The sequence below is a fragment of the Myxocyprinus asiaticus genome, chromosome 3 (genome assembly GCF_019703515.2).
Source record: "Myxocyprinus asiaticus isolate MX2 ecotype Aquarium Trade chromosome 3, UBuf_Myxa_2, whole genome shotgun sequence".
In the NCBI taxonomy this organism is placed as follows: domain Eukaryota; kingdom Metazoa; phylum Chordata; class Actinopteri; order Cypriniformes; family Catostomidae; genus Myxocyprinus; species Myxocyprinus asiaticus.
The window spans coordinates 22,304,541-22,376,629 of record NC_059346.1 but is presented as its reverse complement, the minus strand read 5'-3'; the positions used below and the strand labels follow the sequence as shown (position 1 = coordinate 22,376,629).

At 38.4% G+C, this 72,089-nt stretch overlaps 3 protein-coding genes across 9 annotated transcripts in view; 2 read left to right on the top strand and 1 right to left on the bottom strand.

The window, feature by feature from the left end:
• Window positions 1–8,122, top strand: part of LOC127429131 (tetraspanin-15-like) — a 14,298-nt gene extending 6,176 nt beyond the window's left edge. The window contains exons 5-8 of the mRNA XM_051677974.1: window positions 1–83; window positions 1,450–1,500; window positions 2,009–2,125; window positions 6,341–8,122. The exon at window positions 1–83 is cut by the window's left edge and continues 34 nt beyond it. Of these exons, the coding sequence (XP_051533934.1) occupies window positions 1–83; window positions 1,450–1,500; window positions 2,009–2,125; window positions 6,341–6,667 (578 nt within the window). The 3' untranslated portion in view covers window positions 6,668–8,122. The remainder of the gene's footprint in view (window positions 84–1,449; window positions 1,501–2,008; window positions 2,126–6,340) is intronic.
• A 10,839-nt stretch (window positions 8,123–18,961) lies between these two features.
• Window positions 18,962–63,701, top strand: LOC127429159 (electrogenic sodium bicarbonate cotransporter 4-like). The gene is made up of 26 exons (XM_051678034.1): window positions 18,962–19,097; window positions 23,570–23,622; window positions 36,900–37,142; window positions 41,454–41,586; window positions 42,527–42,687; window positions 42,823–42,975; window positions 43,864–43,962; window positions 44,411–44,466; window positions 47,682–47,839; window positions 48,722–48,809; window positions 49,021–49,175; window positions 49,419–49,547; window positions 49,945–50,119; window positions 52,962–53,095; window positions 53,306–53,577; window positions 54,216–54,250; window positions 54,619–54,810; window positions 55,886–55,999; window positions 56,133–56,294; window positions 56,530–56,708; window positions 58,542–58,614; window positions 59,140–59,208; window positions 59,803–59,976; window positions 60,981–61,154; window positions 61,708–61,763; window positions 63,184–63,701. The coding sequence occupies exons 2-26, from the start codon at window positions 23,571–23,573 to the stop codon at window positions 63,389–63,391; spliced, it is 3,444 nt and encodes a 1,147-aa protein (XP_051533994.1). The 5' UTR covers window positions 18,962–19,097; window position 23,570; the 3' UTR covers window positions 63,392–63,701.
• ogfod2 (2-oxoglutarate and iron-dependent oxygenase domain containing 2) lies at window positions 58,689–69,307 on the bottom strand. 7 transcript variants are annotated; one of them, XR_007895234.1, is made up of 9 exons: window positions 68,902–69,307; window positions 68,756–68,812; window positions 68,546–68,656; window positions 68,358–68,457; window positions 68,107–68,231; window positions 67,710–67,967; window positions 64,811–64,982; window positions 60,965–61,062; window positions 58,689–59,285 (listed from the first exon to the last, which is right to left on the bottom strand). XR_007895234.1 is itself a non-coding variant. In XM_051677961.1 (9 exons), exons 1-8 carry the CDS (start codon window positions 69,037–69,039, stop codon window positions 63,513–63,515), a joined length of 996 nt encoding a protein of 331 aa, XP_051533921.1. In that variant the 5' UTR covers window positions 69,040–69,307; the 3' UTR covers window positions 63,197–63,311; window positions 63,495–63,512. The 7 variants fall into 7 exon arrangements, 4 of the variants coding, with proteins under 4 accessions (XP_051533906.1, XP_051533921.1, XP_051533889.1 ...); XR_007895233.1 differs by lacking the exon at window positions 58,689–59,285 and adding an exon at window positions 59,863–59,995; XR_007895232.1 differs by lacking the exon at window positions 58,689–59,285 and adding an exon at window positions 59,863–59,968.
• Window positions 69,308–72,089: the final 2,782 nt, after the last annotated feature.

The window sequence follows — 72,089 nt, the reverse complement described above, 5'->3', positions numbered from 1 at the left end:
GGGAGGTAAACCAGTACCATTTCTGCAATGGCACAAGTCCTTTGGCCTGTGGCGTTCCCTATACCTGCTGCATTCGTCAAAGTGTTAGTCATTCTGTTCTCTTCTTCCAGTCGTGATACGTTAATCAATGCGTACGTCGCCCCTGCACACGGGACCCTGATGAGAAGTCTCACGCCACAGGAAATGTTTTGTGATTTTGCCTCTCTTGCCAATCTTGTTTCCATAGAGAATATGCATTTATGCAATGGGAAGCAGTCTGACCCACAGGTTTCTGTGTGTAGGGAGTTGATTTTTGAGCTGATTTTGAGCTTTTTTTCTGGGGGGTTCAAAGTGCTTTGTAGTAAATGCTGTTCTACATCAGTCGTGATCTGAGTCAGAGTAGAGTGCATCATGACTAAGGGGATTAAATTAGCCTTCCCTCTGCTCCATAAGCTTCCCTTTACTGTCTGAGCGCTCTCTCTCTCTTGCTTGCTTGCTCGCTCGCTCAGAGTTAATGAACGTTGATTGGACACTAATGCACTGTTTTCTTTATGGAATGACAGCTTGCTATACAGTGAGAGAGTACAGGCCTTTCCAGGCTTATAATGAAAGATCAACAAACTGAACAAATCTTCCTTAGGACTAAATGAGAAGAATATTCTATCTTAATACAAAACTAGATTATTCTATTTTTGTCTTCAATTTAATATCAGGCTTAATCTGTTTTTAGAATATTGTACGTAGACATGTTCTCATTAATAAGTTCAATCTTGTCAAATTGGCAGAGGGTACTTAAAGTTAGTACTAGGCAGACAGAATCTGCTGACTTTTTCTTCTCTTAATTTTGGGGGAAATCAGGGAAAGTCTGTGAAATAGATTTAAATACGGTAAAAAAATTTTTTAAAAAGAGCACAGAATACTACACTTGTATTGGTAGCTAAGATCATAATCATATTAGCCTAAATGTTCAATAAACAAATGTTCAAATGCACAAATCCACTTGATCTGTGAATGACGGATGTTTATCAAATAACATGGCTTCTGGTATCTGATATCCACCCTCTTGTCATATTTTGAGAAACGGATGGGAAAACAAAGGTTAAAGGTCACATTGTGCAAAATGTATGGGAGGAATTGGACTGGGCTTTTGGGAGCAGGCAGGTTTACAGTCAATTTATATTCTGATTAGATAGGCTCCCTGTTCCTCAGTCCTATTACAGTGGCACTCTTGTATAAAGGTTACATTAATATGGAAATAAGAGTGTGCTGGAATTGCTTATGGAATTCTGCAAAATGAGATTCAGCGTAAGGGCATCAGAACAACTTTAACTACAATAAGCCAACCCCCTTCTGCACAAACAGCATCTAAATAACAAGTGATCAAATATCTCTCATGAAGGAGGTATTTAATAAAAAATAGGAATGTACAAACTCGGTGGTGTTTTATAAATGTGTGTATTTTTCCATCAGGTCGGAGAAGTTGTCAACACACTCTGTGGCTACAAAACTCTCAACCAGCAGGTGAGTGGCGCTCCAAATAGACATTTCAAAATGCAATTGATTTATTCTTATCAAAGTAGAGAAATATTATCTCTCTGAGGTTTCATTTTCATGTACAAAGAAACATGAATAGTGATAACGAGCAACCAACCAGCCAATGCTGACTGATGTGGAACGGCTTCTTAAATTTACTTAATACTCAATCTTGTTCTTTTTATCAAATGACACATATGGAAATAGAACCATTTGCTAGACTTTTTTATGAAGTTACCTTTAGAGGAGCTGAGACAGAAAAACAAAAACCTCCAATAGCCATTTCAAGCACAATCATTTGTAATGGTGGCATCATTTAGTTGTTTACTCAGTAGATAAAACCCAACCAAATCACACCACAGCTATTACAATCATTACCTCAGCCATCATGTCAAAATGATGGCCTCTTGTTGTGATGTTGTCCTGTTTCCTTCATAGAATCAGTACTCACCTGCACCTACGTATATTAATCGGATTTATTCTCCTCTTATTACAGCGTGAAACTTTAGATGCCATTATCCACGTGCGTGGCTGTATCCATGCTGTGAACCTGTGGATGGGTGACAACATTGGTGCTACAATTGGAATTTGCTGTGCCGTCGGGCTTCCACAGGTTGTAAGATCATATTTTCCCTCTTGTGCTTTCTGTTGATCTCCTGTATCTTCTTGTCCTAAATTATATGTGTGGAGGTGAGGGCATGGTCAAGTGCCTGTATGGAGAGAGAGAGAGAGAGAGAGAAAGCGGTAAGGAATTCCACCTGAGATGAATTGCTACTAATTACCGTTTCTATGCTCGCAGTGAGAGACGGGGAGATAAAAGTGACCCGGTCCACAGAGAGAGAGAGCAGACGAGAGACTGGGTGTTTTCAATTCTGTTTTGATGCTGAAAAGCCGAACTTTGTGTGTGTGAAATAAAGAACCTGACTCACCGTGGAAACCGGCTCCCACTTCCTCATCTGTCTGTCAACGAACCTTGTCACACTGGTGCCGAAACCCAGGAAAGGAAGGAGCGGGAGCCAGTTTCCACGGTTCACGTGAGTCAGGTTCTTTAATATTTCACACACACGAGTCACTTTCCAGTTGCACTCAACAGAGGTTTGTTGTCAGTCTATTTAAATCAAGTTCTGCTTCTTAGCATACACACGGTTCGGCTTTTCAGCATCAAAACACAATAGAAAACACGCAGCCTCTCGTCTGCTCTCTCCCTCTGTCTCTCCATGGACTGGGTCACTTTTATCTCCCCCGTCTCTCACTGCAAACATAGAAATGGTAATTAGTAGCAATTCATCTCAGGTGGAACTCCTTACTGCTTTCTCTCTCTATAGACAGGCGCTCGACCATGCCCTCACCTCCACAATATGTATCTCTCCATCTTTTCCGACTGCATTTTCTCTCTCTCTTCTGACTTGCTGCATTTCCATTTTGATTGGCAACCACCTGTTCTATCTGACTCTTCCTTCATTAGAGACTCCTTTGCTAAACAATAAATTATAGAAAATGGGCATCTGCACTGACCAGATACAAATTCCCAAATGGGGGTGCATAACTCTGAGAATGTGGTTCCCAAATTTTCTAAAGGGCAAACTGAAAACCTTTTAAAAAATAAATAAAACATCTGGCCAGCTGGTCCCTCTCTTTCTAACTCAACTGGCTCTCTACTTAGAGATAAAAGGTGGCATTAAACAGAGCCACATAGCTGTGCTGCAGCATCCCTCCAAAAACATTAATCTTGTAATTAGAGCAGAGGAACAGTCCACTTACACAAATATGATGGTGTGTGTGAAAGAGAACCTGTGTAATAAATCACAGGATGCATTTAAGTATTAATGTTCTGCCTTAATACGTGTATAGTATTGGTATATAATATATTTAGATATTTGATGAAGTGGATAAAAAAATGGATTTGCTTTGAAGAATGACCCGTAGAAGGCTAGGCCTGATCAGTGACCTTATTTTAGCTATATTTAAAGGGATTGAATCATACATTTTATTGATCTTTTCCCTTAGGTCATCTTATAATATTAGTAAAGATTTCTATTGCACCAAAAACATACTTTAGTTTTTCATGACCATTTTCCACTCTCTCTTTTTCTCTTACAAATTAACAAGCTTTTTTTTTTTTAAATTTTTTTTTTTTTTTTTTACATTTTTTTTTTGCTGCTGTACTTTTAAAGGGCTGGACAGACCTAACGTGTTCTTGCACAAAAAAAAAAAAAAAACCTAGATGTGCCACAAATGGAATAGAATACTCAATATGCATTTTTAAAAGTTTCCGTTCTTTTTAACCTGACATGGCATCTACAAAAAAGAAATGCCATACTCCTGTGCATGATGCTAAAAAACAGCAAGACACAGTGCAACATTAAAAATCATAATGGCAACGGTGTGAAAGGCCCCTTAAGTCCAAAGTATACTTCGGTATTTTCGTACGTACAGGACAAGTGACGTAAATGTAATCATCAGCAGAGTGCTCAAGCACTGTACGCGTGCAGCCTGATTTTTTTTTTTTTATAAACGTACATACTTATTACGCAGTCTTTGGGTGACAACATTCACCATTCGGCCGCTGCTTTCATTAAGAAGTGCAAGAAGACAATGTAAACGCAGGTGTATAACAGGAGACAAAGGTAGAATCAACAGCAACAGTGGATGTGCACATCAGGAGCATGTGTTCAAGGTGGTCAGGAGATACCTGCATTTGTCTGAAAGACTATAAAGACATCTTTATCGGTATAAACTCCTGTAAAGAAATAGTCCGGTATGTCATGCTCAGTTGTAGTGCGCATTTGTCAACCGCCTGTGAATGTGTGCAGTGTCAAAAGGAGTATGCTTTGAAAGCCTAGAGCTTTCGACTGTACATATATGCTAACGTACAATGGCGGCCAAATGTTTGGAATAATGTACAGATTTTGCTCTTATGGAAAGAAATTGGTACTTTTTTCACCAAAGTGGCATTCAGCTGATCACAGTGTATAGTCAGGACATTAATAATGTGAAAAATTACTATTACAATTTGACTACTTCACTAAGTCAACTACTTCAGAGTTCTCATCAAAAAATCCTCCACATGCAGCAATGACAGCTTTGCAGATACTTGGCATTCTAGCTGTCAGTTTGTCCAGATACTCAGGTGACATTTCACCCCACGCTTCCTGTAGCACTTGCCATAGATGTGGCTGTCCTGTCGGGCACCTCTCACGCACCTTACAGTCTAGCTGATCCCACAAATGCTCAGTGGGGTTAAAATCCATAACACTCTTTTCCAATTTCTGTTGTACAATGTCTGTGTTTCTTTGCCCACGCTAACCGTTTATTTTGTTTTTCCGTTTCAAAAGTGGCTTTTTCTTTGCAATTCTTCCCATAAGGCCTGCAACCCTGAGTCTTTTCTATACTGTTGTACATAAAACTGGTGTTGAGCAGGTAGAATTCAATGAAGCTGTCAGCTGAGGACATGTGAGGCGTCTATTTCTCAAACTAGAGTACTATGTACTCTGATGTACTTATCCTCTTGTTTAGTTGTACATCTGGCCTTCCACATCTGTTTCTGTCCTTGTTAGAGCCAGTTGTCCTTTGTCTTTGAAGACTGTAGTGCACACCTTTGTATGAAATCATCAGTTTTTTTGGCAACTTCAAGCATTGTATAGCCTTCATTCCCCAAAACAATGATTGACTGATGAGTTTCTAGAGAACGCTGTTTCTTTTTTGCCATTTTTGACCTAATATTGACCTTAAGACATGCCAGTCTATTGCATACTGTGGCAACTCAAAAACAAACACAAAGACAATGTTAAGCATCATTTAACAAACCAAATAGCTTTCAGCTGTGTTTGATATAATGGCAAATGAGTTTCTAGTACCAAATTAGCAATTTAGCATGATTACTCAAGGATAAGGTTTTGGAGTGATGGCTGCTAGAAATGGGGCCTGTCTAGATTTGATCAAAAATTACTTTTTTTCGAATACTAATGGTGCTGTTTTTTACATCAGTAATGTCCTGACTATACTTTGTGATCAGTTGAATGCCACTTTGGTGAATTAAAGGACCAATTTCCTTCAGAAACAGCAAAATCTGTACATTATTCCAAACCTTTGGTTGCCAGTGTACATGTAAAAACTGAAGTATACTTTGGGCTTAAGATTTATATTTAAAAGGCTTCACTATGGGCAGTGAGAAATATCCCTTTGTTGCACTCACAAACAGGCTGTAGGTTTTCTGTCAAGTCCAATATTGTTTTAACTGGATGCATACACTCACTGAGCACTTTATTAGGAACACCTGTACACCTACTTATTCATGCAATTTTTTTTTAATCAGCCAATCGTGTGCCAGCTTTGCAATGCATAAAATCATGCCGAAACAACCATCAGAATGGGGAACATTTTTCAGCCGTGGTATGATTGTTGTTGCCAGACAGGCTGGTTTGATTATTTCTGTAACTGCTGATCTGCTGGCATTTTCACAAACAAAACAGTCTCTAGAGTTACTCTGAATGGTGCCAAAAACTAAAAACATCCAGTGATCGGCAGTTCTGTGGATGGAAATGCCTTGTTGATCAGAGAGGTCAACGGAGAATGGTCAGACTGGTTCGAGCTGACAGAAAGACTACAGTAACTCAGATAACCACTCTGTACAATTGTAGTGAGCAGAATAGCATCTCAAAATGCACAACATTTCTAACCTTGAGGCGGATTGGTTACAACAGCAGAAAACAACGTTGGGCACTTTATTAGGACCATAGTGTTCCTAAGTTCTCAGTGAGTATATATTAAGAGTAATTTATCTCAAAAATAATTTCTGACATCTTTCAACTCCTATGTCTCTCTTTAGCTTCTGGGTATACTTCTTAGCTGTGCTTTCTGGAATCTTCTGGTGGAAATTAATGTGTCTGTAGATATGGTGGACTTCAAGATCCTGAAACATGCCGGATTTGAATACAGCAATCTAGACCTCTCAGGGGCTGGTTGGTGTATGTGTCTACCTCGGGATGGAGGTTACCTGCCTGTGCCTGTAGCAGAGCCTGACACCTGGTCTCCAGACCCCATCCCATTTGACCTGGAACAAGAGATGTCCAAAATACCTCTCACATATTCCCACCAGGGGAGCCTAGGTGTAGAGTCACCCATGGGAATGGATGAAGTGGACAATCACACTTAAGAACCACACGGAAAAAGGGGTTGCATCTTACGTTTTTTTATTTTGATTTGTATAGAAGGTTTGCCCTTTCACACTGTGCATTGAAACAGAGAGAGTTGTTAGTTGCACTGCGTGTTGGTAAATTTGTTATGAACCAACCAACAATTATTAATTTATATAAGATGATATGGCACTAAATTTGGAGAGGTTTGTGTAAAAACATTTGGTAAAAGGGAATCTAGACAGTACAGAGACGACCACAGGCTTGTATTTATACAACGTTTAAAAACATATCACTTCAAAATACTGTTTACATAATCATAGTTATTTTTTACATCATTTTAGTTAATTCTTTTTAAAGATTTAAGGGCGTTTGACTTGTTTTATTGGTCATATTGTTTTTAATATATTAGTACTGCATATGGTACAGTATTACTGGCAATTAATAATGTGTTATTTAAACAATATTGTTGCATTTTAAATGTAATTTACACCTGTATTTCAATCAATTCAGGGAAAATTTCTTCAGAATTCATTATCAATATTGTGACTGGCAGAAGAAGATGTTCTTTCATCACTAGATGCACTGTTTCTAAAAAGTTTGAGATGTGCATTATTAATTCTGTTTCTATATTACACTGGTGTCACAAACCCCTTATTAACTATTTAAGAAAAGAAGTAACATAGGAATATTATGGATCTTCTTTTTCTTTTAAAAAGGGAAAGTGTTTGTCTCAGTGTAGTTGTAGCATTCTTTCTTAATGGTAAGAAGTAAAAATGAAATGAATATTTTTTAGTGTTGCCTTAAGTACAACAAAATCTTTTTCCATCTGTACCTCAGGCTATTCTGGAATAGCCACATTGATTTTCAGGTAATTTATAGTTATGATTTTTAATACTAAAAGAAAGTTCTGGCCTTGTGCAGGGGCAGAGCAAATTTTTCACAGGGGTGGCCGGGCAGGGGCCAGCGATCAGTCTGTGGTGGCACAGAAATTTTCAGGCAGTACATGTTAAGTCTTGTGCCCAAAAATGGCAGTTGCGAGTGGGGTGGCCAATGGGATGGCCAGGCTTCAGTCCATGGTGACCACGGCCACCCCTGGCCACTCCCTAACTCCGCCACTGGCCTTGTGTTTAACACTACTTGAAATTGTATTTGTCTATAAATAATGTTCATAATTAATATTTAGTTGCTGTAAACTGTTCTAATGTGGAGTTCATGTATCTTTGTTTGATGATGGAAAAAATTTACAAGTTTAGCTTTAAAGATGTCATGATCGCAACTGCCATTTATTCATAACTGTCACCTTTTAGCTGCAAGTAGTCATTTTGAAATACCTCACGTTTTCACTGCTTTGCTAATACACCTTTTGATGATGTTGCTCAAGATGGACTGCTCTGTTCCAGCTAATGTAGCTCTGGTTTTGTTGTAACAGTAATGTGACTTCGAATAAAATGTGCTTGAATTAACCTTTTAAATATGTCTCTTAGGTTAATTTTGCAATCTAAAGCCTGTCAAGCATTTAGTTAAATGATTACCAGAGCTGTGAAAACGTCTATGTTAGGGTTGTTTCTTGTGAGTAACTGTGCTTTTGCATAAATTAGGTGTATTCTTGGAAACTGTCTAGAGACTGTACTTGAGTATGTTAACTGTTTGCTAGTGAGTAATCACGCTTTCAAGTCTTTCTGACTAGTGAATGTTGCAAAAAGACAGTTCCAGTAGTTCTGTCAATGAAATATAGCCTAGATGGTTCGAAATGGTTCTTAATGTCCCTTTTAGAAGAACTGAAAAAGGGAGAATTCAGAAATGACAAGGAACAACACTGAAAGCAACTTCTTGACATATTAATGACTGTCTTATTGATGCTGATTTCTGTGCATCATCATTAAACATCAATCCAATCATATTAATTCCTGTGCAGTGATCACTTTATAATCTTGCTTTAACCTCTCTCCCATTCATGTTAATGGCCATCAAGAGTTAGGATGATGAATAATTATAGCAGCATCGAAAATAACTCTCTTTGCACTGAGAGCGGTGATATTTGTTTGAGCGGCAGCCTAAAATCTTTAAATACCAACCAAAGAAAATTTCATTGAGCTCCTCTTTAACCGCAAAAACGTGGAGAATAATAATTTTGAGTTATACATTTAACAGAATTGTCCTTCAAAAGTGTCAGAGATGTAGGCTAAAAAAAGACACAAGTTGTAAGTGCATAAGTCACCCGGTGGTTTACAATAAAAAATAAAATAAAAATTTAAAGTAAAAACGTCATAACCAACTAAATTCATGTTGTAACATGATGTTTAGCTTCATACAAAGACTCTGTCATTGAATAATACATTTATTTTATAGCTTATAATTAAATTATAAACAAAACATTTCACTGCCCAAAATATCCTAATATTTTATTGTTCATGGTTGAATGTTGTGAATGGTGGACAAATGCTGTAAAAGAATGTATTTTAAGCAGCTTGTCAATGCTTTGAAAATAGATGCTGTTTATCTGTTTAGAGTTGCTATCTGCTTTAGCAATAATGCCTTTTTCCCTGACAGTTAATTCATCAAGTTATTATGGACCAGTTCAAGCTGACAACACTGTGTGGACCACAAGAGACTACAGAAGCCTACATGTGTAGATATATTACACCTTAAAAGACTTAATATCCAATATTAATACTATTTTTATGTATATTTATTTTGTGGTGAACATCAGTTAAGATGGCATTCCAGGGACCAGTTTATGGCAGGGCCCCTCTCTAACTGCTGGTGTGGAAGAAGATGTATCTCACTGTGATTGGATCCTTGGTGAATGAACATAAACAAATGTTCAGCAACATCAGATAAGATGCTAAGACAACTGCCAGACACCTCTTACAGGGCAAGAAGGGGGGACCTTCTGCACCCTCCAAACTTATTCCTAACTGCCATAAATTCCTTCAGGACCTCCCGGATGCAGCAGCAGTGGAGGGCCACAGAAATCTATTCTATAGATCTATAGGTTTGGAGGCCTTAAATTAATATAAACTGCAACACATCCACAGCATCTTCATGCAAAGCACAGTTTATGTTAATGGTTATTGACTGTTAACACAACAGTTCATGGGACAGACATATTAACAGATAAACGAATGCATGGACGATGCCTTTAATAATTTGAAAGAGGTTTGGTAAAGAAATAATGCATGGGTAAAATGTTAAAGACACTGTTTTAACACTGTACTTTATACTATGCAAATTAGTTCCACACTGGGGTGGGCAACACCATGACTACTTTAAACACCAGTGGCCTATCACACTCCAGGATCGGAAAGGCAGCAGATTTCAATCACTTCCTCATCAGAAAGGGATAAATACGTCCCCCGGGTAGACACACCCTTGTCCTGCATTTCCAACTCGATGGGGAAGGAGACCTGACCTGACGAGGAAAGAGGCTACAAGATACTTGATGTTAAGCTTTTGTGAGCAAAACCTTTTATATTGCTTTATTGCTATATTGCTGCACTCTAGCTGAAAAAGGGCCCAAGCAATGAGGGACCTTATCTGACCCTTACGGCCCCTCCAGTAGTGCAGCCGAGTCCACAAAGGACCTCTGCATCGTCAGACATTGCCTGTCCCACACGGCTCCTCAGTGACGCAGCCAGCCAGTAAAGGACCCTGTGAAGATTCAACTGACCCAGCTGCCCAGTCCATTCTTTAAGGACCCTCTTGGCGCAACTGAAGTTCAGCATCCTCCAGCCCAGCGTGGCAACGACTACTGGATCGCAACTCTGCGCCCTTCCCACTGCACGCTACCCGCATAGCCAGTGGAAGACGTCTCTATAGCCGGACTAATCACCCGACTGTGTGGAATGTAAATATAAACTTACCAAACCTCTTTCTAGAGACCTTGGCATTAGTTTATACCTGCAGCATATATTTTTCTAACTTGCTTAGATAACATTTACCTGGGGTCAGCTTGTTACAAATAATAGTTATATTATTTGTTTAATGATAAATAAGCATTATTTATCACCATTTTGCCAGAGCCATTAGGTGGTTTCCCATAAGCAGCATTCCCATACAATTCTCTCCCATTGCTACATTCAGTACAACAGCATTGCATTTATCCATTCTGTGTTCAAATAATTTATTTGTTTTATTGTTTAATTCAGTACTTTCCTTTTTGGTTATTAATTTATTATCCTTTAGCAGTGCATATTCATTATTAGCATTATTAATTGTTGTGGTATTTACTCTTGCATATCTATTGTTAATAAATTTCATACATTTTATTACAACTGTGTCTTCATTGTGTTGATGATCAAAGACTCTACTAGTTGTCCAGACTCTCACAAATCCTTCAGATAAATCAGCTGACCAACTCCCTCTAGTTTACATTAATTCTAATTTATCGAACAGCTCTTTTGGGAGTGTTCTTAAATTGTTAAGATAGTATTCTTAACTGGTGCCTCGTATTGCAAAGGGGGAGGGATCATCTGATACACTCATAACCACACTTTAAGTGACGTGATCAAAAATCACTATGTCATCGGTGAATTGAGTAAAAATCACTACAGTTTCGATATGCTGTTTTTAGTAAACTGTGAGAGACATAATGTGAGTGCGTTGACAAACACCACATGCAATTTTACCAGTTGTCAGGTCCCATGTCATGTGAAACTGCCTTGTTTAGTTTCTATTACATTGGATACATACCCGTCTTTATGTTTTCATCGTCCCAGCCAACTCGGTAGTCGATTTTCTACAGTAGTCTCTGTAGTAACATTCAAGCGTATTGGTTGACTGATGAGTGTGCCTGTGCACATGCTTGCTTAAACAGTGAAACAACTCTGGCTATGTCTATGACTTCAGGGACTAATACAGCTGCATGCAGACAGAGATGTGTTCATGAATTTCTGTTTTGTTATTTATTTATTTTTTTCATTGCATCACAAATGTCATGGACTCGGCTGGACTCGGGAAAAAATCCAGAGTCCCAAAGGCTCGAGTCCGAGTCAAGTCCGAGTAAAAATACATCCGAGTCCGTGACAAGTTCATTAAAATTGGACTCGTGACTCGGACTCGAGTCAGAGTCCAAACTCGAGTACAGTAATTAATTACAGTAATTAACAACTGCCATCTCAGGGTTGTCTAAGGAGGAGTTCTTGATTCTCTCTGGCAGACAGATAAATTAGTACATCAAAAGATGACAAGGGAAGGAGATGAAGTGATGCGCTACAGATGAATAATCAGTACTCAATTAGATTTTGAGTATAGATTTTCTTTCCCACCTGTGATCCAGGAAAGTGGATGGGGGGTTGGGACACTTAAAGGTTTAGTTATTTATTCACCCTCATGTAATTTTAAACCTGTATGACTTTCTTCTGTGGAACAAAAAAAGAAATGTAAGGCATCACAGCCTCAGTCACCATTCACTATTATTGCGTAATTTTCTCCATTCATTGAAAATTAATGACTCCTGCCTAACATCTTCTTATGTTTTCCAAGGAAAAAAGCAAGTCATACAGGTTTGGAAAAACATGAGAGGTATCTGTTTAATAGTTGAATATAGTGACAGGAGGAGATTATTTTTTACTTCAGTGAGCCACAGCATGGACAAAAACTTCAGGTTTGATCACAATACAGAGGAGAAGAGGTTGTGTGGTTCACATTGACATTTAATTTGATGTAATTACACTGTATAAAAAATTAAAAAAAATTCGGTTAAATGTATGGTAAAATACGGGCAGCTGTAGATGCCAGAAATTTACTGTAAAAAATATGGTGACCATGTTTCAGGCTTTACGGGATTTCATTTTGATGCACGTATATTTTATTTTATTGCTAACTGGAGCAATAATTAATACACATGAAGAGACAGTGCAGTGTCACTCGCACAAACTCAAAACACGTGCAACTTAAATTATGCAATAAACATGAACTAACTACAGAAAATATAACACAGAACACCCCAATGTACATACAGTAACTTATATTAAAAATAAGAAGAAACATAACTATTCCCATAAAATCTAATTAAATGTGATGGGTCATGCAGGGACTTCTGGGAAAGCCTGATTATTGTATTTCACCATTATTTTAAAAAGTAAATGTTCTCTTTTTAACATAATATAAATTTTTACTGCTAATTATATGCTAAATTATCCTTTTAACATCTATTTTTTTCACAATATTTACCGTAAAATTACATGTATTGTCTTGTTAAATATATTCTCTCTTTTTTTTCTTTTTTTCTTTTTGTGTGTATGTTAAGATAACTACCCGTTAACCAATTAACTTTACTGTAGCATTTTTACATTCTTTTACCTTTAAAATTATTTCCATTTTTTACAGTGTAGGCTTATAAGAATAGACAGTAATTATTATGCTGCTATAGTAAATGTGTAACACTAAAAGGCCAAAGCTGTTTATATCTAATCTACCCACCTCTGTCTCTGAGGGGACTGTGAATCTTATCAGTCAATTCAAAGAGATAAGTGATAGCATTACAACAGGGATTTGGAGGTTTTAGTTCAAATGCTTTCATCTCCAGAAGAAGATATACAGGTGCATCTCAATAAATTAGAATGTCGTGGAAAAGTTCATTTATTTCAGTAATTCAACTCAAATTGTGAAACTCGTGTATTAAATAAATTCAATGCACACAGACTGAAGTAGTTTAAGTCTTTGGTTCTTTTAATTGTGATGATTTTGGCTCACATTTAACAAAAACCCACCAATTCACTATCTCAAAAAATTAGAATATGGTGACATGCCAATCAGCTAATCAACTCAAAACACCTGCAAAGGTTTCCTGAGCCTTCAAAATGGTCTCTCAGTTTGGTTCACTAGGCTACACAATCATGGGGAAGACTGCTGATCTGACAGTTGTCCAGAAGACAATCATTGACACCCTTCACAAGGAGGGTAAGCCACAAACATTCATTGCCAAAGAAGCTGGCTGTTCACAGAGTGCTGTATCCAAGCATGTTAACAGAAAGTTGAGTGGAAGGAAAAAGTGTGGAAGAAAAAGATGCACAACCAACCGAGAGAACCGCAGCCTTATGAGGATTGTCAAGCAAAATCGATTCAAGAATTTGGGTGAACTTCACACGGAATGGACTGAGGCTGGGGTCAAAGCATCAAGAGCCACCACACACAGATGTGTCAAGGAATTTGGCTACAGTTGTCGTATTCCTCTTGTTAAGCCACTCCTGAACCACAGACAATGTCAGAGGCGTCTTACCTGGGCTAAGGAGAAGAAGAACTGGACTGTTGCCCAGTGTTCCAAAGTCCTCTTTTCAGATGAGAGCAAGTTTTGTATTTCATTTGGAAACCGAGGTCCTAGAGTCTGGAGGAAGGGTGGAGAAGCTCATAGCCCAAGTTGCTTGAAGTCCAGTGTTAAGTTTCCACAGTCTGTGATGATTTGGGGTGCAATGTCATCTGCTGGTATTGGTCCATTATGTTTTTTGAAAACCAAAGTCACTGCACCCATTTACCAAGAAATTTTGGAGCACTTCATGCTTCCTTCTGCTGACCAGCTTTTTAAAGATGCTGATTTCATTTTCCAGCAGGATTTGGCACCTGCCCACACTGCCAAAAGCACCAAAAGTTGGTTAAATGACCATGGTGTTGGTGTGCTTGACTGGCCAGCAAACTCACCAGACCTGAACCCCATTCTCTATGGGGTATTGTCAAGAGGAAAATGAGAAACGAGAGACCAAAAAATGCAGATGAGCTGAAGGCCACTGTCAAAGAAACCTGGGCTTCCATACCACCTCAGCATTGCCACAAACTGATCACCTCCATGCCACGCCGAATTGAGGCAGTAATTAAAGCAAAAGGAGCCCCTACCAAGTATTGAGTACATATACAGTAAATGAACATACTTTCCAGAAGGCCAACAATTCACTAAAAATGTTTTTTTTATTGGTCTTATGATGTATTCTAATTTTTTGAGATAGTGAATTGGTGGGTTTTTGTTAAATGTGAGCCAAAATCATCACAATTAAAAGAACCAAAGACTTAAACTATTTCAATCTGTGTGCACTGAATTTATTTAATACACGAGTTTCATAATTTGAGTTGAATTACTGAAATAAATGAACTTTTCCACGACATTCTAATTTATTGAGATGCACCTGTATATCCATGTTGATCTGAGACTGGGATCTTTCAAATAAGAACCTTTAAAATGGTGTGACACAAGTTTCACATCAAACATTGAAATGTAACTTCTGACACACTTGAATTTTTCAGGAGACATTCACATGCTTTCTTTGTTGTGACTGACAGGACGATAAGATATGGCTGGCAATGGTCCCAGAGTGGTTGTAATACAAATGGATTCTAAGCCTATGTTGGCTGCAGGTGTTTTAGGTAAAGTAATCAAGTCCTTCGAAAAACTTTCCCAGTTTACAGCTGATAACTTGGCCAAGGGCTAGTGCTAGAACAATTTGAAAAGGTGGGCATTTGGAATGTAGTTAATATGATGAAAAGAATAAATGTTCTTTAATGAAAGGGCAGCTTGTTACACCTGTAGTTGTATTCAAAGGTGGTCAGCAGTAACTACAAGTCACAACACTTCTTTCATCAGCACCATAAAGACCCCGATGTCCTTCATACGAAATCGAAGAATGAAATGGTGTGATGTAATTTAGAACAAAATCTGGCCAAAAAGAATGTGTTTTTGAGTTTGTTTTGGTTGTTCATAACAGCTCGCCTGGGTGAACTTTTAGGAAACCTACTTTGAGGCCAACAGCTTTTGTTTACATTGTTCAATCAGATCAATCAACATGAACACACCGACATGCAGTTATTAGCGAGCTGGTGCAAACTTATCTATATCTGTGCGATCATTCACATATGGACATTTTCCAAGACCATGTCATTTGATTTGTTTGTGTTTAATTAGTCTACAAAAGGAATCAAATCTGCTCAAAAACTCTCTAGTGCCCATTCACTCATGTGCCATCTGCAGCTGAAAGCCATTTACACATCTAACCAAATATATGCCTCTCTTATCATCATTTTTTGTCAGTATTCTGCCCATTAGCACTCTTTTATACACCCATCTTTGCAGTAGTATCAGTGTCATCATAAATAAAAATAACAGCGTAACTGGCGCATATTATGGTAGCATATATCGTGTTAGTGAATTAGCATCATGAATTCAGAATGTAAACAAGACAAATTAAGAGATTATGTACTGCATAAAACAACTTCTTTCACTGACATCATGTGAATTATTCTCATAGAATGAGGCATAAAGACATTACTAACACATTTTAATGTCACATTTTATTGTGTGGGGGAAAAAGATGCAACAAAAGTCAAATGTGACTGAGGCTAATGGTCTTCCTAATTACTCTTTTTGTGTTCCATGGATAAAAGACAGTCATACAGGTTTGGAACAACATGAGGGTGAATGAATGATGATAGAATTTTCATTTTTGGGTGAACTATTCTTTAAACAGCTTAGGAACTGAATGGATCTGAACAAGCAGTAATAATCTGAATCATCATTAACAGCTGTCAATGATAACAATATAAAAATCTGACAATTAGAAAAGACAACAAGGACGTTTTATTGATGTCTTTTTTATTTCTGTCATCCTAGCCTTGTAGGTACCATAACAGTCTTACAGTGAGTTGCATCATTAATCCTCTACTAAAATCTTTGTAATAGCCCGAGGCCATGCTGAATTTTTTTATAACATCAAGACACAAAAATAATGTTACTGAAATATTAGACTACATATATATTCAATATTTTTTAAAGCAATTAACAAAAAACTGAAAGAGATTTTTTTCTTCAATGGCAACAGCTGTGAAGGAGCATTGGGAAATTTTAGTATGGGAAGGAGCAAGAAAACAATGTGGAAAAAGAGAATGAAAGGGCTAAATATCATGCTTCTAAATGAACCATATAAGATAACGAGGGTACAATTTGAACTGCAGAAAATGGGCTCAAAATTACAGGTCTGGTTTTCTAGCACCTGTGCCCACCAATTGTCAGAGTAGCCAATTTCCTTCCCTTCTTCTGTGGCATAAACTGTCCAACTGTAAAATTTTGAAGAAAACCCACATCTGAAAGGTTGAATGTAAGGAGCCAAAATATTTTAACCAGTTACAAATTGGTGCAGAAGCAACACCTATATATTTGGTATACTGCTGGCTGATTTTTCAAACATCAGTTCAAACTTTGGTTTGCTGGCTGTCTTGCTCGCTTCTGAGGTTTACTAGCAGCGTAATAGGTATGCATTGTGCATTGCCTCTCTCATCATCTCCTGACAAAAAAACCCATATGGTGTTATCAAAGAAAGAATCGTCTGGGACTGCCATGCTCGACTGCAGAATGATTCCAGTCTCGGCAATGAATATCAGTGAGTGTCTCTGATTACTCACACAAATGCAATGCAAAAGTACAGTGGATTTTGTCATGAAGTTCCAGTGTGCCACACAATGAAAATAGGTTTTTATATTCATACACATGTCATTTCTGATGGAAATATTCTGTTTGCACTGAGGATTGAAAACTGTCAGTTTAATGATGAGTGAATTTCCTTCATGATGAGTGGCAGCTGTTGAATGTGTTCATGATGGATGGGTCAATAAGGACCTCGTGTGGATGATGAAAGAGTGACAGTGTGTCACTACTGACATTTTATAGTGAAATGAGTAAATCCTCTGAAGAATCATTTTCAGTCTTTGGTAATCATGTCCTAAATATAATATATATATATATATATATATATATTAAAAAAAAGACAACAAATTTTGCTTAATCTAATGTGTTAAAGGTTCTTCCATCTTGCAGTTAATCAAGGGAGCTGTCTTCAGTATGTTGCATAACGTGAAATGAAAAGATCCAAAAAGGTCTCTCGACTCTTTAATACCACAAGATTAGTTCAGGTCAGCAGAAAACACAGATAATTCACATTTTGAAGCCTGAATCCTGAAGAATAAGGTCACAAACAAATATCCAGTTGCTGGATACATCTTATCTTTAGTCTCTGTATATTGTTACTGACTGTGTGTGTGTGTGTGTGTATGTGTGTTTGTGGGCAGGTTTATGTGGTTTACGAGGACTGTTTTTTAGGTTACAAACTGGTAATTACAAGGGTATTATGCACTAAATGTGGTTTATGAGGACATTTCTATTGTCCCCATAATTCAAATTGCTTAAAAAAAAATACTAAGCAATGTTTTATTGAAAATGTAAAAAAAAAAAAATTGTGAGGGTTAGGTTTAGGGGTAGGGTTAGGGTTAGGGTTAGGGGATATAATCTATAGTTTGTACAGTATAAAAATCATTATGTCTATGGAGAGTCCTCATAATGATAGCTGCACCAACATGTTTGTGTGTGTGTGTGTGTGTGTGTGTGTGTGTGTGTGTGTGTGTGTGTGTGTGTGTGTGTGTGTGTGTTTGTGTGTTCTAACATGACCAGTTCAAAATGTCATGGAGAAGATTTGGTGAAGGGATACCCTCACTAATGGGGCTTTTCCACTGCACAGTACAGCTCGACTCGACTCGACTCTGCTCGCTTTTTGGGGGTTTTCCACTGTGGATAGTATCTGGTTCCTGGTACTTTTTTTAGTACCACCTCGGTCAAGGTTCCAAGCGAGCCGAGCCGATACTAAATGTGATGTCAAATTCTGCAGATCATTGATTGGTCAGAGAGAATCTATAAGCTAGATGGCAGGTTAGCTTACCCTCGTGCGTCGTCGAGCTAACACTGCGCTTTGATGTATGATTTCCCAAACTCTCCTGTTTTATTTAGTGGTATTTTGTCTTGCTGCCGTCAGCCTCTTTGGAAACAAAGTTTGTCGTCTTGCTGTGAAAAACAGCCACATGCCGAGAATCAAAAACACCATTCCTTCGATATCCTCCATTGTTCCTTTGTTGTGTGTTTGTGTCACGTTTAAGATGATGTCACGGCAGTAGCGGCGGTGCAACTATGACGATCAGCCTATAATCTCACCCACGACGAGGCTGCACTAAACTGCAGTGGAAAAGCAAGCTCAGAAAAGTAAAGCGAGCAGAGTCGAGTCGAACCGTAACGTGCAGTGGAAAAGTGCCATTAGAGTGAATAGTCTGTTTAAATGAACAGAAGTGGACATGAGAGTGCACAGTGAGTCAGTAATGTCCCTTAACACAGCTCTCAATGGTCCATTTGCCTGAGTCCCAGTTATCTACTTATTGACTCTGTCACCAGTCCATACCATTGACTCACACTTTGTGTGTGTGTGTGTGTGTGTGTGTGTGTGTGTGTGTGTGTATGTGTGTGTGTGTGTGTGTGTGTGTGTGAAAGAGTGGTGAGTGATTGGGAGAGGGTTAAGGATTCATTCTATAACATGTTCAGTTTTTGTCCCATGTCCCATAGAATGTGATCCTCAGTCATTTCCTGTATTGATGAATCATTTTGAATAGCAAACCACCTCTCCGTAACTGCACTGCAATTGAAATCAGGTAAGACATTTTAAGAAGTATTTATTTTTAAGTATGAAACAAGACTGAAGACTTAATTTAAAATAAACTTTGCTGAATGCAGCGGGAAACTTCATTGTGGCTGTGATCTGAAGGATTATGGACTGATACTGAGCAACGTGAAATATGTTCTTTAATTTGTGATTCTGACATTTTTATCTATATTTTGTTTGTTTGGACATCTCTGCTGGAGATGTAAATCATTATTTGCACATTTAGTCTTTACCACCCTGTGTTTTTGAGGTGTGTAAGAAGGCAAGTTGACAAATGACTTTGTTCAAATGTTATTGTGCAGTGACTGATGTTTGAGGCTGAATGAATATTTTAGTAGATACCTGCTTCACAAACAAAAAGATTTAAAGGCGTGTAAAAAGAGAGGTAGTAAATATGAAACAAGAAAGAAATTAGGATAAAAAAATAAAGATACAGTTGTTTTTTTGTGTGTATTTTTTGTACAGAGAACATGACAAATCGTTTGTTTATGTTACATTTATTTCAGTGGAAATTAGGATCTAGGAGCATGCAGTGGAATGTTGATTAATGAATCATTTATGGGTGAAAATAAATTGAGGAAATTTTAAAGAAATGTATAGAGAGTACAGAAAGAGGCTAATCAATTTAATAGATCATGCTTTTTCATAAAGTTTTTCTTCATCTAAATACATGAGATAATCTGTTGATCTGATCAGATAAAACACCTATTATTACTGAATCAGATTTCATTTTACTTAATGAATATATTCATGTTACTTGTCAGTGGTTGTCACTGTACATTCTATTTTAAAGGGTTATGGGAGCTATTAGAATGATAAGAATTATAGCTATTATATGACCTATTTCATGCATTTCAATCACTGATTGACACTTCAGGATTCAGATTAGTGTTTGTGTTAATAGCTTCATCCCATGCTATTATGTTCATGGTGAATTAGCTCTGTCAATACTTTAAATTCTGTATATTTTATCTCTTTTTCAGTGGAGTGTTGATCAAAAACTAATGATCTAATGAACTAATGAGCAATTATAAAATTGTAAAGGGAAATTTCCAAATCATTTTAGTGTGTTTTGGGAGGGGGGGGGGGGGGCTTGGGAGAGAGAGAGTGAGAGTACTTGAAGTTTCAGAGAGCAAGGAGGATAGAAGAAACACAGAGAGAATGAAACATGCTGAAAAGTCAACTCTGTGTCAGTGTTGTAAGTGGGTTGAGTACAAATGGCTATAGTGTCCCATTGATTGGGCCTCTGAGTGAGGATGGCCGACAGCATTTCTATTTCTCTCTCTTTCACCATTGTTCTCTCTTACATTGCTGGCCATTGAGTGTGAAGGACACCAATGTGACAACTAATTATCCAGTTTAGAATACAACAGTGCTAATCAAATGCAGGGCCATGCCTCCTTATTAGTAACTGTGACATTTATTTCCTCACCTGAGCAAGAGTAATGCTGTTAAAGCAAATTTATTGCAGTATTTTGACTATTTAGATGACTAAGATCATTTTGCTACATCATAATATTAGCTTAATTAATTACTGTGAAGAACTCCTATAAGCAGCCTTCTTTAATCCCCAGATAGAAGGAGCATGTTGTTTTTAACAATATCTATATTTTTATTAATATATTTCATTATAAATTATAAAAAATAAAAAATAAATAGCGCCAGATAGATAGATAGATAGATAGATAGATAGATACATAGATACATAGATAGACAGATAGACAGATAGACAGACAGACAGACAGACAGACAGATAGAGAGACAGATAGATAGATCATATTAAATTGATAAGAAAAAGTCTCAGTTGCACTTGAATCATTAACATTTGTAAAGGCCAGAGCCAGCCGTAGTAAAATTACAGTAATTCAGCTAAAAAAAAATAACATAGAAGTTTGGTTTGTTAAGTCAGAAATTATCATTATATGTTTTCTCTTAACTATGACTTCTGTACCTTATTATTATAAGAGAATGAACTCATTATGAGAAAACTGCATTGTCTCTTGCTTCGGCAGTTCAATATTCCTGAACATACTGTAACTGGGAACAAACTATATTTAACACCAGAAACATGATTTACCTTTGTAAAAAAAAAAAAAAAAAAACTCAGAGTGCTTGCAGTCTCCTCTTAGTACTGCAAGTTGAAGACATAGTTGGTGGCGAAAACTGCAGCAAGCCCTGCAATGAAGCTTGGTTGGATGCCTTCACAGATAACATGGCCTTCAATGCTAAAAGTAGCTCTATCACCTGCGACTGACAAAGACAATAATTATGGTTAGAAATAGGGATGTTTAGAGATAATATTGAATGTAGGTTAGAACTTGATTGAGGCTTTGTTAAGGGATTAGGGCAGATTACAACATTATCAATCGAATTTTGAGCTATATGTTTTCCTCAGCTGTCACAGTCATAGTGTTGCTCATCATTACTTTCCACTTTTGATGGCAAACAACTTTGATGAACAAACTATATCCAGGTGACAGTAAAACAATAGTGAGTGGTTAGGCAGGCAGGTAGGTTGACAGAATGACTTGCAGTATGTTCTATACTCCATTCCTTGCTTATGTAACACTTACCTGTCAGTATTAGGCGTGGGCTGGCTTGCAGGGTCAGGGTGCTCTTAAAAGGATATGGACAATAGTATCCAAATTTTGAACAGTATCATGTGTATTGTTTAATCATAGCAGACAGAAAACAAATAATGCTAAGCAAATCTTGTATCAGCAAGGAGAATCAGTCCATCTGTTCTTTCATTGAAGTAGGGTAGGCCATCAGAAGTTGGATGATGTGAAAACTCAACTCCACATCTTCACTCAGGGAGACAACAGAACGCATATCTTTGCTTTGTTTGCTTTTTTGTTTTTTTGCATTTGTCCTTAAATACTTCTCCATTTCTTGTCTACATTCTTCAATAGAAAGCACCAAGGCATGCAACACGCTGATGTTGGTCATGCCTAAATATGAGAGTACCCCTTCAAGTAAAAAGATAGGGCCATGTTATCATTCATTTACTATAAAAAAAAAAAAAGAAAAAAAGAAAAAAAAAGAAACATTTATACTGTATATACACTACCGGTCAAAAGTTTTGAAACATTCATTCTTTATTATAATTTTTTTTAATTTTTTTTAATTTTTTTTTATTTTTTTTTCACATTTAAAGTAATAGTAAAGTCATCAAAACTATGGAATAACATAAATGGAACTATGGGAATTATGTTGTGACAAAACAAAATCCAAAATAAATCAAAACTGTGTTATATTTTAGCATCTTCAAAGTATTCACCCTTTGCCTAGTATTTACAGACATGTACTCTTGACATTTTCTCAACCAACTTCTTGAGGCATCACCCTGGGATGCTTTTTAAACTGTATTGAAGGAGTTCCCATCTATGTTGGGCACTTTTTGGCTGATTTCTTTATTATTTGGTCCAAGTCATCAATTTCAAAAACGTTTTTTTTATTATTATTATTAAATATTAGTTTTATAATGAAATAAATTAATATGGTGGCACAATTATATTTTTATCTACAAAACTAATTTCAAATATTTAAGCATACGCCTTCAGATCGAAAGATTTTTAAGATCATGAAAAACATTTCAGTCAAGTGTTTCAAAAATTTTGACCGGTAGTGTGTATATATATGTTCATGAACATGACATGAACATGGCCATGACAGGGTCTTGATCCGGTGGTCCTCCATCCACACCTTGATGCCACACAGCCAGGTCAATCAATGTGTGGATGGAGGACCACCGGATCAAGACCCTGTCATGGTCAGCCCAATCTCCAGACCTGAACCTCATTGAAAACATCTGGAATGTGATCAAGAGGAAGATGGATGGTCACAAGCTAATCAAACAATTATGCTAAAAATGCTTGAATTTTTGAGCCAGGATTGGCATAAAGTCACCCAACAGCAATGTGAAAGACTGGTAGAGAGCATACCAAGACACATGAAAGCTGTGATTGAAAATCAGGGTTATTCCACCAGATTTTGATTTTTGAACTCTTCCTAAGTTAAAACATAAGTATTGTGTTGTTTATAAATGAATTTGAACTTGTTTTCTTTGCATTATTCGAGGTCTGAAAACACTGCATCTTTTTTGTTACCATTAACCAGTGAGTAAACTGGAGTTCAATGAGTTTTTTTCTCTGGTCCTGTAATCATCTTTCCATCAGTTATTTGTGCTGTTAATTATTTCACTATTGATCTGACTGGCAGAGATTCAGGAGGCAGTTCAATGGCCAGTGTGTATTACTGCCCGCAGTCATGCCCATGATCTCCTGTTGTGCATGATCCAAAGAGTTGTAACAAGAAAGGGCATAACACATTTGTATATTTTCAGAATATAAACTATGACTTGTACTGGTGTTTGAAAGAAAATACACATAAAAAAATAAAAAATTATCTTTGTTATTTATTAATCCATATTATAATTCTTTCTTATTTTCTTTTTCTCAGGATGGATGATCGAGGCATGGACAACAGTCGTTACCGCTATGAGGAGGAGGAGGGTAAGTATCCTTAGGCACAAAACCACACACACACACAAATGCAAGAGCTGGATTGTTAATCACATGATTTCTGTGACTGTACCAAGCAGTAGTTCCCTATTGATTCAGTTCACGAGACATTGCTGAACACTTTGGGGAATTCCTTTTCCACTACCTAGTTGAAGCCTTTGAATCATAACGCCAGTCTTATAATTGGCAATGGTGTTTGAGCCCCTCCCCTTTAGGCACGCATATAAGCGGGCGCTCACACATCATTTCTTCAGAATTTTATTCCTTCAAGACCGACATCATCTTGTCTTGACTACGCACCTGGATCAGCCCTCTCTTCGCCGTCAACGGACACCCATCAGCGGACGGGATTCACTGCAGACGCATCAGGACGTTCTTTGCCTGACTCTCAGCGCCTTCAGCGAGGATCAGCCGCCCCCTCTAGTGTTCCGGCGAAGAACATTCTCTGCCTCGCAGCCGGATCAGGTTCTTCACTCAGCGAGACATCTACCCACTTCCTGCAGCGTCCATGCAGGAGCTGTATCCTTTCATATATATATTGTAATATTCCGTCCAAGTGACGTAAAAAAAACTCATAAAAGAGCCGCTTGTGTGTACGCATCTTTTTAAAGAACTGTTCCTGTGAGTGACACATCGCTCTGTCAGACCAACATGGGGACAGACTGCCCTCACTGTGAGGACATTAGTCTCAAGACGCTCCGCTGTAGGGTCGCCCTCGTTCTAAGGGATGATTCCGCCTCACACACCCTCCCGACCGCTTCTTCTGTGTTAAGTCTCGAGGGACCATCGAGACTTAAATGATCTTGCACCGGCGCAAGCCCCACAAGCCCCTTGATATTCCCACGCAGGGTCTTCGCCAGTGCAATACGCTATGAATGAGCATGGTGTTGTCATATTCGGTGGGTCTGATGATGATAATGATCCCTCACAGCATCAGAGAATGGTCCATGGAAGATGCTGCAGCCCCTTCCCCCACCGAGGGTGAGGAGCGCACACAGGCCATTGATACGAGTTAATCTGCATCATTGTGCAGGCGGTCAAGGAGCTTGGCCTTGAGTGGTCACCTCCTGTCGAGCCTGAAAATTCTTGTCTGAATGAACTATTCCTGCACACCGTCCGCCGTAAAAAGACCATGGTTCAGAAAGCAGTGTCGTTCTTCCCTGAGGTTCACATGGAGCTTACTGAGCTGCCTTCCTCAGGGATATTTCAGCATCTTTGTTCTGTGATGCAAATGTCAGTCCCCAGCAGGAAGAATCCCCCTGGTAGTATAGCGTTTATGGGTATCTAGAGCTCATGCCTTTTCTATTATGTTTCAACTCACCTTCCCCGCTATTTTCACCGGGAACGAGACAGTTTTTATTGCACCGCTTCCTATGCATTGCTTGAATAGCGCGCATACCTCATAGCGGCTGCTCAATGTGTGCTGAAGGCTGAAAAACTCTTTCTTCCTCTCCTACTAAACTCCCTCACCATGATAACCGCGGGTGATTGGTGTCTATTGTTAGTTCGCTCGAGCCTTTACACTATTACCCAATGCCTCATCTTGATGAACTGCTCGATCTGTTGGGCACAGCTTGCTTTTATTCGACGATGGATTTGACAAAGGGTTATTAACAGATCCCCTTAACGCTGATGTCCCTTGGAAAAATGGCCTTGACTTTTCTGTAATTCACACAGAACCGAACTGACCCGTTGCTCTTAGGGACTAGAACGACCAGGCTGGACCAATCACTGTGGGATTCTTCTACTACTCCCAAATCGAGTATTGCATCTAATTCTTCCCAAACTAATTTTTCTTGTGCTTGGGAAGCCGGTAGGGACAGCTATGTACCATTACCCCAGACGTAGTTTCGATGTGGTGCTGTATTAGGTTTGTAAAACCCAGCAGAGGTGAGAACACGTCTGTAAATTCTTTCTGCAACTTGGCAACCTCTGTGACTTGAGATGGTGAGAGGTGGTCCCCACAAGGGACTGGGGTGACAGTCCCCACCTCCGGCCCAAGCTCCGCCCTCTCCGGAACTACCATTGCAACATCACAGGGACCGCCTCCCTCCATAATTTCAGGAGGTTGAGATGGTATATTTGATGTGCATCGCCTCTATCTGTTCGTTTTACCTAATAATCGAGATCTCCCACTCATCGTGTGACCTCAAAGGTCCCTTGCCACTTGGCGAGTAATTTGGAGCTTGATGTTGGAAGTAATACAAGCAGGCTTGTGGGACCTCTCAAACTGCAAATAACAGGGGTTCGAACCGTATGAACTTACAAATCATATTTTTCAGGTTTTTATTAAATCGTTCCACCAACCCATCTGATTGTGGGTGGAAAACACTGGTGCAAATTGATACAATACCTAATAATTCATACAGTTTGCATAGTGTTCATGACATAAATGTAGTGCCTTGATCAGTGAGGATTTCTTTTGGAATCCCCACTTGGGAGATTATTCTGAAGAGTGCATCTGCAACACTATGTGCTGAGATGTTGCACAGGAGCAATGCTTCTGGATATTGCATTGCATAGTCCATCAAAACTAATACAAAGCGATGCCCGCGTGTGGTCTGTTCTAATGGCCCGATGAGGTCCATGCCAATAATTTCACAGGGGACCTCGACCAAAGGAATCGGGCTGACATTCACAGCATGCTGCACACCACCTGTGAACATCTCCGTGAATGCCCGGCCAACAGAAATGGGCCATTAGACAATTTAGTGTACAGTGCGCAGAGAGAATGTCACAGCCGTTATTTTCTCATCAAAACGCAGAAAGATGGTAGCCTTCGGCCTATCTACACCTGTGACATTTGAATTGAGTTCTGTTTATAATGATCACATCCAAACAATTCTCTCTGTTTTATTTGCACGCTCATAAACCATATCTTAGTGTGCTTATTAACTTTGGCTCAGCCCATTCTTGAGAACTTGCCTTGCTTCCCCATTTCACACACTGCGTACAACCACTTCCCAGTGGTGAGTGGCACGCTATCGCAATTAGTGTCAAATATAAAGTGGCCGCTATACCATTATGTGAGCGTGTGGTGGCCACTCACTGGCATGTCAGTTTGGGTGCTAAAAATGATAGAACTCGGGTATTCGATCCAATTAGCACGCAGACCGCTTTGCTTCAACTGTGTTTTGTCCTCGACTGTTCTGTCACGGGACATGCCTGTATTACGTGCAGAAATTCACAATAACCTCACAAAAGATGCGATAGAGGTTGTTCCGAGCTGCCACGACTGCAAAGGGTTTTACAGCTGCTACCCTTTCTTTCCGAAGAAAGATGGCGAGCTTCATCCGATCCTAGATCTGAGATGCTTGAATCACGTGCTGAAAAAACGCCCATTCAAGATGTTAACTCAGAAACAGATGTTATCGCACATCCACCCATTGGACTGTTTTGCATCAATAGATCTAAAGGACACGTACTTTCATATCCAAATTCTACAGTGCCACAGGCTATTCTTGAGATTTGCGTTAGAAGGGATGACATCAAGTCCTTCCCTTCGGATTGTCTCTGGCACCGCACACGTTCACGAAATGTGTCGATGCGGCACTCAACGATTGACTATAACTGGCCCGATCAGAGGCTCTGCTATGTGAGCACAGGGATATTATACTTCACCATTTGAACAGCCTGGGTATCAATGTCAACTGGGCGAAAAGCACACTTTCCCCCAGCCAACAAATCTACTTTTTGGGGGTTCAACTCGACTCCATGACCATGCACGCGCACCTCACGAGCGAGCGCGTCCTGACCATTCACCGGTGTCTGTCTCGGTTCAAACTGGGAAAAACATTTCCACTGAAGTCTTTTCAGAAAATGCTGGGTTTTATGCCGTTAGGTGTTTTACACATGAGACCTCTTCAGTGCTGGCTCAAACACCATGTACTGTGACTCACTGCTGCCTGGATGATCTAGCACCATGGACAGCTCCACACCTTTATCAGCAGGGTGTGATGCTGGTCAGGTTTTCAGATGAAAAGTGGTGACCACGGATGTGGCCAACATGGGTTGGGGTGCACTGTGTGATGGACGCCTGGCTTTCGGCACTTGGACAGATGCAAAACGAGCATGGCACATCAACTGCTTGTAAATGCTAACCGTCTTCTTAGCGGTGAAAACTATGTTCCATTCCAACACAGTGAATCAAATCAAATCAAATCACTTTATTGTCATTCAACCATATACACTAGTGCAACAGTGGGTGAAAGTCTTGGGTGCAGTTCCGAACAACATAGCAGTCATGACAGTGATGAGACATATACCAATTTACAATAAACATCAGATATACACAACACAATTTACATATCTAATATACACATAATTACAACACAATATACAAATAATAAAATATAATGTACAGTATACAATAACCACAATATAGAATACACATACACACAATATAGAATACACAGTATACAATAAAAATAGTATACATAAAATATAGAGTAGGTTGTATTGTGCTGTATTGACATTCAGGCTGTCAGCTGATAGTCAGTTGCCAGTGTGTTGTTAAGAGAGAATATATTTTATGACAGTCCAGTGTGAGAAGCGCTGTGCTGATGTATATTGATCGTGAGAGATCAAGAGTCCAAAAGTCTGATTGCTTGGGGGAAGAAGCTGTCATGAAGTCAGCTGGTGCAGGTCCTGATGCTGCGATGCTGCCTGCCTGATGGTAGCAGTGAGAGCAGCCCATGGCTCGGGTGGCTGGAGTCTCTGATGATCCTCCGAGATTTTTTCACACACCGCCTGGTATAGATGTCCTGGAGGGAGGGAAGCTCACCTCCGATGATGTGTCTGGCAGTTTGCACCACACTTTGCAGGGCTTTGTGATTGAGAGCGGTGATGTTGCTGTACTAGGCAGTGATGCAGCCAGTCAGGATGCTCTCTACAGTGCTGGTGTAGAACCCTGTGAGGATGTGGTGGTTCATTCCAAACTTCCTCAGCCATCTCAGGAAGAAGAGGTGCTGGTGAGCCTTCTTCACAATGGCCTCAGTGTGGACGGACCATGTGAGTTCCTCAGTGATGTGGTCACCGAGGAACTTGAAGCTGCTGACTCTATCCACCGGTGCTCTATTGATGGTGATGGGGCTGTGTTCTCTGTCTTTTCTCCTGAAGTCCACCACAAGCTCCTTTGTCTTGCTGACACTGAGGAATGGGTTGTGCTCCTGACACCAGTGTGTCAGAGTGTGCACCTCCTCTCTGCAGGCTGTTTCATCATTGTCAGTGATCAGATGTACCAATATCATATCTAAACTTAATGATTGCATTGGATCTATGTGTTGCCACACAGTTATGTGTGTACAGGCAATACAGGAGTGGGCTGAGAACACAGCCCTGCGGGGTTCCAGTGTTAAGGGTCAGTGATGAGGAGATGTTGCTGCTCATTCTAACCACCTGGTATCTGCCTGACAGGAAGTCCAGGATCCAGCTGCACAGTGAGCTGTTTAAGCCCAGAGCCCGGAGTTTCACATCAAGCTTAAAGGGCACTATGGTGTTGAATGCTGAGCTGTAGTCTACAAACAGCATTCTCACATATGTGTTCCTTTTTTCCCGGTGGGAGAGAGCAGTGTTTAGTGTAGATGCAATGGTATCATCAGTGGAGCGGTTGTTGCGGTATGCAAACTGCAGTGAGTCCAGTGAGGTAGGCAGCACAGAGCAGATGTAATCTCTGATTAGTCTCTCAAAGCATTTGCTGATGATGGGGGTCAGAGCAACAGGACGCCAGTCATTTAAGCAAGTGATTTTGGATTGCTTTGGTACAGGCACAATGGTGGACATTTTAAAGCATGTGGAGACCACAGTCAAGGAGAGGAGAATGTTGAAAATGTCCGTAAAAACACCAGCCAGTTGGTGCGCGCATGCTCTGATGACGCAGCCCGGAATGCTGTCTGGACCTGCAGCTTTATGGATTTTCACCCGTCGGAAGGATCGGGTTACATCCGCTACAGAGACGTAGAGTCAACTAACCTCTGTAGCTTCGGCCGCGAGAGTTCTCTCCATGAGGGCGGTGTTATTTCCCTCGAAATGAGCATAAAAAGTATTAAGCTCATCCAGGAGAGAGGCAGTGGTGTTCACAGCTGAGTTTTTATTCCCTTTGAAGTCTGTGATGATATGAATTCCCTGCCACCTGCTTCTAGAGTCGGTGGTGTTGAACTGTCCTTCAGTCTTGTCCCTGTACTGGCATTTGGTTGCTCTGATAGTTTTGCAGAGGGCATAACTGGCTTGTTTATGCTCCTCCGAGTTCCCGGAATTAAAAGCGGGCGTCCGAGCATTAAATGCCACACAAACATCGCTATTAATCCATGGTTTTTGATTAGGGTAGATCCATATTGTTTTGGTCAGTACTACATCATCTATGCACTTCCTGATGAAACACGTTACGGTATCAGCGTAGACCTCAATGTTGTCATCAGAGGTGGACCAGAACATCTCCCAGTCTGCGTGATCAAAACAGTCTTGTAGCATAGAATCTGATTGGTCTGACCAGCACTGGATCATTCTGAGGGCGGGTGCTTCCTGTTTCAGTTTCTGCCTGTAAGCAGGCAGAAGCAGAATGGAAGAGTGGTCCGATTTGCCAAATGGTGGGCGGGGGAGGGATTTGTAGCCATCCTGGAAGGGATAGTAGCAATGGTCCAAAACCCGGTCTCCTCGTGTGTTCAAACTGATGTGTTGGTAGTATTTCGGTGCTATTGACTTGAAGTTGGCTTTGTTAAAGTCCCCGATCTCAGGGTGCATGGTTTCCTGCTCACTTATACTCCCATACAGTTTCTTGAGTGCCCAGTCTGTGTTGGCTTGTGGGGGGATGTACACAGCTGTGATAATGACCGCTGTGATAATGACCGCTGCGACGTCTTAATCTGACGAGAACGCCTGCTCTCCTTCCCCTTTTCCGACTTTGTTTCTGCAGCTGGGCTGCCCAGACAAAGGGCTCTGCTGGCGTGTTTGAAAACAGTGGGTATTTAAAGTCAGGTTTTCGGTGTGCTATTGCAGAACCAATGTCCAAAAGTGTTTGTCTATTGTAGACAATAAGGCAGACAACATCCAAGAATTGTACATCCAAAAAACATAAGAATTGTAGATAAAACAAACAAAAAACTGCAATATTGGATCGAAGCTCACAATGCAGCAGCCATACTCGGTGCCATCTACTCATGTTCTGATTCGTACAGACAATTTGTCAGTGGTAGCGTACATAAATCGCCAGGGCGGCACTCGATCGCTACCAATATTGAGTCTGGTGTAACGCCTCCTCGTGTGGAGCACACGCCATCTCCTCTCCCTGTGCGCAACATATGTCCCAGGCCGTTTGAACTGCAGAGCAGACATACTGTCATGCCAGGGGCCGATGGCAGGGGAATGGAGACTTCATCCTCAAACGGTTATGAGGATTTGGGAACTGCAAAAGTGGAAAGTCTACCTATTTGCCTCTGCAGAGACAGCCCACTGCCCTCTTTGGTACTCCATGTCCCAAGCCCCGCTGGAAGTGGCCCACAAGTGGCTGACGACACGCAAATATGTGTTTCCCCCTATACGTCTCCTCCACGTTGTCATCAGAAAAGTCAGAGAGTAAAATTATGGCAATATTAGGCGGACCTCCATGGGAAATACCGCTGAGGAGGGATCTACTCTCTCAAGCACAGGGCATGATTCTGCATCCCTAGCTGGAGCTGTGGAACCTACATGTAGTGCAACGGTCGAGCCAGAATTGGCTCAGTCTTTAATAAACACCAATTTACAGGCTAGAGTGCAATCTACGAGACGCCTCTATGCACTAAAATGGTGTGTTTGCGGATTAGTGCTCTTTACGCAGCAAAAACCCAGTGAATTGCCCCCTAATGGAGATCCTTACATTCCTTTAAGAGTGGTTGGATGCATGTCTTACTCCATCAACACTTAAGGTTTATGTAGCGACCATCTCTGCATTTCACGCCCCAGAGGCTGGCTCCTCTATAGGCAGACACGATCTAATCATAAATTTCCTTAGGGGACCGAGGCACTTGAACCCCCCCCCCCCCGCCCTGCTACAGTTCCAACATGAGACTTGAATCTGGTGCTGAGGATGCTCACGAGCCCCCCATTCGAACCCTTGGAATTCGTTGAGTTGCGTATGCTCTCTTTAAATACGGCACTGTTGTTGGCTCTGGCCTCAGTCAAACAGGTTGGCGATGTACAGGTGCTGTCCATTGACAGTTCATGTCTGGAATTCAGTCCCGGCTTTCATAAGCCACCATCAAACCCAAAAAAGTGCCTAAGGTGCTTTCCACACTCTTTAAGGCTCAGATAGTGCACCTACAAATGTTATCATCTCTGCCGTCTAATTCAGGTGAGGAGCAGTTAGCACATTTATTATGTCCTGTGCGGGCATTACACATGTATGTGGAGTGCACTCGCCAGTTTAGACTGTCAGATCAGCTCTTTGTTGGTTATGGAGGACACACAATAGGCATGTCTGTCTCCAAACAATGACTGTCTTACTGGATGGTTGATGCGATTGCCCTAATTTATGAATCACAGGGCGTGAGATGCCCTATTGGTGTTAAAGCGCATTCAACTAGAGGCATGGCCTCTTCATGGGCATGGACAAATAGTGCATCCCTACAGGATATATGCTTTGCAGCAGGATGGTCTTCGCAAAACACGTTTGTGAGGTTTTATAACCAAGACGTGGCGTCCATCTCTTCACGAGTCCTCTCTGTCTAGAGAACTTACTATTCCAACACCCGGCGGGTGAGCTCGATCCCCTTATCATGGGCAGGCTACCTGTTATATTTTAATACAGTCGCATCTGTAGGCTGCTACCCAATTTACTCCCACTAGAAGTCACAAGCACTTCCAAGCACTTCCACTTCTAATAAAAAAAACTTCCTACCTCCGGTTCAAAGGGGTTAAATCATACTGTGTATATTATATGACTCATACACATCCTCAGACTAAGATTAACTTCCCGTCTGGTTTTCACCATGTGGGGTTATTCATTTTCATACACACTAAGAGATATTATACTCGATGGGCCTGTGACCCAATGGGCCTGTGACCTTATATACATATTCATTCATTTGAAAGCAAAGCTTTGAAAACAAAATCTGGCCACCACTTCATTTACAATACTGTTTCAGTTTCTTGAACTGATAGATTTGCTCAATGTTTAATAACAAAAACAGTTTTGAAGTAGTTACCCGAAGTATCTGGCTCAATTTATCCCAAAGCCACTATTTTGAGGGAAAAATGGTCTCATGAAATAAAGATGTTTTTTAAAACGAAATTTTTAGCTAAAACAATATATGGCATTATACTGTATGTTGTCAGTTCACCAACATGTATTTGCTTTTACACAGGACTGTAACCACCAAAGACAAAAGAGGGAAATACTCCAATATTCAGAATAGAGCTCAATCAATGTAAATTTTCAATGACCGAATTGTATTTTAATTGCCATGTAAAACAGTTTTTAGGATAAAAATACTTTGCACTTTCCCATGTGCTCCTCTCAATCATGGATGGCAACATTTGAAGAGACTTCCTAAATATGACATCCTAGATTCAGGCTCATTTTACCCCACTCTCTCTTATCTCTCCATTATCTTTTCAAGATTTGATAGAGCTCCAATCAGGCAAAAGTTTTTCATGCAATTTCTGTTATTTGCCATCTCACTGAGATGGGAAATTAAAGACTGTCAAATAAGCGTAAAGCACATTATGTTGAAATTAGTCAGGTTATTATTAATGTGCCAACATCTAAAATGTTTTTTTTTTTTTTTTTTCTTACAGTTCCTTTTGCTTTTACAATTAGCCAGACAGTCTTTCCTCCTTCACTGTCTTAAAAAACAAAAACAAATATTAAGATGAAAGACAATTAAAGTTATCACATGAAATTACAAACTCCGGTGTGCTCCCTCAAGGAGAAAATAAAGTATAGGAAGTTGCTCTTGCGCCTTTGACAAAGCATCTTGGGGGAATTTTTAAAACTTTAACACAAAACCATAGGCTTACAAATAAGCTGACAGCAATGAACACAAATAGACAAACAACAAGACAATTCTTGCAGATAGTAGTTAACAGGGATAGTTCACCCAAAAATGAAAATGCTCTCATTATTTGCTTACCCTTAAAGATTGCTCAAGGAGTGTACAAAATCCTTATGACTTTCTTTCGTTGGTGGAACGCAAAAGGAGATGTTTGGCAGAATGACAATCTCAGTCACCATTCACTTTCTTTGCACAGAAAAAAGTGAATGGTGACAAGGCTTATATTCTGCCTAATATCTCTTTTTTTGTGTTCCATGAAAGAAAGAGAGTCATACAGGTTTGGATCAACATGAGGGTGAGTAAATAATGACAGAATTTTGGTCCCACTTTATATTAGGTGTCTTTATCTACTATGTACTAACATGTAAATACATATAATACAATGTACTTATTGTGTAACTACATGTTGTTCTGCAAAATTCTTACAAGATTCACATTTGCTGCTACTGAGGTTGAGGTAAGGGTAGGTTTTGGAGTAGGGGTAGGGTTAGGGTTAGGGGTTAGGCTTTGTACAAGGATTGGGGTAGGGTTAGGGTTAGGTTTAGGGTTAGGGGTAAGGTTAACAGTGTAACTACAGATGCAATTAAATGCAGGTACTTTAAATGTAAGTTCAATGTAACAACCCATATGTACATAATAAGTACATTGTAGTGTAGGGCTTTACTGGTTGTTTAGATCAGTGTTACTATCAGAAATAATTAATGATTATTTCTTTAGTTATTAATTAATATTTAAATTAAATAATAGAATCTAACTCATTAAAACCTCATATGGGGCTCCAGTAAATGTATTGCGCTACATTTAGGAGCGGTTTGGTTATTAGCAATAATGAATAATTATCAAAGATAATAATTAATTAAAATCAATAGAACATTGATGAGAATCAATGTTAGCTTTTTTAATCCTTTAAATCAACAATTATCAAAGATAATCACTAATTATTAACATCGATGAAACATTAATTAAAATTAACACTAGCTTATTGATCCTTCAAATTCAACAATCATCAAAGAAAATTATCAATTATCAAAAATCAATAGAATATTAATAAGGATTAATATCGCCGAGGCACCACCCTGGAATCAGGGACTAATAACCAGATAGTATAACAATCTCAATATTAGATTGTTCTCTTAGGAAATCAATATCGATTTTTGAAAAAACAAAAAAAACAATGAAGACCTGAATCCGAGCACTGACATCCTGTCAGCATTTGACACAAGTGTATGCAAAACAAACCAAAACACTTCTCTTTGAAATATAATAAAGTTTATTTATGGAGTAATATCAATTAATAATTAATACAATGCAGTCAATAAACTTTCGACTAACAACTACAAACTAAACAGTGATATGATTAGATATGGTAACCAAAATAATCCTATAACACATGAGGAAGGTGTGTGTGTGTGTGTGTGTGTGTGTGTGTGTGTGTGTGTGTAAGGAGGGACGTGCACAAAATGGCAGACGTGACTCGTGGAGAGTATGTCATGCGAGATTTCCGGCCAGAGAATATGGCTGTGAATGTGGGCGGAGAGAAACTAGTCAATGGCGTCTTTCAGTTTACCGCGTGTATCCACTTGTACAATAGCTTAAGGACAAAGCTGAGCTTTATCACGAAGTTATCTACTAGCCAAAAATGTGTGCGAGAATGTTTGTGAGGGGTCGCGCGTGTGTGTGTGGTTAGTACGAGTGAGAGAGAGAATTAGGTGAAGCCGGTTTCGCGAACATAGAAGAGAAAGCAGCTGTTAGTTTATCACTCAGAGATGCGGTGGATGGCTCGTAAACCGTCCCGCAGTCTTTGATTCTTTAATGGATAAACTCAGTGTGCCGGTCTCACCCACGATGGCGGAAATACACAACAGTCCAATGTGGTTGGACTACAACACAGCAGATCTCATTCATGATAACAGTACATTAAAGTAATACATTGAGTATTATTAGCAGCAGTGAGCAGACTCGGCAGTCCATAAACTGTACAAGCAATAGCCTTGATACACAAGAATAACACACTATAATATTCTATCTCTGCCCAGACGTAAACCTCTTACTTGAATCGCATGAGGATGCAGCTAGAATGTGTTTTCATCCGTCCTTTAACTCCGACTCGGTTCCTTGAGGCTCAGGTGATGATGGGAGGCCGTTTCCTCGCTCTGTCGGCAGGCGGTACGGCTGCTGATTCTCGGCAGGCTGGCGGAGAAATCAGCGACATCGACTTGATTGAAGATGGAAGAGAAATCTTTTCTCTCTTCATTTCTGCAGGCAAACGGCTGAAGATGTGGATTGCTCAGCGGACTCCTTCGGAGTGTTTGGTGGAACACAGAGTAATCTCAACTCGTCCAGCGAAATGGAGATTGTATGGCCACAGTTTCAAGTCGGACGTTACTTCCTTGTGCCACGAGGCTACACCTGAGAGCAGCGATGAGCTGCGTCTACGCATGGCGAGCAAAGTTGCTGGAAGCAAATCCCAGAAGCATCTCAGAATTATTTCTACTCCCGATGATGTCATGGTTGAGAGCTGTTCTGTTGTGTGCCTCATCCAAAAGGAGTTGAGAGTTTGATCCTTTAGTGAGCAAAGCTTCATGGGATTTGTAGTCTGTTTTGGACTCCCTTTGTTTGATTGTGGCGCGGTTTTTATCAGTAAGATTTATGACTTTGGGCCTCAGTCAGGTTTTACGACTGCTAGGCCTGCCTTTGTCTTCTATCTGAATACATGAGTCCCAACAGTAGTTAAAGACACCTAATATAAAGTGGGTCCAGAATTTTAATTTTTGGGTGAACTATCTCTATAAATGCTTCTTTACTCTCACATACAGTGATTGTTTATAATTATTTTTGCAAACAGTGATTATTCCTCATCCTTTTAATAACAATCCTAAAACATTTAAAATAAGACATGGGAATTGATCATAATTTATACCTATTTTGCTTGATAAAAGTAATGGAACCTTCAAACAATTGCTTTGTTCTCATGATAAAATGAAGGATAGGTAGATAATCAGCTTAAACAATACATTTTGCTCAGGACTAGATATTCTCTTGTAGTAAGTGTCTATGCTTGGACAGCATTGAAAGGTTTTATCAAAGTGTAGAAGATTCTTCTACACAAAGGTTTTAAGGTTTCAGTGTAATGAATATTTATTCTACCTATAGTATCAGTATTGGAGGGAAGGACAATATGTACTGCTGTATAGGTCATTTAACTTCTTACTAAAGTGTCTTTGCACTTTCCTCCAACAGACCATCAGTCTATCTACATCGGTGTGCCAGCGCCCCGTGGTTATCGTCGCAAACGCAGGCGGAGACGTTCGTCCACATCTAGTCGTGATGCAGATGTAGAACGAGGACTTCGTCATGACCATCACAGACATGGACACTATGATTGTGATGACAGAGACCGGTATGATCTTGAGGCGGGCAGCCTGGATCAGCCAGAACATAGCCTGCAACCGGACATCAACAGAACCAGTGAGCCCTTAATCGGTGATTCACATTATTGACATGTAAAATATGTTTTATAATACATCATGTAATAATGTGTTACGCAATAGTTCAACACTTCAATGAGATGGAGCTGAATTAAACAATATCTTAAAGACCCAATGAAATCAGTTGATGAGAGTAGGTGACCTATTTGTGTTTAAGTATTTCCTATTTAAACAGGATGTTTGGGCACATTTGACATATCAAAAGGCCTGTACCTTTTTTGACTAGTGTAAATAGCAATAAAAAGCATCTTCTTTGCACTAAGTGCAAATAGTGTTAGATGCTGTTTGCACCAATGGCAAATACTATCTCCACCCCTAATTAAATAGTAACATACATTATATTGGCATCACTGCAGTGTGTTTATTGCATTTATTTAGAGTCCCACAGACACCCTACACCAACCGCTACCCCTTAACCTTACCCTAACCTTCCCTTACAAAAATTAACCATGGTTTTACTACAGTACTACTAGTATCACCATGGTATTTTGTAGTAAATTTATATTAATGACAAAATTAAACACGGTTGCTATATGAACACCATATTACTATAGTAAAACCATGGTTAATGGGTTAGTTAACCCAAAAGTTAAAATTCTCTCATCATTTATTTACCCACATGCCTATAAAAGCACATAAAGTCAGCATTAACATAATCCATACAACTCCAGTGGTTTAATCAATGTCTTCTGAAGCGATCCATTTGGTTTTGGGTGAGAACCGACCAAAATGTAACTCCTTTTTCACTGTACATCTTGACAGCAGTCTCCTTGGCGATCATGTTTAAAGCTCGATTTCACTTCCGAGTGTCATCTAGCACTCTGCGCATGCGTCAAGCACTAGGAAGTGTAATCGAGCTTGAAATCATGATCGTGCCTAGAGACTGCAATGGCAAGATGGAAAAAGGAATTATAATTTGGTCTGTTCTCACACTAAATCAATTAGATTTCTTCAGAAGACATTGATTAAATCACTGCAGTCTGACGGATTACTTTTAACTTGATCTGCTTTTTGGAGCTTCAAAGGCCTGATCACCATTCACTTGCATTGAATGGACCTGCAGAGCTGAGATATTCTTCTAAAAATCTTCATTTGCGTTCAGCAGAAGAAAGTCATACACATCTAAGATCGCATGAGGGTGAGTAAATGATAATAGAATTTTCATTTTTGGGTGAACTATCCCTTTAAATATACCCGGCTCAAACCTTTCTTTCAACTCCCTGACTTTCACCATGACCAAATCACTGCAAAAAAAATCAACCTTTATATTCTTTTTCATCTAAGTAGTATTAAAGGAAATATTAAGAGTGGAGAAAGGAAACAGGATGGTAAAAATTGGGACAAATGGCAGAATCGAACCCAGGTCGTTCGCACGAAGAAAAGCACATCCACACCATCATTATATCCCACAGCACTGTAACTACACTAAGGGCGCAGTTTGTCTTAAATTTCTGTGTTTTCACCGGACTATTAGAGTGGAAATAGCAGCGCTGTGTGGCAGGTGCAATTTACACCTAGTGCAGGTGCTATTTTACACTTTTTAAAATAGCTAATAGGCTACATCACTGCCATGAACCATGATTTTCTACTTGCTAGTTAGTTGCAGGTAGTATTAGGAGGAGGGACATTGTCATTCTAGAGATAATTGGATTGGACTAAAATCGGCATAGTGCAGCATGAGTCATCAATGTTTTTGGTCCATTTTGCCGGAAGAGAAAGTCTGTAAATTTTCAATGCGTATTTCTGCAAAGGGTCCACTTTGTCAACTTTTAGGAGTGCACTGGCACCAAGGTAATACAATATAACCTCAATACATGAACAGATTAGATGTTTTCTGTAATAGACAAGTTCAAAAGATGTGAAAGGGTTAAATTCAGATTGTGCACAGCAATGCACTCCACACATTTGTTAGACTCAAGAAAAGGTATCTGAATGTGAGAATGCCAAGGAAAGGAAACAATAAGGAGCAATAATGCCATACACTTCTGTGTGTGTGTGTGTGTGTGTGTGTGTGTGTGTGTGTGTGTGTGTGTGTGTGTGTGTGTGTGTGTGTGTGTGTGTGCATTACAGCTGCACTCAGCTTATAGAATATGGATACATAACCCTGCACCCCCATTCTTAATATCATGCTGTGCCGAGGGCAGGAAAGAGTCATGACTGCAGAATAGAAGACCATGAAATACAATTATGATGATGTATAGCTGAATGCTTGAGAGTACACAACTTGCAGGGCATCAAAGTTTACTGTCAGTACTGAAGAGTGAAAAAGCAATCAGACAAAAATTCAGACAATACACACTTTAATTTCTTACATTCATGCTAAATTAGAAGACTAATGATATGCTTGTCATGTACAAAATTGGCTATTTTTACACTTCATTATCTCATATAAAAACAACAGCCCACGCTAAATTGTTTTCCTCATGAACTCTGATTAATAAGTTCCATCCCCATTTATAATTACTGAAAATATCCCATTTTTTTCAGCACTAATGCCTCTGACAGGGACTAATAAAAAAGGCCATAACCTCAGTTCCTGTTGACATGTAATACAATGCTATTGATCTTTTCCTAACTTGTGCTGTAGCTGTGTATAATTACAGTTCATCTCAATGCTGTTACAACAACTTAAGTAGACATAGCATCTGTAACATATTTGAAATGAAATAGTTTGTCCACACCTACTCACTGTTTATTATTACCATTTAGAATAATACTCTATTCATCAAAAGGTGCCATGCTTATTGAAAGTATTTAAAGAATTCCCATGTATACAGGGCACTCTTTGGCTACTTTTCTTTTACTGTCTGGTTTAATTAACCCATTAAAAAATAAAATGTAATTAAAACTATAGTTTTGTAAAGAAATTCATACAATGGCACAATTTATAATTGTCTACATTGCTAATTTCAAGCATTGAAGCATATGCCTTTAGATCAAATGTATTTTAAGATAATGAAAAACCAAATTTCACTCAAGTGTGTACAGACTTTTAACTGGTAGTGTATGTAACCGGCGTTGATTCATGACATAAATGCTGAATTTATACTTTGACTCTTTTTAAAAAAGTTTTTTTAATAGATTAAACTTCAGTTCAATTTAATCAACAGCTTCTTTGTAATCTCTGTTATGTTTCATATCACTGAATTATGATAACTTTTAATTTATTTTAATTATTTATCACACATTTGCACATATACAGTGAAATTATTTATTTTTTTACATATCCCAGCTAAGCTGGGGTCAGAGTGCAGGGTCAGCCATGATGCAGCACCCCTGGAGCAGATAGGGTCAAGGGCCTTGCTCAAGGGCCCAACAGTGGCAATTTGGCAGTGCTGGGGCTTGAACCCCTGACCTTCTGATCAGTAACACTGAGCCTTAACCGCTGAACCACCACTGCCCCTAACTGAGGTTTCTATGACAGCAGCATAATTTACAATGTTCCCTTTTGCCCTAATTAATCAAAACTGTGTTTCTTCTTTAAGCAGTTTTCTCAATATTTAGTCTAAAACACGCTTCTCTTCACATATAATTTATTCACATAAATTTCAGCATTCCTCGTAGCCATAAGGACTCTTTTTTCACTTGTGGTGTTTGAACTGGAATTTCATGCAGGCACTTTGACTGCCACCACAGGCAGAGCCTAGGTATCCTAGTTTAGTGAGCTAACTTCCACTTTTGCAAACTCTTTGTTATGCTGGCACCTCATTTAATCTCAATCTCGACACCTGTGGTATGGGCTTCTGTTCTCCACATGGCTTCTTGAGTCCTTTCTTATGTCCTTACAAAGCCTGTGATTAGCCCCTGTGCATGGAGAATGAAGCAGACAGTGATGATCGAGCCATTGTGGGAAATAAACATTCCACCAAAAATCCCACTGATAAAAGGTGCCTAACAGGTGTTAGAGCTGAGAAATGCAGAGCAAAAGAAATTAAAAGAAGAAAAAAAAAAAAGAAAAAACACCCAGACATTGCCACAGGCTCCCTGGCACTACTTCAGACAAGCCAAAAACAAAACAAGCACAGTGTGGATTTTCAGATTCAGTCACAGCTCACAGAATCAGTCTTCACCCAGAAAATTAATGAACAATGACATTGCAGGTGTTCCTCCAGGGCACAGGCAGCCATCACAACACTACATCAAACCCAGTATTTTTACAAACAGTGGGGGCTGTTTCTTCATAACGTGCTGTGAAGTTGTGCTGCTTGCAACTGCACTTTTTATTTGTGAAAGCTATCCCAGGAAGCTCTTTCATTTTGCTATCTCACTGAGTTTTCAATCAGTTCTCTTCCTATTCATCTCTTAGTGTCCCCAGCAGCAGAGCGACTGCGCTACATTCTAGGGGATGAGGAGGAAACCATGCCCACACCCACTCTGTTCACTGAAATGGACACATTGCAATATGAGGGAGACGAGCTGGAGTGGAAAGAATCAGCTAGGTATACAAGCATACATACATGGCAAACCTAGGCAGTTCATACAAATAGCACCTGTAAGAATAAATAGCAACTGTAAATTCAAAATCATGAAGCGTGACGTTTGTAATTTCTGCACCATTAATGTCATTACACAGAATTGCACAAATAAACAGGTTTCCCAAAAACTCCCCCGTCTGCCACTGGCCAAAAAAACTGATATTCCCTCCTCTAACTTGAACTGTTGGATGAGCCTATCTTGCTCCATTTGGCTGGTCGTTATGCTCAAACAGAGCAATGTTTTGATAATGCCACAGAGCCGCAATGTTTCAACTTTTTGTGGAAATCCTACGAATGGCTTACTTATAATTGTCTCTGTATATTTAGCTGGGATAGGAGAAAGTATTTTAACTAGGGCTGTCAATCGATTACAGTTTTGAGTCGAATTAATTACATGGTGTGCCGATTAATTAATCAAATTAATTGCATATATAAATATTTGCTAAGAAAGCCCCTCAAATAACAATAATTCATTCATAATCTGCATCAGACGGATGCTTTTGGAGCATCTCACTTTGGTTGTATTAGCATACCATTTTTAGGTTGCTGTGACAAGTTAAACATAGTTTAATACTTAGAAAAACATGTCTTGAGATTCCCAAGTGAGATCATTCCTCTGTTTGTTTGAGCAGTCCAACATGTCAGCTTCTGGCTCCTCCAATGATGTGTGTTTTGGATGGGACTACATGTAATAAGTTGATCAGTTTGTCAGAACAAAGGACTGTCAGAGTGTTTTAAAACGATCATTACTCTTTCAAATACATTTGGTGCCGCTAGTGACAAATAAATGACACACTTCAATTTTAAATGAACAAAATCTGCACAACATAAAAAAAATTAAAACAAATGTTTTTTTTTTTATTCCACTGATTGACTTTAACTGTGTCTCTGTGCATATCTGCAGGTGGGTGAAGTTTGAAGAAAAGGTCGAGGAGGGTGGGGAGAGATGGAGCAAACCCCACGTTTCTACACTCTCCCTTCACAGCCTGTTTGAACTGCGGACATGCCTACAGACAGGCACAGTGCTGCTAGACCTGGAGAGTTACTCACTCCCACAGATAGTCGGTGAGCAACAAGCCTCAACTACACTCTGTGAAGATACAGCGTTAGATTGGGTGTCCGCCACCAAGTGGGGGGCTACTGAGGTGTGAACCTCTTCGTATCATATGCATTTAAACCTTTCACTTCTGTTTGATCTAGATGACATCATAGAGCATCAGATAGAGGAAGGGTCAATTGGTCCTGAACTGAGAGATAAAATCAGCTTTGTCTTGCTGAGAAAACACAGACACCAGACAAAGAAGCCTATCCATCGCTCCTTTGCAGATCTGGGCAAGTCTGGGACAGGAGGAAGTGAGTATTTTTTGTCTTTCTGTACATCCCTACCTTATAAAAGTAATCAATTAGACTCCAGTGATTAAATCTATATCTTCAGAAGCGATATGATAAGTGTGGGTGAGAAACAGATCAATATTTAAGTCCTTTTTTACTATAAATCTCCACTCTCACTTTCACATCTGAAAGTGAAGATTGATAATAAAAAAAAGGAAGACAGAAAGTCATACACATTGGGGATGGCATGAGGGTGAGTAAATGATGAGAGAATTTCATTTTTGGGTGAACTATCCCTTTAAAGTGATCACCAAAAATGACAATTCTATGAACACTTACCCTCATGTTGCTCAGACTCCATTAACTGATTTTCCCCCAATGAAAGAAAGTGAGTTATTTAGCAAACTGTCCATGCTGCTCTTTTCCATACAACAATATCAGAGGGGGACCTGTTATTGGCTGTCGAGCTCTTGAAACACAAAAAAGAACAGACCAAAATTTAAGCATACAGGTTATTTGAAAGCTAGGTAGGAACGCAAGATTTTCGGTGATTAACTCAAAGCTATCCAATGGTTTTAGAAGACATGGAATGTATCACACAAGTCGTATGAACTTTTATAGTACTTTTATGGAAGGTGTTTATCTTTTTTGGAGCTTGACAGCCTAGTCACCATCCACTTTCATTTTATGGAAAAAATGAGCCTGGGCATTCTGTTAAATAACTCCTTTTATGGCTCTTTTAAAAATGATGGTGTTTGCGTGACATAACGATTTAATTTTTGGGGTGAAATATCCCTTATTATTTAGTGGTTAGATCTTTCATTGTTCTCCTTTTTCCACAGTTCATTATCATCAGCTTATTAGAGAAACGTTGTCTTCTTAATAGTTATACTGTTGCTTGTCTCTCAGCTCGGAGCCCAGCCCGAACTCCTGCCACTGGTGCAGCACATTTTTACCGCTCTACAGAAGATCTGCGTAGCAAACAAGCAGCCAACTATGGCAGACTACGTAAGTCTATGTGCCTTTTTCCTTCCTGTAATCCAACTTTTCATTTAATTCTTCTGGCCTCAACTTGCATATTCTATTTATCTAGAAAGTGCCAGTGAACTTTTTATTGACTACTGACTTTAGATTTTGGTGGAAGGTTCTTTAAAACCAATACAAAAGTTAAAACTGTATATGGCTTTTTATAAACATGTTTTTCATATAAAGCTATTCAGAATGAGAATGAGTTTTTAATTGATGTATTAGTTAGAGAACAGCCATGCATTGGAATGATGCCAGATTAGTTGTCAGGGATCTGGTCAGCTTTGTCCTGATGGAGATGGGCCTTATGATTATTCATAATTTTGCTCTTGTGTAATTTGTCAGTTATTTGTCAAATGTTTGTAATGACATTCCTGTGTTTTGTTTTAGTGTAATGTAGTTATGTATATTTTTGCCTCTGTGTCTTTAGGCCACGCTCAAAGCAGAAGTATGAATGACATTGCAGATACACCAAGCACAGACCAGGTTAGTCACATTATATCACTGTGTGTGTGTGCAGTGTTGGGTAAGTTACTCTAAAAAAGTAATTCATTACTAACTACTAATTACAGTACATCTTCTACAGTGTAATTAAATTACTGTCTTAATTACTCTGTCTGAAAAGTAATTGCATTTATTTTATTCATTTATTTCATTTACTTTCTAGAACCCTTATCAGCCTCAACCAGATGAAAAATTCAAGAATAGACATGAAACTGTTCTTTTAATTCTTTCAAATAAATCATATAAAATCAAATACATTATTCATGAACTGGCCAAAGAATTTAAGGGGGCTGCATTAAATAAGAAAACATATATTTTAACATTAGACGTTAAATTCCTATTTTTGTAATTAAGATACTGAAACATTAAGAGTAATCCCTTACTTTTTTCAATGAAAAATAAATGTAATTACAGTAATTCATTACTTAGTAACACAAGTGTGTGTGTGTGTGTGTGTGTGTGTGTGCGCGCGTGTGTACGTGCGTGCATGCATGCGTGCGTGCGTGCATGCGGGCATGCGTGTTTATCTGTACACAGTAAGCTACAATTTGAGAAATCAGAACAGCCTTTGTATTGTTTACAGCAGATTTGATCAGATCTTTTCTGTTTGCTTGTGTCTATTGAAGTTATTTATAGTTGCCATGACCAGTTTTGCAGATTCAGGCAAGACATGTTCCAGAAATCAGGGCCTCTTTTGCTTTCTTAAGCCATAATAATATTTAAGTTTTTAAACAATAGTTCTATAATACTGTATAATGTAACCTACATTTCAAACACAATGTGACCAGTTATTACACAGACAAGTGGAGTGATACAAACGTGAATCGTCCCAGTGCTGCTAAATATCAGCATTCCTGGAACGCTGCTTGTCCAAACAGATTAGAGGACCAGAACTTACAGTTGAATTTTGGAATTTATCGAACACATTTAGGTCCACACAATTTCAGTTTTTTTCCAGTGGCACTAAGATTTGACCACCTTTTTGAGGTCACATAAAGAAATTATTGTGTAGTCCTTCAGAATCATTCAATTTAATATTTTGTTAGCTGACCTGGTTTGGTCCAGAACTCTTTGGACATCACCAAAATTAGAAATTCCTTCTAGTTGACATGAATGTATTTTTGACATTCTGTTCATTATAAATAGGCCAAATCATTTATAAGGGTATTTGTGCCATTGACGTGTATGATTTATTTGACATAATGATAACTTTGTTGATTGTATTGTGCATGTATAAAAGTCAACTACAGCATATATGATAGATTTTTGTTATGATGCAGTGACTATGTGTGTGTGTGGCTCTGCTGGTTTGATGTGCTGTGCTTTGCTGTGGCCTGGTGTCTGGGTCAGTATTGACCTGCGATTGGAGAAACGTGGCCATCTGACTGTGTGGTCCTCGTGCTTAGGTCTCACATGCATACAGATCCCTGGGAGCGGCGGGCTGCACCCTCTGGAAAATGGTGTCACTCTATTTAGTTCATGGGTACACAATGTACAGCTATAGCCACCAATCCCAACAGTCATTTATTAGTGTCTTGCTTTTGTTTTATGAAGATATATTAAGATATTCATATTAAAAGAAAACGTTTCATAATATGAGATCACATGCTTCTCTACTGTTTGCTTTATTTACAATGTTGGATGCTGCCCATGAGCCCCGGCTTTTGATCTTAAGGTTTAAACTTCTAATTCAATTTTCATCATTTGCTTGATTTGATTCATGTGGCTTACTAGGAAGTTCCAAAAAACATGGTTTTGAAAATAAAACTATAAAACAAAACAGTTGCTGAAACCGTTCCTTTTAACGACAGACTGAAACAGAACGTAACATTTTTAAACAGAATGAGTGATGGTCTATGGTGTGCATACATCTATGTGCATACTTCAGTGCAACATAAGTATGCTTGATAATTATAAAAAAAAGATTCAATATAATGTTTTTATTAAAAGCATACACTCACTGAGCATTTTATTAGGAACACCTGTACACCTACTTATTTGTGCGATTATCTAATCTGTCATTCGTGTAGCAGCAGTGCATAAAATCATGCAGATATGGGTCAGGAGCTTCAGTTAATGTTCACATCAACCATCATAATGGGGAAAAAAATGTGATTTTGACCGTGGCATGACTGTTGGTGCCAGACGGGCTGGTTTGAGTATTTCTATAACCGCTGATCTCCTGGGATTTTCACACACAACAGTCTCTAGAATGTACTCTGGTTCGAGCTGACAAAAAGGCTACGGTAACTCAGATAACACTCTGTACAGTTGTAGTGAGCAGAATAGCATCTGAAAATGCACAACATGTCGAACCTTGAGGCCGATGGGCTACAACAGCAGAAGACCACGTCGGGCACTTTATTAGGACCATAGTGTTCCTAATAAAGAGTATATATCACTTTTGATTTAAAGCACATATGATAAGCTTGACTAAGTCTAGACGAGTTCAGGCAAAATCAAGCCATCTTAAAAAATGTAAAAATCTACAGTAGATTTTAGCGTAAGGCTGTGAGTATACAGATTGTAGCCCAGCTTCCAAACCCATTTCAAATTTCTTTATGGAGATGGGAAGAAAGATAAGATGTAACACAGTGTTCTGAAGAACAAAGAAGTTAGGTTTTTTTCTGCATAAGCCAATACACATTTAGCTCTGTTTGCCTGATAAACCAATATAGCTTGCTTTACTCCATTCCTGTGCATCTTTCGCGTACATTGTGGAACCTTCCACAAGAACGATGTAACACCTGGGGACATATGCTTGGTTTACCATTTGTTCAAAATAAGACAGGAGGAGAGCAAAGGGGTTTTGGTTTAATCTAAATCCAGACTGCATTTTACTTGAAGGCTTCAGAAGGAGAAATGGTTCTGTCTGTGCAGTGATAAGGGCTGCGTACTTTTTAGTTAGAGAGTTTGGAAGGAACAGTGTGTGAATTGCAGATTTTTGTTTGAGTTTGACAGAGCCAACAGCAGTAAATCAGGCTTTTGTCTTTAAAGCACATACTTCAGATTATGTGTTCCTTAAGATTTTCAGTTTAAGAATCTATGGTGTAAAACTACATGTAGTGCACTAAAAATTCAATATAACAACAATGTAATTACATGGCAATAAAATAATTAGGTAAAATGGGATAAACATATTGTTTTACCAGAAGGGGGAAAATATGTTATATCTTGTTTGTTTGCTTTGATTTCAGCTGAAGAACAAATTCATGAAGAAAATCCCCAGAGATGCAGAGGCATCAAATGTTCTGGTAGGAGAAGTGGACTTCTTAGAGAAACCCTTTGTTGCCTTTATTCGACTGGCTCAGGCCACCACTCTTGGGGGACTGACTGAAGTCCCAGTGCCCACCAGGTAACAGTTTTCCTTTCAATGAAAGCATAAAGAGACAAAATGTGTAAGCTCCAAAAAGAAGAAAAAAAAAAAAAAAGCACTGTAAAAGTAGTCCATACAACTGGTGTGATACAGTAGTCATACTGAATGTTAGCTTTGTGTTCAATGATGTGTCTCTTTGTTCTGCAAAATATTCTGAAATTAATTGATTAATTGCTTATTCAGAAAATAATTAATACAATTATTAAAAAAATATTCCGGGTTCAATACAAGTAAAGCTCAATCGACAGCATTTGTGGCATAATGTTGATTACCACAAAAATTAATATTGACTCTTTCCTTTTCTTTATAAAGAGCAAAAATCTGGGTTCCAGTGAGGCACTTACAATGGAAGTGAATAGGGCCAATCCGTAAACATTAAAATACTCACTGTTTCAAAAGTATAACTACAAGACATAAAGGATATGCGTGTAAACATGATTTCAGTGTGATAAAATCACTTACTAAACTTTTCTGTGTAAAGTTATAGCCAATTTTACAACTTACAATTTAATGTCAACAAACCCTAAAATGACAGTAAAAATGACAGTTTAAACAATTGTACAGTTCAAATAATAAAATAGTTTTAACAAAAGAATGAACGTAAATGCTTTTAAAAAAAATTTAAGCTTCAAATTTCTGCCTTTAAACCCTCCAAAGATTGGCCCTGTTCACTTCCATTGTAAAAGCCTCACTGTAACTTCGATTTTTGCTTTTTTTAAGAAAAGGAGGGACTAGTCGAATTATTATTTTTGTGGTAATCAACATTACACCACAAATGCTGTCGATTGAGCTTAACTTGTTTTGAACCCGGAATATTCCTTTAATGATAATTAATGATTCATGTTTTCTCTGACTGGACAGATTCATGTTTGTGCTACTTGGGCCTCCTGGTAAAGCCAAATCTTACAATGAGATTGGCCGTGCAATTGCCACACTCATGGTGGATGATGTAAGTATGATTGTTTGTTTTGTAAATAATATTTGTAAAATAGCTTTAGGTATTTTAAGATAGGGTAATATCTTTAATGCTTAATTCTTCATGGTAAACACTGACAAGAAGAGTAACTTGAGTGTAATTCAAAATCTTATATACAATGTTGTTTAAAGTTGTCCAAGTTGTACAGATTTCTATACATAAAAGTTGTAAATTTTATCCGTAGCTCTTCAGTGATGTAGCATATAAAGCCAGGGACCGAGAGGATCTGATCGCTGGCATTGATGAGTTCCTGGACGAGGTTATCGTGCTTCCGCCTGGAGAATGGGACCCCAAAATTCGCATAGAACCTCCCAAAAAAATTCCATCAGCTGACAAAAGGTAAACTTCACTCCTTTTTAGTGACTTTTGAAAGTTTATATGCTTCACATCTTTAAAGGTATTGTTTAACACCCACAAACAATACTTCTGTCATCATTTACTCACTCTCATGTTGTTTCAAATTCATATGGCTTTCTTTCATCCATGGAATACATGAAAGAATTTGGAAGAATGTTGATGCTGCTCTTTTTCATTTTTTGGGTGAACATTCCTCTTAAACATTCCTCTTGTTTCTCGGAGAAGGAAGTCTGTGTTTTCCCTCAACGAGTTGGGTCAGATGAATGGGACAGCAGGTGGAGGAGGAAATGTTAGTGAGGATGAGGAGATGCCTGTGCCACATGAGCTTGGCGAAGAGCTGGCGTATACCGGGAGGTGGGTGTGTAAATGCACTGACTGATTGGCTGTTTTAATACTCAGTGGACTTTGACCTCATAGTGTCTCTAAAACACTTTGGACATTTTAAAAACCCTCCTTGAGTAGTTCAGGTTCAGGAACTCCAAATGTTATTTTCTGTCTTTACAAATAATTGAAAGATACTTCAGTGCTTCAAGGTTCACATCTTGATCGATATGTCAATAAAAGGAAAATGTAATGGGCCTTTTTAGCACTTCTGCTAGAGGGTATGTGAGGACAGATTTAAAAAAATAGGTGCCTTCTGCCAGTTCTTGGTGTTAATAATCAAGATAGCTCACCTATGTCTTTCTAATATCATCTAAAGAGGACAGGTCTCTGTTGAATAATGGATTAAGCATCTATGTTTTGGGGGCAGGTTCTGTGGTGGACTTTTCCTTGACATCAAGAGAAAGCTCCCCTGGTACCCCAGTGACTTTTATGAGGGCTTCCACATTCAATCCATCTCTGCTGTGCTCTTCATCTACCTGGGCTGCATCACCAATGCAATCACCTTCGGGGGCCTTCTAGGGGATGCTACAGACAACTACCAGGTATGCCCTGCAGTTTTCTATTTGACTCAGAACATGACAGTTTGTTTAAAGTTGAATGTCATAATGTTTCATGGAGTAGTTTACAAGAATGCTTTTTACCTAACTTTCTCTTTGAACCCTTTTCTATTTTTTTCTCCAGGGTTATTATAGTTTTGAATTTTAAATTTAGGCTTCATTTTTATTTCATTTTCAATTTAGTTTAGTTTCTTTTCTTTTTTCATTTTATGATTGTTAGTTTTAGTACTACGGAGCCCCTCAGGGGACAAGGTGGGAATTTTTTTCTGAAATAGTTTTGCATGCCCTCACAATGTATTTACCATGGTTTTACTATTAGGAACCATATTTTAACCTTGATAGTCATAGTAAAACCATAGTAAGTACAAGAATTACCATCGTTAATCTATTGTAAAACCATGGTTTCCGCCAAAAAACATGGATATTTAACTTACTTTTCATAGCTACTACAACATTACTATAGTAAAACCATGGTTTCTGCCAAAAAAGTATGATTACTACAGTTTTCAGTATTACTATAGTAAAACCAGTTAAACTATGGTATTTGTATAGTATAATAATTTATTTTTATTATCATAGTTTTCGTTTTCCTGTATTATCACTATTGTTTCACTACAAATATTATGGTTAAAATATGGTTACTCTTGTAAAACCATGGTCAATTTATTGCAAATGAAAGCAAAGCTTATTGTGAGGGAACGCAAAACTTTTTGCAAGAGAACTCAAAACTATTTAAGAAAAGAAAAAATGTGGGGGGGGGGGTTCATTTTAGTTTTAATATTTTATATCTGGCAAAAGTTACATTAAGAGATTTTTTTTTTTTCATGAAATTTTTCATGTGATTTTTTTTTTATGCAAAAATATGTCCTACTCCCTGAAAGATATTAATGAAATAAGTGTCCTGAGATATCTCACCGGTCTCTGTGACAGCTTTAGACTCTGTAAACAGCAAACAAAAATGTGTCCGTGATCCGATTTTGTGGTTTTTATGCCATGTTGTTCATAACAGTTGTCAGTTGAGGAGGCCATTTTGCAGCTGTTGTTTTTAACAACCGTTTCTGCTCTCAGTAAAGCTCATTTGGTATCTTTGGAGTGCGGGGTTTTGGAGAGAGGGGGCGTGGCTAATCCAACGGCTCAAACCCCGTACAACGATTTATCGTTTGATGTCGCTAGTCTCTGAACTGTGAAATCGCTACTAGCCGTTCCTACTGCTGTCGCTCTAACGTTATTGGTGGACTGCACGTCTGACCATGTCTTTTGAAAATATGATCACAGATGAGGCATTTTGCTGGTAAAACTACGATTTCATTCTAATTTAACAAGGAATCCGTTTTCTTGTCCATAAAAATGCACATTCTGCAGGGGAGAGTGTTTTATATGAACTGCAGCAGTGCTCGCTGCATCATTACATTAATAAGATGAACGAACTATCAATGTACGAAACAAACTCACTCAGACTGCCGACAATTTCTTTTCTACGCACCATTACACCATTATGTGGTTACAGACGAATCATATAGAACAGTGAAATCGCTTACAGAAACTTCTCTGTCCATTATCTCAAAGGAGACGGATGACGTGAGCTCCAATGACACAGTCTTCACTCCTATTGGTTGTCGCTCCCGAAAGTCGCTCCTTGTTTGCATAAATGTAAACTTTTCTCAACTTTGTTGTATCGCTCGCCACATCCATATCTAGTCGGTGTCGCTTAGGGATGGGCGATACCACTTATTTTCTTTTCGATCGGATACCAATAATTTCAAATCCAATATCGTCGATATCGGTACCAATACCGATAATTCTGTTAAACTGATTTTTTTTTTTTTTTTTTTGCAATTTATTGGGATAAAATGAACCATGGTTTCACTACAGTAACTATAGTAACCATAGTATTTAGTTAAGCCATAGTTACCACACAGTTAACCATGGTTACTACTACAATATTACTGTAGTAAAACCATGGTTTCATGGTGCAAATCACCATCTACTGGGCAGGAAGGAGAATTTATAGAAAAAAGAGACTTAAATATTGATCTGTTTCTCACCCACACCTATCATACACTTTTGAAGATATGGATTTAACCACTAGAGTCGTATGGATTACTTTTCTGCTGCTTTAATGTCCTTTTTGGACCTTCAAAGATCTGATCACCATTCATGTGCATTGTATGGACCTAAAGAGCTGAAATATTCTTTCTAAAAAAGAAGAAAGTCATACACATCTGGATGGCATGAGGATGAGTAAATGATGAGAGAATTTTAATTTTGGGGTGAACTTTCCCTTTAATGCATCTAGTGGCATTTTCAGTGAAGGAGGATTGTAAAGATTTCAAACATTTTTAAATAATTCCTGCCCTGTCCTGTAGGAGTTCTTTAGTAAATTAGTAAAAAAAAAAAAAAATTATAATAATAATTTTAGTTTTAATATTTTTTATCTGGCGAAAAATATCAGCCCTGGAGTTCTCAGGTTTACAGTGTTAATGCTATCTAGTGGCATTTTCAATGAAGGACAATTGTAAAGGTTTCAAATTTTGTAATATACAGTGTATAAAAAATGAAGACAAACTTGTTATTTTTTAATTTTGTTCATTCTGGAGTCATGCATATTTATTAGTTTAGTTTCAGTTTCTCCATTTATGGTATGTTTTATTTTTTTTATTTCAGTTAATGGAATATTTCCATTTAGTTTTCATTGTAGTTTTTGTTAATGTTAATAACACTGTTTCTCTCCCTCTTTCTTAGTTTTTACTATTGTTTTTCCTTTTTATTCTCTCTATTTCTGTCTCTCTCGCTCTCTCTCTCTCTCTCTCTCTCTCTCTCTCATCAGGGTGTGATGGAGAGTTTTTTGGGCACAGCACTAGCAGGAACTGTATTTTGCGTGTTTGGTGGGCAGCCTCTCATTATTCTCAGCTCAACAGGTCCCATCCTCATTTTTGAGAAACTGCTTTATGAATTCAGCAAGTAAGATAGCAATCTGCACCAATCCATCATCATTTCACAGTCCTTTATTGAGGGACAATAAAGTACAGCCTTGATTGCTCACTTTCATCAACCCAGCAAAAAAGCCTCATGAATAATTTTTCTTCAATGATGCAAATAACTGACTTCTCTCTTGCAGAGCGAGTGTGTTCATCTCTTTGTTTATTGTTTCTTGAAAAAAAAAATCCTTAGAAATAATGCAATTGATTACATGGAACTTCGGCTGTGGATCGGAATGCACTCTTGCCTGCAGTGCATCCTCCTGGTTGCCACAGACGCCAGTTACATCATAAAGTACATGACCCGCTTCACTGAGGAGGGCTTCTCAAGCCTTATCTCCTTCATCTTCATCTCCGATGCCATCAAGAAGATGGTGGGAGCCTTCAAATATTATCCCATTAACACAGATTTCAAACCAGACTACGTTACTGCCTACAAATGCGAGTGTGTGGCGCCAGACCTAAGTAAGTCCTTTCTTGGTGCAAGCACAACAATTATGAAATTACTTTGAAGTGAATTAGATGTAGAGCAAATTCGTCTTGACTTAGTGTGTAAGGATTGTGTGATTTAGAGTCTTAGCAAAAATTTCATTGGACTGTCAATATGTTTACATTTATGTACTGTATGTTTGCAATACTAATTTCTTGATTAAACAAAGTTCTTCTAGTGTGTGATGAGAACTGGCTGAGTGCATTTGATTACTGTAACTTATAGTGTTACGTTTGTTTTTGCTGCAAACCTCCAACGTGGCCTCTGATTGATGTGAGTACTTCTCAATTTGCATGAGTTTACACTGGACAAATAGCATGTTTTATGAGTTTGTGCTTATTCAAATGGGCTTGCTGTTGTGAAGGAAATGCAGCACTGAGGCATTATTAAAGCAGTTTGGCCACACAGGACTTTTGATGGTTTCCAAAACCAATTGGAAATTTCAGTGGGGCCACACACCTGCAGTCATTTACTGTTGCCACAGCTGGCTTTGATCCTGGATAAATCCTGTGAACAAAATAGAATTCAGATTTCCATTTGTTCTGCTCATTCTCCTCTCTGTCTCTCCCTCTCTTTGTTTGTTCAGTGGCACCAATGATCTTCGATGTTGTAGTCCCAGTGCCAGATAATACCTCTGCTCTTTTTGGTGTAAGTGCCTAATGTCTTCACCTCATCACATCTGTGTCACCGTAATGTAGCATGACCTCAGATTAGATTAGTGTCTTTGAGAATCCACTGTATTTGCACTAACTGTCACTTAAAACACACAAAATACTTTTGTGTTTTTATATTATTTTATATTATCCAATGAGCTTATTATGAATGGATCACATCTTACCAGTCTTGGTCTATTGTATTGTATTTTTGGCCCTGTCCGGTTTTATTCTCTCTTTTTTTCTCTTTCACTTTGGCATTCATCTACCTGACATCCAAACCTTCCTTTCTTTCCCTTGTCTGCATGTCACCCTCCTATCCCTGATTTCTACCTCTATCTCTGTGTGTCTCCTGTCTCTCAGTTAAATGTAACAGCTCTGGACTGGACTCAGCTGAGTAAGAAGGAGTGTGTGAAGTATGGGGGCGCACTGGTGGGAAAGTCATGTAAATACGTCCCAGACCTTGCTCTCATGTCCTTCATCTTGTTCTTCGGGACCTACACTATGACTGTCACTCTGAAGAAGTTTAAGTTTAGTCGCTACTTTCCCACTAAGGTAAGACCAGTGGACAGTTGAGGAAATATATGTTTTTCCTCCTCTCATAAAAAAGAAAGAAAAAAAATGATTCTGCATGAACGTTACAATCAACTATTGGTTTTAGTTGTCCTATGCTGTGTGGCATGGATATACAGTACTGTGCAAAAGTTTTAGACAAGCATAGTGAGGATTTCTTCAAAAATAAATAGCATAAATTGTTTTCAATTATCAGTTAACGTCAAATAAAGTCCAGTAAACATAAAAAAAGCTAAATCAATATTTGCCTTTTAAAACAGCACCAATTCTCCTAGGTACACCTGGACACAGTTTTTCTTGGTTGTTGGCGGATAGAATGTTCCAATTTTCTTAGAGAATTCCCCACAGTTTTTCTATCTATTTTTGCTTCTGTCTCTTTATGTAATCCCAGACTGATTTGATGTTCAGTGGGGGGTTTTGTGGGGACCATGCCATCTGTTGCAGGGCTCCCTGGACTTCTATTCTATTCTATTTGCAAAAGTAATGTTTGGGAGTCAAACATTTTATTTTCTATTGACACACTAAAGCTAAAGTTATAAATAATCATCTTTAAGACATGTGAAACATCTTATGTGCCTAAGACTTTTGCACAGTACTGTAAGTATCTTTCATTATGTAAGATCATACAAAAGGGATAGATAATAGCCCCAAAACATATGTGGAGCATTAAAATGTCACATTATATAACAAAATATCTAAGCAATTGTCATTTAGCTTAAAGTGAGATTCCAAAAACACACTTTCAAGCAAAACATTTCACAAAAAGAAGTTTGTTAGGATTTAAATGATAAAACAATAGATATGTTAGATACGATAGTGTTAAAATCACTTTGACACCAGTTTAAAAGTTATTGCAAAAATGTCTCAGAAAAGTGAAGTCAGTTCTGAAAAAAGCTCTAGCATCACAAGCTTTGATATTTTGTAACCTAATGCAATGGTATTCATGGCTAAATTATTTTTGGGTTCGCTGTATTTTACATAGAACAGCAATGTTTTATTACTGCAATTGCAGTTTCTTCTTTCTTCATATTTATTTTCTTTTTTTTTTTCTGTCCAGCTGAGGAAGTTGATTAGTGACTTCTCCATCTTCATGTCCATCATGACGTTTGTGGGGCTTGATATGCTTATAGGTTTGAAAACACCCAAACTTATAGTGCCCACAGAGTTCAAGGTAAGTGTATATGAGTTCAACTAACAAGTGCTTGAGAATAATCCTGATCTTGATTGTTTGTGATTTTCCTTTAAAAGTCTGTCTTTACGTTTTCTCAATGGTGTATTGGTTATTTTCTTTTCACTTCATGTAGCCCACACGCCCGAACCGGGGTTGGTTTGTGATGCCATTTGGAAAGAATCCGTGGTGGGTTTACCTGGCAAGCTCTGTCCCTGCTCTCCTTGTCACCATTCTCATCTTCATGGATCAGCAGATCAGTGCTGTCATCGTCAACCGCAAAGAAAACAAGTTAAAGGTAACAGTGCATTAAGCTGAGTGAACATAAGGATTATATCATGAAGGATGAAAATCCATCAGTTAAATCCAGATTTACTTCCTGAGTTTGAAGTTATAACTAATTAGTAGTGTCTGATGCTTGACACTCAAACCAATAACCTTACGGTTACCAACCCAGATCTTTAACCACTTACCACACTACCTCTATTCTACTCATTTCCACTGACTTCATATTTTCTCACTGTCTGTTACAGAAAGGTTGTGGGTATCACCTGGACCTATTGTGGGTGGGCATTCTGATGGCAGTCTGCTCTTTTATGGGTCTGCCGTGGTATGTGGCTGCCACTGTAATTTCCATCGCTCACATCGACTCACTAAAGATGGAGAGTGAGTCTAGCGCTCCAGGGGAGCAACCGCAGTTCCTGGGAGTGAGGTGAGACAGACTAAGACAATTTTAATATTTAGCAGCCATATCTATAGGTTTCTCTAATGCACAACCTATCAGTAACACATCATGCTTATGCATTAAGTGGCTACAACACTAAATGTCCTCACTATAGAGTAACAAATCTGTTTATAAAAAGGCTTGGAAACTTTTTACTATGTCATCATTTCTTTTTGGTACTTTTCAAAAGACTTTTACTGTATGTGTAGATTTTATAGATTTAGCCTTGTCTCAGACCCAAACTTTCAATATTAAACTATGAAAATCCTTTATAAAAATACTAACTATTACATGTTTAAAACTATTATAACATCAACAAATAGTGAAATAAACAGAGGTGTCATGCCCATTCAGATTGAGGGGCCATGTGCCCCCATAGATTTTTGAGCTGAGAGGATTTTAATTAGTTAAACTTCCAAAAATGTATTTGTACCTTCAATAATATAATAAAATGATTATTGCATTAAAAAAAAGAATGTCTGTGGCAGAAAACTTTATTCACATGTGTAAATTCTGTCAGTACAAGTCCAATCAAGTCACATATGGTCTGCTATACGTGGCATCACATGGCTGCATCGGAGATCGTGCTCAAGGGAAAGTGCGAGAACCAAGGCAAAGCACGGTGTTATGGTAATAAAAACGAATTAACTGCATCAACTTCAGTGAAGTTTACGTTTGCCAACTTTGTCTAATCTCTGTTTTTGTTTGATCTGTCACTGTTCATTTACTTTGGTGCTGAAATGTATTTGACAGGTTTTGCGGTATCTTTACACTCTCTTTTCTTCATGTTTAAAGAAAGCAGCAGCTTATTATCTTATTTCAGTGTAAACTTCCCCTTTCCACTTGTTAAGTAATGAAAGGTGGTTTTACATGGTTTCTCAGTAGCAGCAGGTTCCATATTTTCAGTGGGAGAAAGGCGATGGCTGAACGGATCCAAGCAACAGTGCTGGTGTTCACGAGACATCAGCCGCTTAATTTGTTTTACAGCACACACTGCGCAAGATAAAATATTTAATCTTTTCACTGCTGCTGCGTGTCACTGACCATCAAAGATAACTTTAATCAGCTGGCATTTAGCATTTATTTATACAGTTCCCTTAAGCACATTCTCATATGATCGATCGATGGGGCGTTGCAGTGGCTTTCCTTGGTGCCCCTTCAAAAAGCATTGGTGCATGACACCCCTGTAAATAAACATAACCCATTTCAATATTATGTGAAAAAATATTTCTTTCAATTTTACAAAATTGAAATACGTTTCCACCATTCCAAACAATTTTACCCATGTGGTGGAAATGACACTGTGGTGGGAATTTTCATGACTTTCAGAAGAAATTACATAAATGTCCTTTGATACATGTACATACCCTGATGGACATTGTTAGTAGACACATTTTAAAAACTAGTGAGTGTGTAAAAAAACAACAAAAAAACAAGACTGCAAGTCCACAGGACAAAAAGTTCCTAAAGTTGAAGAAACTCGTAATAATTTGTTGCAGTGCATTTGTTATTGTGCAATATAATTAAAACAACACAAAGGTACACAAATACATTAAATAACCTTACTGAAGCTGGTTTGCTGGTTTTAGCTGATTAAAGCTGGTCTACATATTGTCCAAGCCTAGCCACCTTGGGGGTCTAGCTGGTTTCCTAACCTGGCTAAGTTGGTGTTCAGCTAACAAAAGTGCTAAACCCCTCTAAATCCTGCAAATCAGACCAGTCGGGCAGAAAATTTTGACTGTTGAATACATACATTATATCACATTTCATAATATGCCTCTATTATCTCCCTCACTATCATTGTGTCCCTTCCAATTACAGAGAACAGAGACTGACAGGTATCCTGGTCTTTGTGCTGACGGGTGTCTCTATCTTCCTGGCCCCGATCCTGCAGGTGAGCTTGTTGAAACAACAGAGATAATTAATACTGACTTATCATTCAGGGAGAGTAGCAATAATAATAATGTTCTATGATGATGCCTGCGCGATCTACTCTACTTTAGCTGTGTCTGTTTCAACTGGGTAAAGAGCAAACAAATGTTGTCCATTAAAAGCATTTATTTCTTAAAAATACAATGAACTATTCACAGAAGGTGGACAAAGTATAGTAGCCTGAAAATCATCTTCAGATGGTCAGATGCGATCACAATTACAGCCATGACATTAAAAGTTTTTTTTATATCATGGGACTTTAAATGTAGTTATGTTTTTTTTTAAAGGTCAAACAGCCTTAGAAAACCTGAATAACAAATAAACATTTAAAAGAAATTAAAAAGGGCATTCGCCTTGTTTAAAAGGTGCTTGCCCCTACAAGTTTTGTTCAAATCAAGAGTTACACTGATAATTTATGTTTCACTTAAGTGTAACTGCTGTTGTTTGTGGTAAAGGCTGAAGTGTATGGCTTGTTTTCTGCTTGTAGTTCATTCCTATGCCGGTCTTGTATGGAGTATTCCTCTACATGGGTGTTGCCTCTCTCAGTGGCATCCAGGTAAATGCCTTTTAAATGCCTTTTTCCAACCTCCCCCCGTCCCCCCACAGCCATTACTGAATTGTTTGGAACAGCCTCTGAAAGCAAATCAACAGTACATTTATGGTTTTTGACATTCCTAAGCTTTAAAAGCAGACCAGAGTTAAACTTTCAAACTCTACAGGGAAAACATCACAGCTTCCAACTTGCGTGGGACAGTCATTTGCATGCATGCTACGACGTTGTTTAGTGATTAGAAATGAGTGATTTCTCCACACTGTGACAGTGCAGCAGGGAAGAGAAGGATGGTAGAGTATGTGTTGTTGGAATGGATATTTACATGCTGGCTGGGTTTACTGAAGCAATTTGAGCAGCATTTTGATGATGCTGTCTGCATGCACAGAGAATCCAGCCTCTTGTGTAGCTTGGCAGTGGCCGGGTGCTGTTTTGCCATGCTCTAGATGTCTAGTTTCATGTCAGCTAGAGAACAAAGAAAGGACAATAGCGAAGTGATGGGACTCGAGCTGGGACCTTAAGAATCTACAGTATGAATACAAATGTTTTATTGTATCATGTTAAATAGTAGTTTCTGATCAGACATTTCATCTTCCATAGTTCTGGGACAGGATTAAACTGATCATGATGCCAGCGAAGCACCAGCCAGACTTTGCATACCTGCGTCACGTACCACTGAGGAGAGTCCACCTGTTTACATTGGTGCAGATTGTGTGCTTAGCTGTGCTTTGGATCCTTAAATCCACATTCCTCGCCATTATCTTCCCTGTCATGGTATGAAAACTGCATTGTCCTATTTTATATATATATATATATATATATATATATATATATATATATATATATACACACACATACATACACGCACCCATGCATATCATGATTAATACAATTATATTAGTTTCCATAATACTTTCTGAATGTAATCTGTATAGTAAGGGACTACTGTACTTCATTTCTTTGTATGATTGTTCTTGGGTGTTAAAGGGATAGTTCACCCAAAAATGACAAAAATTCTCTCATCATTTACTCACCCTCATGCCATCCCAGATGTGTATGATGAAGATTATCTCAGCTCTGTAGGTCCATACAATGCAAGTGAATTGTGGCCAGAACTTTGAAGGTCGAAAAAGCATATAAAGGCAGCATAAAAGTAATCTATAAGACTCCAGTGGTTTAATCCATTTCTTCTGAAGCGATATGATATTATATGAAACAATATAAGATCAATATTTAAGTCCTTTTTTTTTACTATAAATCTCCTCTTTCACATTCTTCTTCTTCTTTTGTTTTTGGCAATTTGCAGTCTTTGTGCATATCACCTCCTACTGGGCAGGGAGGAGAATTTATAGTAAAAAAGGAATATTGATCTGTTTCTCATCCACACCTATCACATCGCTTCAGAAGACATGGATTTAACCACTGGAGTCTAATGGATTACTTTTAAGCTTCCTTTATGTGCTTTTGGAGCTCCAAAGTTTTGGTCACCATTCACTTGCGTTATATGGACCTACAGAGCTAAGATATTCTTCTAAAAATCTTCATTTTCATACACATCCTACACATCTGGGATGGCATGAGGATGAGTAAATGATGATCATTTATGAGTGAACTTTCCCTTTAAAATCACACTGTGGACAGTTTGCTCTGTTCATCAATTGCATTTTCAGCAATCTGCGATTAGTATGTACTTCACGTCTCAAGGTTCCTGAGGACAATGAACATTAAGCATGCATTAAGGGTACAAACAAATAGTCATTGCCTCTCAATTCCTTAAGATTCTTGGTCTCATGGTGGTCCGTAAGATGTTGGACATGGTCTTCTCTCAACACGATCTGGCATGGCTGGATGATATCCTACCTGAGAAGGAAAAGAAGAAAAAGGATGATGAAAAGAAGAATAACAAGAAGGACAAAAAGAAAGGCAAACGAATAGAAGACAGTGAAGATGGCGTAAGTGTTTTTAAGCATAGGTTTGAACATCTGAAGTGAACTCAATGACACCCACACTCCTGGGATTTAGTCAGACTCTAGTTTTTTTATTTGTGATCCTTAAAGGGCAGGCTTGAAGCTGAAGTCATCTCTAGTCTTCAGGATCTCAAGAAAGTGTATTTAATGATTGTTTCACTGGTGCCACCTTCTGGTATAGAGAAAAAGCTTCATGAGTGTAGTGAAAAAGACTTTCAAGGCAAACTTGAAAATTCTTTCATCATTTACTCATCCTTATGTCGTTCCAAACCCGTATGACTTTCTTTTTCTTTCCATGGAACACAAAAGTAGCTGTTAGGCAGAATCACAAGCTCAGTCACCATTCACTTTCATTGCATCTTTTTTCCGTACAATAAAGTGAAAGGTGACTGAGACTGAATGTCTAACATTTCCTTTTTGTTTAATGGAAGAATACAACATGAGGGTGAGTAAATGATGGCCCAATTTTCATTTCTGGGCAAAATATTAACTGGTGACTGTTACATAAACTAATCTTTATCTGTTCTCTGGCCCACAGGAAAAGTTCCATCCCTATTCAAACTGCTTGCCCAGTGATTCTGACTTGGATCACAGGTACTGTGTGCTCAAACTACACGTTCCCTACCGTGACCTCTTACAGGGGTCAGACTCCAACTCAGAGTGGGCAGCACGATGCCAACCAGGCAGTTACTACAACTGATACTGATACACACGCTGTCACTATAGTTATTAGTATAGATTACACAAATGAGTATTTCCTCTTAAATACATGTCTACATCATCATTCTACATTTAACAATACTCAAATAAAGATTGCACTAATACTTACGTCAAAGTAGATGCCATAGTTAAGATGCGCATTTGAAGCAGTTCAGAACTTTACATTAATAACTCTAAGACTCATTATTAAGGTAATGTAAGCCTTCGTATATTTTGGCTTATATTGTTTGAGTATTTACCTTTAATAGGATTTCCCAATTTCCCTTGCCATGCGCTTTGAAGCAATGCAGATAGAACCTTTTCATGCAACCACCAGTATTTTACTCTGCATGCCATTTTAAGAAATTGTATAATTTATTGAGCTATGCTGATGTGTGTGTTTTTTCTTTGCTTACATTTTCACACTCAAAGAAACAGCACACATAAATAATAATACTGAAACTGAATATTATTAATGTTAATAGGCTGTGGGAGCAGTTTACTTTCTTTTGCTGAAATACTGGGAAAGATGCCAGTGAAAAGTTATTGGAATATATATAATGTTCCCCACTTGGTTAACTTTTTGCAAGCTTTGCAAATGTTTTTAGTAAATATAAACATATATATTCAATAAATGCATTTTTTTTTTTTTTCCAGAACTAGTCATCAATTATTGATTTATGCTTGTGTACTATGTAAATACATTCGTTCTTTCAAGGATTTTTGGTTGTTTCTTTCTCCTGTGTGATTGTGCTTATACGGAGTAACTCTGTACTTATACCCGAGTTAGAATTTGATGTAGCCATTTCTACTATTGTTCTTTGCTTTATGAAGGGTTCCCAGCCTGGTGTCTCTCACATTATATCCACAACCCATCTCCTTGTCCAAATATGTGCCTCTTTATCACATTGTTGTAAACAAAATGTAAAATCTGCTGGGTTTCATGTCTGCATTGCTGTTCAGGGGGCATGGTTTGGATGATACAGTGTTAGATACCCTAGTATTTATCCCATTAAAACAGTTATAAGGTAATGTCTCCTTTAACGCATGAAAGAATTAAAGCCACCTTAACACCTAGGACATGCATGTTGACCCTTTTTCCTTCCCGAATTGGATGTCCTGTTCAAAACATTTCCCCTGAAGCATTTGTGCAGTCACACCTTCTATAACATCATTTAATACAGAGTTTCTTTAAAATACACTGCTCCTTTATCCTGATCCTCATCTGCTCCTTGCATCCTCTACTCTTCACAGCCCCCTCCTCTCTCCTCGTTAATCCTCCTCACTATTGTAACTGGAGGTTGCCATTCCACAGCATCACCCTGCACCTGAAGATCTCCTGTCCGTCGTCCCCGGCGATGCCAATGGTCAGAGGGATGTCATGCCCCGTTCCCCAGGTGAAGATTGAGATGGAGTCAGACAATGATGACACTGATATTAACCCTAGAAGCAGACACAGAGAACACAGGGACCACAGAGAACACAGGGACCACAGGGACATGAGCAGCGAAACTACATTATAATGAAAGTTCTTCAGTTGTGGAACAGTGAACAGTGTGGAATGTTATACACTCCATTTCAGCTTAATTGAAGCTGATGTGTTGCTAATACACATGTTCAACTTACTGTATGATATAGTGTGGATCAGACAGCACTTTTAGATGGGTAGGCATCAGACACTGTTTAAGAAGTCAGACATTGAATTGTTTTTTAAAGGGCAAAGACTGACCCAAAGTCATGCATTACTTATGCATCTCATGCATAAAATATTGTTTTTGTTTCTCATTTTAAAAACCACATCAATTGAAACATAGAAAACAGCTATATGAAAACTGAAATTATACAGTACTAATTGGAATCAGTGTAATACCACAGATAATGGGGAAAAGATATGAGAGGGCATTAAGTTTATTGGCATCCTACAAATGAAGATATACTATATTCTACTATAATCTATATATATATATATATATATATATATATATGCGCAGTAAAGTGACCTTTTGCACTTTTCATTTTAGACAAATGTTATTTTCAAGATTACAATATTTTTGTGAAAATGATTATGATTGTTTTCTCCTGTAACTGCTTATACCAGTGAAGTAGTGTTGCCTTTCTCCAAACAGTCATGCTTTTCCTTCCTTTCCCTTTCTTTTCCTGCATTTGACTCTCAAAAATCAAAGTTGGGGAAAAGAAACAACCAAAAAATTAGCTTTGAAACAACAAATGAATGTTTTTGGCCTTTAACTTTCTTAACTTGAGAGTTTAAGAACATCTATGTGAATCCTTAACAATATAAGTGGGATGTTATTGTCTGTATTTATGTATGCTGTATGTGAATATATGCAAATGTGCAGTGTTATCTGATGTATGTAGGCTGATGAGATTTAAGCTCTGGAATAAGAGAGATTCAAGTTTTGAGATTCAGTAATTCTGTCTCCTGAAAAAAAAATAAAAAGGAAATTAGGTGGCAGATTAAAAATAGTTATTTATTCAAATTGATGTGTTTTTGTACATATATGCCATATTCCTTGTTATGTAAAATTGAACTGATGTTGTATGTCATCTCAAATGCCTTGTATATCTTTATCATTCATGTAAAGATACAAAGACAATGATTTCCCAAATAAATAGCCGGTTTAAATACACTACATTTACAATCAGAATATTTAAAAATCTGGTCATTTACATTTAAGAACACACAACTGCTCCAGATTCCTTAAGAAATAAAGCTACACTGATTTTTAAAAAAGGCACATTAGAATTAAAGCAAATTTTATCCTGACAGTCAACTCACTGAGCAAAAATCTGCAGAACAACACACATGATATGCATGGAATGACATCATGTTAAAGAACATGACATGTTCCTGGTAGAGTCGTCAGGATCCATGGTGAAGCCATCACTGTATCCCTCACTCTCTACTAGTGTTGGTCTCTTACCACACATTGGACAGAGTTTGTTCCTCTCACGTGAAGCTCGCATCCATATAATCAGGTTCCAGCGTGTGCCTGAGGAAATAGGCAAAGCTCCATGCATGTGCTGGCCCCTGTGAAGCAGACCCTCAGTTACGTGATGCTCCACCTCCACGCACTCGGTCTCACTTAGAGGCACCTGTGACAAACACACACAGACACAATGAGGACATTAGCAGGACATTGTAAATACACCTTTAACATGCGATGCTAGCCTGCATGCTTGTGCTAGCCATCTATCCACTGTTTCACCAAAACTGTCTTTGTCAAGTTAATTTAAGTGCTGTATACTCATGGAATAAAATCTCTACTTGATCTCTGTTGTTTGTGCTTTTACAAGAGCTCAGTGGTAAAGTGAGAAATATTTAACTGATTATACACACTAAAAGGTAAAGTTTAAGCAACATTAAGACAACATTTTTGGCAATAAATTATTCCATCTTTCAACAGATTTTCAATTTTCAGCATAATTGTCTAGAATATCTTGCCAAAGATTTTGACTTAAATGGATAGCTCACCCAAAAAGGAAAAATTCTCTCAAAATTTAATACTCGCCCTCATGCCATCTAAGATGTGTATGACTTTCTTCTGCATTACACAAACAAAGATTTTCAGAAGAATATCTCAGCTCTGTAGGTCCATACAATGCAAATGAATGGTGATCAAGCCTTTGAAGCTCCAAAAAGCACATAAAGTCAGCATAAACATAATAGATACAACTCCAGTAGTTTAATCAATGTTTTCTGAAGCAATCCCGTTGGTTCTGGGGGTGAACAGACCAAAATATAACTCATTTTTCACTGTACATCTTGACAGTTGTCTCCTTGGCGATCAATTTTTCAAGCTCGATTACACTTCCTATAGCGCCATCTAGTGCTCTGTGCATGTGTCAAGCACTAGGAAGTGTAATCAAACCTGAAATCATGATCATGCCTAGAGACTGCAATGGCAAGATGTACAGTGCATCCGGAAAGTATTCACAGCGCTTACTTTTTCCACATTGTTATGTTACAGCCTTATTCCAAAATGGATTAAATTCATTATTTTCCTCAATTCTACAAACAATACCCCATAATGACAACGTGAAAGAAGTTTGTTTGAAATATTTGCACATTTATTAAAAAAAAAAAAAAAAATTTATCACATGTACACAAGTATTCACAGCTTTTGCTCAATACTTTGAAGCACCTTTGGCACAAATTACAGCCTCAAGTCTTTTTGAGTATGATGCTACAAGCTTGGCACACCTATTTTTGGGCAGTTTCTCCCATTCTTCTTTGCAGGACCTCTCAAGCTCCATCAGGTTGGATGGGGAGCGTCGGTGCACAGCCATTTTCAGATCTCTCCAGAGATGTTCAATCAGGTTCAAGTCCGGGCTGTGGCTGAGCCACTCAAGGACATTCACAGAGTTGTCCCGGAGCCACTCCTTTGTTATCTTGGCTGTGTGCTTAGGTTCATCTTCCAACAGGACAATGACCCTTCGCCCCAGTCTGAGGTCCAGAGCGCTCTGGAGCAGGTTTTCATCAAGGATGTCTCTGTACATTGCTGCATTCATCTTTCCCTCAATCCTGACTAGTCTCCCAGTTTCTGCCGCTGAAAAACATCCCCACAGCATGATGCTGCCACCACCATGCTTCACTGTAGGGATGGTATTGGCCAGGTGATAAGCGGTGCCTGGTTTCCTCCAGACATGACGCTTGCCATTCAGGCCAAAGAGTTCAATCCTTGTTTTTCATGGTCTGAGAGTTCTTCAGGTGCCTTCTGACAAACTCCAGGTGGGCTGTCATGTTCCTTTTACTGAGGAGTGGCTTCCGTCTGGCCACTCTACCATACAGGCCTGATTGGTGGAGTGCTGCAGAGATGGTTGTTCTTCTGGAAGGTTCTCCTCTCTCCACAGAGAAATGCTGGAGCTCTGTCAGAGTGACCATTGGGTTCTTGGTCACCTCCCTGACTAAGGCCCTTCTCCCCCAATCACTCAGTTTGGCCAGGCGGCCAGCTCTAGGAAGAGTCCTGGTGGTTCCAAACTTCTTCCATTTACAGATGATGGAGACCACTGTGCTCACTGGGACCTTCAATTCTGCAGAAATTTTTCTGTACCCTTCCCCAGATCTGTGCCTCGATACAATCCTGTCTCAGAGGTCTACAGACAATTCCTTGGACTTCATGGCTTGGTTTGGGCTCTGACATGCACTGTTAACTGTGGGACCTTACATAGACAGGTGTGTGCCTTTCCAAATCATGTCCAATCAACTGAATTTACCACAGGTGGACTCCAATCAAGTTGTAGAAACGTCTCAAGGATGATCAGTGGAAACAGGATGCACCTGAACTCAATTTTGAGTGTCATGGCAAAGGCTGTGAATACTTATGTACATGTGATTTGTTTTGTTTTTTATTTGTAATAAATTTGCAAAGATTTCAAACAAACTTCTTTCATGTTGTCATTATGGGGTATTGTTTGTAGAATTTTGAGGAAAATAATGAATTTAATCCATTTTGGAATAAGGCTGTAACATAACAAAATGTGGAAAAAGTGAAGCGCTGTGAATACTTTCCAGATGCACTGTACAGTGAATAAGGAGTTATATTTTTGGTCTGTTCTCAGCCAAAACCAACTTGATCGCTGCAGAAGATATGATTAAACCACTGGAGTCATAAGGATTATGTTTATGCTGACTTTCTTTTTTGGAGCTTCAAAGGTCTGGTCACCATTTACTTACACTGTATGAACCTACAGAGCTGAGATATTCTTCTAAAGAAGAAAAAAAGTCAGGTGAGTAAATGATGAGAAAACTTATCCTTTAATAATTATCATCAACAAACATAATCACAGTAATTTTAAGCTCTATTCAACAACTAACAGCACCTGTCTCATGGCTCCAAAGAACAGGTTCCCTTCCATGAACTCTTTCCCCAGTGATACATTGAGAGTCACTTCAGCGTTGTCATAATGATAGCTAAGATCCAAGTCTTCCTGCATGGCATACTTCACCACAAAAGCTTTGTGACTATCCAAATAGCTTCCTCCACAATCACTGTAGAGCAGAGCTGTAAGTGGATGCAGATAGAGCTCCCTCAGTGGTGTGATGAAGCTTTCATCAAAGCCCAGTTCATTAAGTAGAATCTGTATTCATTTAAAGAGATCAGAAATTATCATTATGGAATATGCTAAATGTGTTCAGCACTTTGTAATATATAATGAACCAATGCTTCCATAAATTATTATACAAGTACATTTAATTATATATGATAAGAACTTATACCCCATAATTGTTCATGGTGTTTGGCCTGCCCTTTGGTGCCTCAGACTGTTCAAAATGCTCCAGCTCCTCTATGAGGTCCTTGCAGAATTCCTTTGTGAACACTGGAAATCGATAGACTCCTGGTGCTGCAACACATAATTTTTTTCAGCAAACAACCACACATATTACTGACATGTGATTTTTCTCCCAAGGGTGAGCTGATGTTTCATTTATTTATTTTAAATGGGAACATCTTCAAAGATCCAGCCCACCTGCCTCTGTCTGGATAAGTTTCATCAGTCCCTCCATGGTTGCTTCACTTGAACCGCCATATTTAACCATCTGTAAAAGCTCTGGGGCCAGATATGATTCCTGCAGAGGAATAGTACACTTCAGCATACGTATATTACAGTATGTCAGTTAATAATTATGAATCATTGACTATCTGTACTAGATATACCTGTAGATGATAAACATGCTGATGTAGAGGTTTATAAATCTCCTGGATGACAGCTGCTCTCTTTGCTGATTCCAATGTATGATTATGCCTTCTCTTGATTTCTGCATGAATCTATGGGTGCAGGATTCAGTAAATGTAGCAGGTAGTAGCTTTGTTTTTAATCGCCATCTTATCGCGCAAGTGTTTTCTAATTCTTGAGAGCTCACTCACCTTTCCAAGCACGTCGCAGACTTGAGATCCAGACACACAACCAAGGGATCTAAGTATCTTTTAAAGCAAATGCAATGTTGTTTAGACAGAAATGGCAAAGTACTTAACAGTGAGACATCAGCGCAGTGTTGCTGCAGATCACTTACACTTTCATAGTCCTTCCTGAACTGACTCTCCGAGACGAATCGAACATGAAGTTTGTATTCTTCAAGAAAAATATTGTCTGTAAAAAAGCAACTGCATGTGTAAAATCTCTTCATTGTGACACCCGGACTTGATGTCATTAGCCGGTCTAACTACATGCGGTTATATCTTGGGCAATTTTTAAAATATTTAAAATAAGGCTGTTTTGCGAATGTGGGAACCTCGCTAGTGCTATTTAAACAATTAAAATGGTACAAATGTTTCCTTGCTTATTATTATAAATATATGAGCCGTATATAATGTAAATTCGTATTTGAAAAAGGAGAGATAAATAAAGACGAAGGGATAAAACAAATAGGTTGTGTTTACTTCCTGGTCCGTCACTAAATCCCATCCGTCCGGCGGTTGTTGTTTGTGCGCGCACAAGTTCACGGTAAAACTCGAAACATGTTTTAAATTCCGCCTTTTCGGTGCGCTTTAGAGTTTGGGTTTGAAAATTGGGTGATTAATTTGGCTGCACTGTTGGTTATGTATTTAAAGCTTAGAACAGTATATTTGCACCAGAATGTTGAGTGTGGACTCGCTGCAGGAGAGGTGTACAGTTTTAGCAATAAATGCGTTGAGTTCATATGCGTTATTAATAAAAAAAAATGTATATCCTTTTTTATATGCTAAAAGGAGAACTTTCCTGACCCATGACTTATATAAAAATAAATAATAATAATAATAATAATAATAATATGTGAAACATTTTAATTTTTTCGATTATTTGTCTTCTTTATCTTATTTATGTATACATTTTGGGTGGTTTATACATATTTTTTAATTTTTTATATTTTTTTTATTTTATTTGTTAATTTTTTCCTTCACCTGTACTTGTCTATAGGATTGCATTCATACATTGTTTGATCTTATTGAACATTTATATAGAAAAAAACTCCACAATTACCACCATTTGTGGACTTTTCAGACGGTCCCTTACCACGTATTAGCACGTTTTAGCACAATGTGTGGACTTTTATTGATTCAATAGGGGACGCATCATTTTATCTTTAAATACGGGACGATCCCGTATTTTACAGGATGGGTGGCAACCCTAACATCTCCAACAGACCGGGGAACATTTGCACTTTTGTCTCTGAAGGCTGTCACCCTCAAACTATGAATCCCATTCCCAAGAAAAATCTCAAAAGATATGCGCAGAAGTTTATGTTTGACGGTGTGAACAAATCTTGCACAAGTTACATTCTGGATTACTCTTACAATAAAAAAAAAAAAAAAATGACAGTCCTAAAGTGTCATTATCTTCTCTTAAAATTATTTTGCAATACAACAAGATGATGAATTGAGCTATTACAATTGCTTTTTTGCGCTTGTGTTGCCCGGTTTTTGGTGGCCTGTCCCCGTAAATGCTCCCGTTTTTCCCGAACGTTCAAGACAACATTCATAGTGAAATATTACATTGCAAGTAAGCCCTAGCAGCAAAGCCTACCATGTGCTGTTTATTTTGACCAACAGAGGGAGCTGCTCGCTATAGCAGCTTCAATTCATTTGTCTTCACTGATTATTTGGTCGGGCCAGTATTGCCATTAAGAACTGGACCAGGCAATTGAAGAGAATTATCATCATTGTTATAAACTTCAAAGTAAGGCACACACTAGCTGTTTATGTTGTAAAGTTATATTGTTATGTATTTTATACAGGTTCTGAATTTGTCACGGGATTGTATTGCACAGTGTAAAACGTTCCTGAAAGTTTGGGCTTCATAATGCGGGAATTCCCGCACAAACTATAACATGCTGGTGAAAAGTAGTCAAAATCAATTATTTTATTTTTAATCAGTATGTGTTGTGTATATCAGCGCTATCGTCCCCTCTACCTCCATCCTACACTAGTAATATTCATACACTGACTAAAGGAAGCACCTTCTCACATATTTACTCATTTGTTGTATTAACATACACTACCAGTCAAAAGTTTTGAAACACTTATTCTTTATAAAAAAAAAAAAAAAAAAATAAAAAAAAATTGTTTCCACATTTTAGAATAATAGTAATGTCATCAAAACTATGGAATAACATAAATGGAACTATGGGAATTATGTTGTGACTAAACAAAATCCAAAATAAATCAAAACTGTGTTATATTTTAGCATCTTCAAAGTAGTCACCCTTTGCCTAGAATTTGCAGACAAGTACTCTTGACATTTTCTTGACCAACTTCTTGAGGTATCACCCTGGGATGCTTTTTAAACAGTATTGAAGGAGTTCCCATCTATGTTGGGCACTTATTGGCTGCTTTTCTTTATTATTTGGACCAAGTCATCAATTTCAAAAACTTTTTTTTTTTAATTAAATTTTAGTTTTATAATGAAATAAATTAATATGGTGGCACAAATATATTTTTGCCTACAAAATTAATTTAAAATATTTAAGCATACGCCTTCAGATCAAAAGATTTTTAAGATCATGAGAAACATTTCAGTCAAGTGTTACAGTTTACATCAAAAGCCAGAAGATTACATACACCTTAGCCAAATACATTTAAACTAAGTTTTTCACAATTCCTTACATTTAATCATAGAAAATATTCCCTGTCTTAAGTCAATTAGGATCACTACTTTATTTTAAGAATGTGAAATGTCAGAATAATAGTAGAGAGAATGATTTATTTATTTATTTCATCACATTCCCAGTGGGTCAGAAGTTTACATTCACCTTATTAGTATTTGGTAGCATTGCCTTTAAATTGTTTAACTTGGGTCAAATGTTTTGGGTAGCCTTCCACAAGCTTCTCACTCAATAAGCTGCTGGAATTTTGGCCCATTCCTCCAGACAGAACTGGTGTTAACTGAGTCAGGTTTTGTAGCCTCCTTGCTCGCACACGCTTTTTCATTTCTGCCCACAAATTTTCTATCGGATTGAGGTCAGGGCTTTGTAATGGCCACTTTAAATACCTTGACTTTGTTGTCCTTAAGCCATTTTGCCACAACTTTAGAGGTATGCTTGGTGTCATTGTCCATTTGGAAGACCTATTTGTGACCGAGCTTTAACTTCCTGGCTGATGTCTTGATATGTTGCTTCAATGTATCCACATAATTTTCCTTCCTCATGATGTCATCTATTTTGTGAAGTGCACCAGTCCCTACTGCAGCAAAGCACCCCCACAACATGATGCTGCCACCCCTGTG

Excerpts from the sequence above, each read along its gene's own strand:
- ogfod2 (XM_051677920.1), bottom strand. The coding sequence starts at position 69,039 with ATGACATCAAGTCCGGGTGTCACAATGAAGAGATTTTACACATGCAGT. Across the intron at positions 68,232-68,357 it reads ACTTATCCAGACAGAGGCAG|CACCAGGAGTCTATCGATTT; the intron begins GTGGGCTGGATC and ends TATGTGTTGCAG. Across the intron at positions 67,968-68,106 it reads ACACCATGAACAATTATGGG|ATTCTACTTAATGAACTGGG; the intron begins GTATAAGTTCTT and ends AAATGAATACAG.
- LOC127429159 (XM_051678034.1), top strand. The coding sequence starts at position 23,571 with ATGGATGATCGAGGCATGGACAACAGTCGTTACCGCTATGAGGAGGAG. Across the intron at positions 43,963-44,410 it reads AGCCAACTATGGCAGACTAC|GCCACGCTCAAAGCAGAAGT; the intron begins GTAAGTCTATGT and ends CTGTGTCTTTAG. Across the intron at positions 48,810-49,020 it reads CCACACTCATGGTGGATGAT|CTCTTCAGTGATGTAGCATA; the intron begins GTAAGTATGATT and ends TTTTATCCGTAG.